The following is a 72,089-nucleotide window of genomic DNA, read 5'->3' as shown; positions in this document are numbered from 1 at the left end:
CCTTTACCACTTCTCTAAGCAGCTCTCTCTGCCAACTCAAGGGTCCATGGTGTTCGAGGGTTCTCTTCCTCCTGGGGTTCCAGAGGTCCATGGTGAGAGCAGGTTGTTCCTTGCCAGTTCAACTCACCTATTCCCTCAGAGTCACTGGGGGCCAGGAATGAGTTTGGTGTGCTGTAGCCCTCTGTAGCATTCTCAGCTTCCTCTCCCTTTGGCTCAGCTTGCATATCTTCCATTTGTCTACTCTTGATGTCTTTTTCCCTCTTAAGATTTGTTAGGAGCATGCCAGTCATCGCAGTCCTTTAGTGGGCGCTGTTCTACCTGGTTGTATCTAGTTGGCTATTTTGCCTTCCCCCAATGTATTTTTCTAAACGGCCTTCTATTTAAAGATGCAATATGTCTAACTGTATAAACCTTGGATTTCACACTTTCAATTTATTAAGTACAGTTTTATAAATTTAGTATGAAGATGAAGGTTGAATTGCATTCAATGTTCTCTGCTTCTAAAACCAGGCACGTACGTAATATTTTAGGAAGATGGCCATAAAATTGTTGATTTCCTTTAATGTCAGAGTATAAAGAGTTAAACTTCAGTTATCTGGATAATTAAGGTTTATAAGACATTTACTCCTAGTGACCTATAAAACAGAGATGTAATTAAACATACAAGTAGCATGTCCTGCTATATTTCTCACTGTTCTGTAATGCAAAGTTTGAGGATACAAATGGGACCCATTTAAGTAGCAAGGCAGGTTTAGGGGTGATAACAGTTTATCCAACTTAGAATTAAAGCCTAGAAACATAATTGATGCACAGCCGACACCTCAAAGGGTGTTGATATATTTGATCTGATCAAATCTTATATTTAGTCTTCCTTGGTCTAATGCCCTTAGCCTTGCCCCTTTATGCATACTCTCCCATCTCTTGCCATTATAACTTGGCGATGTTCTCAGGCTTATCTACCCTTCAACCTCAGAAGACAAAGGGCTCCTTCAAAGCCATGAACATGTTGCAATTTTCTCTGCATGGTTTTATGTACATTCTATTGTGCGCTCTTGCTGCAATAACAGAGTACCACAGATTGTGTGTCTTAAACAACAGAAATGCATTTTCTCACAGTTCTGTAGGCTAGAAGTATGAGATCAAAATGTCAGCAGAGTTGGTTTCTTTTGAGATTTCTCTTTTTGGCTTGTAGATGTCCATCTTCTCCTTGTGTCTTCACATGAGCATCTCTCTGTGTGTCTTTTTTATAATCTTCTCTTCTTATAAGAATACCAATCATATTGAATTAGGATTTACCTATATGACCTAATTTTACTTTAACCACCATTTTTAAAGACCCTGTCTCCAAATGCAGTCACATTCTGAGGTACTAGGGGTTAGAACTTCAACATATGAATTTGAGGGGAACAAAATTTACTCCATAACATATATTTTCAGCTTTTAAGGTCCATTTTTCCTGTGTACATGCTCCATTGCCATCAGAAGCAGCCTCTTACCCTTCACAAGCACTAGACCTTCCGTAGTGATTAATTGGCACAATTTCTCAACGTCTCAGTGCCTTTATGTCCACAGGTGTTTTATACCCAGACCATTAAGAGTGAATAATCTTGATGCTACTGGTGCTGTGGGTCATCTGTGCCCCATTATCATTTGACAAGGAAGGTGTCTGTACCTTTCTCAACTACATGAGCACACAATATAAATATCCTACTTTGAAATTTTGTTTCCTGGAGGCACTCTGATACCAATTACTGTATCAATCAGGATCCAGGCAGAAAGCAGACATCATGCTTAAACTGGATAACTTGAAGATAATATAGGGAAATAGCAAGCAACAGTGCAGAATCCTAAAAGTCTGAATCTATTATCAACCTTAGGTGTGAATGGGCAAGGAGGGGGAGTGGATTCTGTCATACAACACATGAGTGCAAAAGAGCTGTGTGGGGCTGCTTGATTCCTATTACCTTTGTGTACAACCTGTACAGGAAGCATGGTGGCATCTACTTCTGGGGAGGCCTCAGGGAGCTTTCACTCATGGCAGAAGGCAAAGCAGGAGCAGGCCTCTTACCTGTCAGGAGCAGGACCAAGAGAGGGGTGGGAGGTGCTATACACTTTTAAACAACCAGATCTCATGATAACTCACTCACTCACTATCATGAAAACAGCACTGAGAGGGTGGTGCTAAACCATTCATGAAGGATCCACCCCCATGATCCAATCACTTCCGACCAGGCTCCACTTCCAGTATTGGGGATTACATATCAACATGAGGTCTGGGTAAGGACACAGATCCAAACCACATCAATCGCTGTTAAGACATGCAGTTGAACAGTATGTTTGTTAAACATACTGGGGGAATCTCTAGTGCTTGGAATTAGGAAAACTCCTAATTTTGTGGTCCAGGGAATCTATAAGCCTCCCTAAGACTCCTGCATGTTTTAGGAGAGCTAACTTACCCTGGGTCTTGTGCCCTGGTATATAAATTTGTGCCCTCGGATGTGAAGCAACACATTTTGTCATTACAGAAGCGTCAGTCAGAAAGGGAAAATTTCTAGAATGTATATATAATATAAAATGTTGCAGGGAAAATAAGGGAGTGTTTTACATTATATATGTCATTGCAAATTACTTAAAAACTTATATTAGACATTTCTATTCTCCAGTATTTTTTCTTAGGTACAGTATTAGTTAACTGCCAGAAAAATGCAGTATAACAGCTACAGAATCTCCATGGCATACAGCAATAAGTGTTGACTTAGGTGCCAAGCCAATATAAACTAAGTGGGTTGACTGAGGTTTGGCTGGGCTTGGCTTAGTGGCTCTGCTGATCTTGGCTGGCTTTGCTCTGTGCATCCAGAGGTTGGCTGGGGTCAGTTGGTCTTGACTGGGGTATTTCTGCTCCACATTACACCCCTTTGCCTGAGGCCAGAGGGCTGACTTTCTGCTTCTCCTCATGGTGATGGTAGAAGCTCAAGTCCGAGCACTTAAGTGCATGACAATCATCTGCTGTGTCATGTCCATGCAAGTCACATGGCTTCACATTTCTCAGTGCTCTGTTACACCATCGTATGCAGATGTATTTATTTTTGTTCATTATTTATTTATTTTTAAACTACTTTATTGAGATATGATTGTCATGTAAAAAGACATACATATTTAATGTATACAACTTGGTGAGTTTGGGGTTATGTATATACCCATGAAGCTATCACCATCATTAGGGTCATAAACTTATTCATCACCTCCAAAAGTTTCCTCCTGCTTCCTCCTTATTATTATTATTACTGAGGATAAGAACACTTAACATAAGATCTACCCTCTTAGCAAATTTTAGGTATGTAATATAAAGCTGTTAGCTGTAGGCACTATGCTGTATAGCAATTCTCTAGAAATTATGTATCTTGCAAAACTAAAATTTTGTACCCCTTAACTATCACCTTCCACTTTCCTCTCCCCCACCCTGGTAAACACCGTTTTACTCTTTCACTTCTGTGAGTTTGACTGCTTTAGATTTCACCTATAAGTGAGTGCTGCTGTCTGAATGTTTGTGTCCCTCCAAAATTCATTTGTTGAAATCAGATTCCCAACGTGATAGTATTAAGAAGTGGGGCCTTTTTGGGTCACTGATCCCCATCAATGGGATTAGTGCCCCTATAAAAAAGGCCATGAAAAACTTGTTTGCCACTTTCACCATGGGAGGGTTCATCAAGAAGAGGCCCGCTGTAAAGCAGAGAGCAGCCTTCACTAGGCAATGAATCTGCTGGCGCCTTGATCTTGGATTTCCCAGCATCTAGAGCTATAAGAAACAAATTTCTGTCATTTTTAAGCCACCCAGTGTATGGTATTTTTGGTATAGCAACTCAAATGGACTAAGACAGTGAGATAATGCAGTATTTGTCTTTTTGTGCCTGGCTTATTTCACTTAGCATAGTATCCTTCAGGTTCATCCATGTTGTTGCAAACGGCAGGATTTCTTTCATATTAAGTCTAACATCCCATTGGCTGTATATGCCACATTTTCTTTATCCATTCATCTGTTGATAGGCATTTAGATTATTTCCATATCTTGTGTTTTCTGAATAATGCTGCAATGAACATGGAAGTACTGGTATCCCTTTGAGATCTGATCCCAATTTCATCTCCACTGGTTATATACCCAGAAGTGAGATTCCTGGATTGAGAGGTAGTTCTAGTTCTATAATGGCTACAGCCAATTTACATTCCCATCAGCAGTGTGTGGTTCCCTTTTCTCCACATCATCACCAGAATGTTATATTTTATTTTATTTTTAAAATAATAGCCAAACCATTTGGATATGGTTTAAATATTCCCAATACTAGATCAACTATTTTCTTTGCTGCCAAGTGAAGAAAAGCAGGGGTTGGAACAGAGCCAAATTTCTGGTGATGAACTGTTTGTTCTGGAGGTAATTTTCTGAGAAGAGCACGTTAAACACCATGGCATTTCAGCCTTGAAGTGAGAGGTGTAGACTATTCGTGATAATGAATGTACAGCTGAGGTACCCCACTGGAGCAAGTCACTTAGAATCACAGAAATCACATTATCAGGTCTATAATGTAAATTTAAAATGTCTTATTCCTCATTTTACAAACTTATGTGGGCACCTTTCCCTCTCACAGGCAGCCCATTTCAGTGTGGAAAACCAGTCTTGTATGAACCAGATTTAGAACCGTGCCATGATTTGTTCATGTTCAAGAGTTAACTGTTTGCTTCTGCACAGAGTTGGTGTCAGGAGGTATGTTGCTGAGTTGCCACCAACTCCTTGGGGATTGAGCTTGGATGGTCTCCTCTGTTCTAGCATGTGAATGCTGTAAACCGGGTGCGTTAGGCCATTCTTGCATTGCTATAAAGAAATACCTGAGGCCGGGCGCGATGGCCCACGCCTAGAATCCCAGCACTTGGGGAGGCCGAGGCAGGCGGATCACAAGGTCAGGAGACGGAGACCATCCTGGCTAACACGGTGAAACCCCGTCTCTACTAAAAATAGAACAAATTAGCTTGGCGTGGTGGTGGGTGCCTGTGGTCCCAGCTACTTGGGAGGCTGAGGCAGGAGAATGGCATGAACCCAGGAGGTGGAGCTTGCAGTGAGTCCAGTGCGCCACTGCACTCCAGCCTGGTCTGTAGAGCGAGACTCTGTCTCAAAAAAAAAAAAAAAAAAAAAAAAAAAAGGAAATACCTGAGGCTGGGCAATTTATAAAAAGGGGCATCTGCTTCAGGTGAGGCCTCAGGAAGCTTTTACTCATGGTGGAAGGTGATGGGGAGCCAGCACATCACATCATGAGAGAGGAAGCAAGAGAGCAAGGAGGAGGAGCCAGACTCTCTTCAACAACCAGCGCTTCCTGTGTGAACTGATTAGGGCAGGGGGAGCCCCCAGCCATTCATGAGGGATCCACCCTCAAGACCCAAACACCTCCCACTAGGCCCCACCTCTAGCATTGGAGGTCACATTTCAATATGAAATTTGGAAGGGACGAACATCCAAGACGTGTCAGTGGATGAGATGTGCTGGGATTGTTATCCAAGCTCCATCCAGGTAAGCTAGTGAGAGGCTCCGTCCTGGAGCCAAAGGTACACTTGACTTTATAAAGTGTGCGACATGATTATAATCAGATCACACCCCTTTTCTCCAGGTTTTCAGATACTGATTTACTTAACCTTAACAAATTATCAAATAGCCATTCGATGACATATACCTTTGCTCTGTGTCAATTAATTTAAAATTATCTGTGATGAAATACTCAGTTCTGAAATTATTCTATACACACTGAGAGCAGATGCTGCCAGAGTTCCCATCATTCTGCACAGAGGAAGCTTCTCATAGTAAGGATCCGATGCTCTGTCTGCAGGCTCAGCTTGGCCATGGGAGTATGCTCTGTTCATATGCAGAAGTCACTCCTGGAGCAGCTCTCAACCAGTGACTGAGAGATAAATAACCTGGCTTCCTCACCCCTCGGGTCATCTGTGTTCCACACAGTCTACCAGATTCCTCCAGGGGGACTGAGCCTCAGCTGCTCAATTATTACCTCAGTAATAACTTACTAATTAATGCACCCGGTGTTCACTCCTCTTCTCCATTTCACCTCTCTGCTTACCTGTGTGCTTCCTGGGATTGCATCTTAAAATAAACTATGAAAGTGAAATCCTTACCTGAGAGTGGGATTCTGAGGGAAACCCAGACTAAGATATAGCATCAATATGTTTATTCACATTAGAAGGAATTAGGGTTCAAAGGAACCATAACTTTGCCTTTTAGGGTTTTCTTCTTTGTAAACTGATCATTTTTTTTTTTTTGCCACTGTTAGTATACAGAGTATTTTTTTAAATTAAAAATACCTATTTCTCATTACAAAAGTAATATGTATTCCTTGTAAAAGAATTTTTTAAAAAAGCAGATAAGGATTAAGAAGAAATACATGACTAATAATGTCACAGCTAGAAACGACTGCCCTGGAACATTTGTGTTTGTCTTTCCATTCTTTTTACTTGCGTGGTGGGTTTTTAAAACAATGTCTTCCATCCCACAGGCTCTTTTTCACTATAACCTTCATACTCCTCTCATTAAGAGTTAGGACTGGATTATTTACCCTTGACCCTGGGCCTGCCTTGACCAACAGAATGTAGTGGAAGTTATGCTGGGTGACTTCTGAGATGGGATTATAATAATGTCATACACTTAGACATCTTGGTTTTTCATTTGGACAGACACTCATTAGAAAAATCCAACTGCCATGCTGTGAGGAATCTCAAGTTAGCTCACATGAATAGACCACATGTTTAGGGGATTTGGCTGGGAGCATCAGCTGAGGTCCGAGATGGTAGCTAACATCAACTGCCAGATATTGAGATGCTTCCATATTGTTCTCACTCCCAGCTGTTGAGACACCCCTAGCTTTTGAGTCTTTTCAGCTAATCTGCTAGATGTTGTGGGACACAAAAATGCTGTTTACTGCTGTATCTGGACCCAGAAAATGTATGACCCATGGAATCTATGAGCATAATAAAATGATTGTTCAATGCCGGTGCATTCTGGGTGCTTTGCTATGCAGCAATAATAACTTGAATATTCCTCCTTGCCAATTTCTTTGTATTCTCTAGCCTTCATATTCTCATCTGATCAGCTGAGGTAATTGATGTCAATCCTGTTGGGCTGAGTCCCTTGAGCTACATCAACTCACAGGTCTTAGTCAGCTTATAACAGATACCATTGGGGGCACGAGACCAACTCTGAACCAATCACTAAATAGCCTTATATAAGTTAAAAGTTTGTGCCGAGCATGGTGGCTCATGCCTGTAATGCCAGCACTTTGGGAGGCCGAGGCAGGTGGACATGGGGTTAGGAGATGGAGACCATCCTGGCCAACATGGTGAAACCCTGTCTGTACCAAAATACAAAAAATTAGCCGGGTGTGGTGGTGGGTGCCTGTAGTCCCAGCTACTTGGGAGTCTGAGGCAGGGGAATCACTTGAACCTGGGAGGTGGAGGTTGCAGTGAATTGAGATTGCACTACTGCACTCTAGCCTGGGTGACAGAGCAAGACTCCATCTAAAAAATAAAAAATAAAAATAAAAAAATCTGAGTAAGGGACTGTGGGTAAAAAGAAAAAATTAAACAGAAAGAAACACTGTCAGACATGTATGCATAGGTACTTATGAATAAAAATAAAAACACAATTTAAAAATATACCAAAGCTTAAAATAAATTACAACCGATGTGTAGAATAATAGGTAATTGCCACACAAAGACCATACTGTTATCAACTAAAAATATATTTTGTCTAACATAAAAAGAAACCCAAAACATTATGTCATGGATTTCTTGTTTGTATAGCTCCTATCACAGTATGGGAAACATACAGAGCCCTTCCTCCATGGTGGATATTCTCCATCTTCAGCAAATCTGAGGAAGGTCTGAGTAAGTAACCTAAATCTGTGGATAGATTTTTATCCTTTGATAGTAGTTTATGATAGTAGTTTTGTGCTAATTTAAAACTTTTTAAATATAGCAGCAAGACTGTGTTGTATAGTCAAAGAAAATGGGAAAACTAACCACATCATTGAGGATTTTTGCCTCCATCTTGGTAGTTTTCATAGTTTCTCATCTTGAGAAGATCTTGTTACTTAAATTCCTTTAGAGAAATGTTATACTATAGAAGAGAGTGTCTATTTTTTCTGCTCCTTCACTGATGTCCATCCTTAGATCCAGCAACTCTTTGGCTTTGGGGTCCCAGCCCTCCCTAAGCCTTCTTGGCTGTCTTTCCTGGGGTCCCCATGCAGCTGGGTGGCGCAGTCCTCTGGCTGCAGCTGGACCTGGGTGCATCCAGCTTCTGCTGTGCTGGAGTCACAACAAGTGCCTGTGTCCAGACTTGAGAGTGCACTAGGTTCTCCAACCACACCCTGGAAAGACGCCGTGGAGACAAGGCAGTAGGAAAAGTGAGTTAGTACACCTCCTGCCTCTGAAGAGGTAGGCTGTAAACGGAACCAGGATTCAGAGCAAAATGAATCAGATGTCTTCATCCAAGTAGACACTGGACATTCATCCACGATGTGAAACCACCATACAATTCAAAACCATTGGCAGGCGCTGTTGAGGGAGAGACACCGCAGGGCGCCTCCAAGCCAGAGATGAGGTGGCACGGGCAGAGCTGAGCAAGGACACTTCTGCCACATGATGCTTGGCACACGCTGTTGCTCCTTGTCTCGTTTTCAGGCGTCATATTTACAAAAACAAATGGAACTGGAGGCCACGCTGTATCCTATCCGGCCAGCTAAGACCTGCTCATGAATCACTGACTAGCTCTGTTACTTAGCTAACGTGTCAGAGCTGGCTCCGCTCTAACTGACCTCCCTTGCCTCTAAAAACTGACACATTGATTTTTATTACTGACTCTGTGTTTCAAGACTTTTGGGGACTGAAAAAGCCACCAGGCAAATCTCAGGCCTTAGAAAGCAGTTAAACTGAATTGCAAACAAAAGGCTTAGAAAGTCCTCAAAATCATAACCTTGGCATCTCCAATAGGACAAATTAACTTTGTCTTCTCATCTGAGCTAACAGATTTAGGAGAATCGAAATCTTTTCTTTTGGATAGGCCACATGCTACCATTTCCACAAGCGAGCTGCCTCCTGAATTTGGAAAACTTTTCCTTCTGAAACCACCCAATCTCTTTAGCTTGATTTGGGCAACCGAATCTTTTAGGCTTTTGCCTCTTTGTGTCCAAAACTAGTACTGTTCCTGAGAGCAGGCTATCAATCATTTACACATTTGTGTGACATTCAGTCAGCATCCATTTAAATACATTTACTCAGATAAATATTTATTAAGCACCTACCTTGTTCTAGATACAAAGATGGATAAGTCACTGACCCTGACTTTTATGTGCTGTTAAAAGAAAAACTTTAGACAAATTAAATTTAATGAAGTTTAATTGATAAAAGAATGACTTGCAAATCAAGCAGCCCCCGAAACAGAATAGGTTCACAGTGGCTCCAGGGCTGCCACATGGTTGGATAACATTTATGAACAGAACAAGTAAAGAGACATAGAAAATAGAAGTGAGGTGAAGGATTGATTGTAGCTCAGCGTTTCCTTATTTGAACATGGCTTGAACAGTTGGCTGGCTGTGATTGGCTGAAACTTGGCTGCTGGGATTGGCCGAGACTCACTACTTGTTAAGAGAGTAGGTTGCAGTCGTTCACACACCCAGTTAGGTGATAGTTTGCTATGTATGGAGAAACCTCAAGGCCAAATTTAAATATGTAAGGAAGCATCTTTAGGCTAAATCTATTTATTTATGTTTTGAGATGGGTTCTCACTCTGTCACCCAGGCTGGAGTGCAGTGGTGCGATCACAGCTCACTGCAGCCTCCAACTTTCTGGCTCAAGTGATCCTCTCACTTCAGCCTTGGGAGTAGCTGTGACCACCAGCGTGTGCCACCATGCCAGGCTATTTATTTTATTTTATTTTTGTAGAGACTGGGTCCTGCTATGTTCCCAGGCCAGTCTCTAACTCTTGGGCCCAAATGATCATCCTGACTTGGCCTCCCAAAGTGCTGGGATTACAGGGATGAGCCACCATGCCCTGTCTGGCTAAACTTAACAGCACAGTCAAAGAGGAGAAAAAGACAGGTAGATGCTAGTAACCAATGTGTAAGCAGGAAGGGAGTGGAACCAAAGTTCTGTGGAGTCAAAAGGAAGAAGCATGTAACAGGAGGCTTGAATTAAGGCAGCATTTGAGGTGAGCTTCTAAAAAGGAGACTTTCAGCAGGCATGAGTAGGGTGGGCGAGTAAGCAGCCATTGCCAGCAGCGAACAGCACACACAGATGAAAGTGGGAGACCCTATGGGGACCTGAGTGTGGGTGGTGACATGGCAGATGATGGTGAGACAATGGGTGGGACTGGAAGGGAATTTGGGCCAAATCATTGAGGCCTCAGATGCCATAAGACATCTTATGTAATACAATACATCTTAATAACGCAGGCAAAATAATAAAACATCTTAATAATAATGCAGGCAGTAGAGAGCCAGGAGAGAGTTGGGGTGGCAGACTGACAGGGTGAGGTCTCTGCTTAAAAGACATACAGCGCTGATGGCATTGTGGCAGGTGAGTTGGTTGGAGACAGAGTAACAGCTAATGACAGCAGTTGCGATAATAAATCAGGTGAAGGCAGTAGAGATTAAAATGAGAGAATAAAATTGAGGAGCATGTTGCACTTAGACACAATTTAAACCTACAGAACAAACAGGGCAGAGGAGTTGAAGATAACTTCAAGGTTTTTCACCCAAAGAAGTTTTAAATATATTTCTAAGCATAAGAATGTATTATAGGATTATCCACAGTTAAAGAAATTCCAGGCATCATCTGCAGTTAGCAGTGAAAACAGAAGAATTTACAAATGATGAAAACTTAAAACAAATGAATCTTAATCTCCTTTCTTTCATCCTGATATTCTTATTCTATCCCTTATTACTTAAAGGTTAAATTGGTAATATTTAGGAGTTTTTAATTTTATCTGATAAATGTTTAACACAAAGCATTTACCGATGGCTACTAATTCTTAGTTGTCCCCAGTTAGTTACAAATTATGCAATCGAGTAATTTTGTTTTATTATGCCCTAGCATCATAGCACTATGCACTGAGAACAAGCAGTGGGTTACCACACTCAAAGCAAGACCAATGTATAATTTCAGCCTGAAGAAGATTCTGCAATTTTCCTAAGAAAAGAAGGCCTGCCATCCCTCTTTGCGTGTGAGCGTCCTTGTGTTGACTCTGGAACTCTGGATGTTGTGGCTGGGTGCCAGTCCTGCTGACTAGGCTGCCAGGAAAGGGAGTGGAGTGGACACTGGCAACTCAAGCCAGAAATAAGCAAGGAGTAAACCCAGTATTTCAAAAGCTTTGGGCCATAAAAAAAATAAGTCAAAAGATTTTAGTGATGAGAGGAAATTGGAACTCAGCCCCTCTCTATTATAAAATAAACAAAACAAATACAGCCATTTACAAGCGAAGTCACCTGATCGTTATTTAACTGTGGTTCTGTGTAATGCATGATCACCCAATGGGAGATAGTGAGCTGTCAGGGAGAGAACGTAGGCTTTGGAGTTGGGCGGCCGGAATTGGCAACTGCCTATCTCCACTTACTGCTTGGACAATCTGGCTTTTCTGAACCTAGGTCTCTTCATCAAGAAACTATTATAAGTTTCACCTTCAAGGCTTGTCATGCGGATCAGCTGAGAAGACAAATGGAGTACTCAATCACCTGGCAGGTCCTCAACCATCAGTCCTTTAGTATGAGCCAAGCTGGTTCTCTGCTAGGCACTTGGAATGTAGTGAGAATAATCTTGCTCTCACAGTCCCAGTTTCTAAATAAATTTTTAAATATCATATTTATTTAAAATAGCTTCATTTTCTTTGTTACTTTTTATTGATACATATTTGCACATATTTATGCAGTACATATGATATTTTGTTACATGCATAAAATGTGCAATAATCAAGTCAGTTTGTCCAACTCCTCCAGTGTTTATTTCTGTGTGCTGGGAACATTTCAAGTTCCCTCTTCAAGCTATTGTGAAATATACAATACATTGTTGCAAACTATAGCCACCTCACTGTGCTGTCAAACATTAGAACATATTCCTTCTATCTAACTGTATGTTTGTACCCAGTAATCAACCTCTCTCATCTCACTGAACCTCCCCCACCCCCAGCCTCTGGTAACCATCATTCTACTCTCCGTGCCCATGAGATCAACTTTTATAGCTCCCATATATGAGTAGGAACATGCAGTATTTGTCTTTCTGTTCCTGGCTTATTTCACTTAACATAAAATCCTCCAATTCTGTCCTTGTTGCTGCAGATGTCACAATCCCCTTAACAGTGAGACAGATATTAAAAAAGCAGGCAAAAAATGAATTTTGGCTGGGTGCAGTGGCTCACACCTGAAATCCCAGCACTTTAGGAGGCCGACCCGGGTGGATCACTTGAGGTCAGGAGTTTGAGACCAGCCTGGCCAAGATGGTGAAACCCTGTCTCTACTAAAAATACAAAAATTAGCCAGGCGTGATGGTGTATGCCTAATCCCAGCTACTCAGGAGGCTGAGTCAGGAAAATCGCTTGAACCCGGGAGGTGAAGGTTGCAATGAGCCGAGATTGTGACATTGCACTCCAGCCTGGATGACAGAGTGAGACTCCATCTCAAAAAAAAAAAAAAAAAAAGAGAGAGAAAGAATATTATAGCAGAACAGTTATTGCCCTTAGACCTAGGCAAGATGGGCTCTGTGGTTTAAAAGCCCCCCCTGGGCTTCTTCCCGTTGAGCCCCTCTCTTTAGGATAAAGGGTCTGCAAGGCCAAAATCACATGCTGCACCTGCTCAGAGCCCATGCCTCTCTTCTGGACTTGCTCAGGGGACAAGGATCCTGGAATTCCATGCTCCAGCCAACCCAACCTTGTTTCTAGGGTGTACATGGGTCTTTCTCCTTGAGGGTATGCTATTCCACTGGGGTGGGCACCTTGGACCTGGGGTGTGGCTGCTGTTATATTTATAGTTTGTGGGATGGAGGTTGGCAAGTATGTATGAGTGTGAGGTCCCCTGTGGTGCAGGATGGAGAGGGTGTGAGGAGACAAGTGGGTAGGGCAGCTGTGAACTGGCTCTTTCTGCCTGGTGCTTCTCAGTGCAGAGCACTGAAGAGTTCAAGACCTCTGCCTTCCATTCTGATCTCCCAGACCACTAGGAGGGTACACTAGTGTAGAGGCAGATAGGAGGAGAGAACACCTTTTGTGTCACAGCTTTTTTTCTTGATAGCATCTGTGGTATACTTAGACATATAGTAGATGGGCCTACATTTACACTCTTGCTCTGGGCAGGGCATGTGGTTGGCAGAATATTCTTCCAATGAGCATCTTTTGACTGGCCCATTCATATATCTTGTTTCTTCAACCAACTCATGGTCATTTTGAAATCTCTCTGTTTCTTCATACAGGTGTGCCTCTTACTTGGAACCCACTTTCCCTCCATTTCCTTTATAAGTCTTTTGCTCATTCATCAGTGAGGTTAGAAGTCATTTCTCTGTGAACCCTTCCTTATCAGAGCAGGTCTGAGCATACTGTGGTTATCAGTGTGGGCATCGCCCCATAGGGGTCTTGGTAATGAAGTCAAGCTGCAAACTTCTTGTCTGGAGAGCGTGAGATTCAGTAGACTGGAGAAAAGTCTCTGGCCCAGAATGGAGGCTCTGGTGCCTGTGTTCTCTACCAGGAAGAAGGGACAAAGGAAGCGCTCCAGCGAGTTGTCTGGAAGGGCTCTGGAATATACTACAAGGCACGTCAGCCCATGGGTAAGCTGTCGTGGGCTAGAGCTTACTGCGAGCCAGACTGGGAAATGTCCTCCAGCCCTGCCGAGCCTGAGGTCCTGTGGAAGGAGACAATGCATTTGGGGACTAAATAAGAGTCTCGGAGGGACAAGAACTTCGTTATTCAACTCTAAAATAATGAAATAGAAAACAAAGTAGCCTAAAAATACAGTAACGTAATGTAGTGAATGATGGAAATAGATGTGAATTATATATTGCTCAATATATAATGAAATGAATAGATAACTTAAAATTTAGAAAATCATGATGTGTGTATCTATGGCAATTACTCCCACTATTTAATGGTCACTTCCTCAGGCAAGCCCTGGATCTGTTTTCTTAAAACTGCCATATACTTTCTTAAAACTGCTGTGTACTTTCAGGTCCTTGTACCTTTGCTCACATGCACCACTGCCTGGAATGCCCTTCCCCACAGTCTCCATCTGGTGCAATCCTACTTGACGCAGCTGCTAAATGCCCATGAGTCCTCACCTGCCTTGGAAGCCCTCTGTTTGTGCTCTTCCTCCCACTTTGAACTCTGACTCTTTTTCCCTCATAGAAAAAAGGAAAGAGCAAAGAGCCTTTTCATCACAGTGGTTTATGGTCCCATCTGTTTAATTACCAGACTGTGAGACCTTCGAAGGCCTTTTCATCCCTCCATCTCATCACCCCACTGTGTCATCTTCATCAGCACACCTTCATCCCTAGGTGTCACAGAGAAGGAAGATTGGTAACTGGAGGGCAGACCAGCAACTTACTCTCCTAGGCCTGATGCTTCCAAGTCAACATTCAGATATTTAGGAGTCTTCCTGGGTCTAGGACTGGTCTGCTCCTTCCAGGGGTTACTTCTGTTTTGTCTGAAGCCTCTAGCCTGGCTGAGTACCCCATGGGTCTGGGACCAAGGTATCCTGGGGTTTCCTGATCATGGGCACATGTGGTGTCAATACAATGGGGGTAATGTGTGGGCAGCTGAAGTCTGATTCACACCTTCCAGACCAAAAGAAGGGCACTGGTTCCAGTGTAGTATCCCATAGCAGAAACATGGCTCAGAGCTCAGTTCAAAGGTACTCCTCGAATGAAGCCAACCCTTTTGGGGGAGGGGAAGGAGAAGGAGAAGGAGGGTCTCCCACCCTCCGCCTTTTTTTTTTTTTTTTTTTTTTTTTTGAGACAGAATCTCATTCTGTCTCCCAGGCTGCAGTGAAGTGGCGCAATCTCGACTCACTGAAACCTCCACCTCCCGGGTTCAAGTGATTCTCCTGCCTCAGCCTCCAGATTAGCTGGGACTACAGGTGCGCACACACCACCACGCCCGGCTAATTTGAGGTCTCTCCTTTTTTATCCTTTCTCATTGTATTTATGTGTGTCTTGGTCAGAGTCTTCATCTGGGTTCAGTGGGATGGCATTACATGGCAGTGTAGGTGTCCTGAAACTGAAGGAGAAATTTAGGTCTGTTTGGCCACATTAGTTCTTCTCAGGAGAGGGCAGGCATCCAATTTTAATGAGGAATGCAACACAGAGAGAGAAAAAAAGAAAGATCAGGTGATTGAGTAGACATTGAGGCTGAAAAAATGTAGAAGTCAAGTCTAACAAATAAGCGTAAACATGTACTTTTAGAATGAAGTCCATGTTGCTGTTGCCCTGTTCACATCACTTTGGCCCAGCCTTGAAGGACAGCTGTGGAGTGGATTCTCTTATCTCCCTTCCCAGAGGCATCCTCTGGCCAAAAAGGGGACATTCTCGGCCCTCAAGCTCAGGCCAATGAGGGGCGGGCATTGAGGGGCACACAGCCAGCTTGTGTCCTGCTCAGACGGGCGGTTCTGAGGCGTGCTCTCTATAGTCTCCCAGAGTTGTCCCAGGAGGGCTGAGCCTCAGTTGCCCATGTTGGTAACACTCATCATTGCACCCTCGTGGCTTCCTTCTCTTTCCTGCCTCACTTCTCCCTCCCACGCTGTGCTCCCCTGCATCACTTCCTAAACTAAATCCCTTCATCTAAGACCTTGTCCCAGGGTCTGCTCTGGGGAAGAACAAAAGACAAAGCATTTACCATACCCTCAAGACTAACAGAAGCATAAGCTTCTGAGGATTTAAATGCAAATAGAAACAATGCAATAGAAATAGACTAAAAGGCCTGTGCTCTCCCTAACCCGCCCAGCCTGTTTCAGACTGATGGGCTTGGGGTCAGTTTCTGCCAGAGTGCTTATTGCTCTTTAAATTCTTGGTTTTCCGGACGTGGAATATTAACACCATCTAATAAGTTGAACTACTTGTTCTTTATTAGTGAACTAGAGGAACCAGGCCCATATGTTTGATGGCAACTTGACAAAGCTCAGTTAAGAGCTCACACCTATGAATACAGCGTGGTTTGCCAGAAAAGGGGTATTCACTTTCCGAGCCAAATATAGTACACTGAAGCACTAAGATGTATGAACTGAATCTTGACCTGCTGGTATGTAAACTTTTCAAAGTTCCCAAATTTGAAGACAGGTTGGACATTTTTCTAGTGAAGTTCCTGGACCTGAAGTTATTTTTTATGAAGCAGTTTTGTAAAATTTATGATGTGAGGATACAATATGCCTTTTTCTTGTGATTCATCCTTCTTGTAAGCTTCTCTGTAGCAAGCTGGCAAAAGTCAGTGGAAGGGACTTCTGGGGACGGTCCCGTCATTTCTTACAGTATTTTCCTGAGTCATTCAGCGTGGGTCTCTTCCCTACCCCCATTGTCTGGCTGGAGAAAAGCACCCTTTCGTAGGTGAGCTTTCCCTACAAACATGAGAGATTGAAAATAAGATCTTCAAAAGAAGAAAGAATTTGACATTTATTAATTGAAAATCATTCATCTTCAACTCATTTTCCATTTACAGCTCTATCCCTTTCTTTTATGGATGGAGAAAATGAAGCCCAGAAAACTAAATGGATTTGTCCAAGACAACCCTGATTGTTTAATCAGGGTGTTTCAGAGCTCACATCCCCTGGTCATGTGTATGCTGGAGGACTCAACTTTTGGAGTCTCTGTTTTTTTATTTGTAGAAAAGAGGTAGTAGTATAGTTCTTGAAGATTCATCTTACAGAAGTAAATTGATTGAAAAACTACTCTATTAAGACATGATTGGCATAAAATAAACAGCATGCATTTAAAGTGTATGATTTGATAAACATTGACTTATGTGTACATCCATGAAACTGTCACTACAATCAAGAGAGCAAACAGCCCTCATCCCCAACAGGTTCCCTGTGCCCCTTGTCATCCTTCCCTGCATTCCTCCCTCTCTTCCTCCCTAGACAATCACTGATCAGCTTACTTTGCATTTTCTAGGGTTTTATATAGTGGAATCACACAGATTTTATTCTTTTTTGTATGACTTCTTTTACTCAACATAATTGTTTTGACATTTATTCATTATATGGAATGAATCAGTATTCTTTTTTTATTTTAGAGTAGGATTTTAAGGTATGGATACACCTCAACTTGCTTATTCATTCACCTGTTGGTGGGCATGTGGGTTGTTTAAGTTTTGGGTTATTACAAATAAAGCTGCTTGAATGTTTATGTATATGACTTTGTGTGTATTGATGCTTTCATTTTTCTTTGGTAAAAACCGAGAATGGAATAGCTACATCATATGGTGGTTATGCGTGTGTGTGTGTGTGTGTTTTAACTTCATAAGCAACTGACACATTGTTTTCCAAAGGGGCTGTATCATTTTACATTCTTACTGCAGTGAATGAGATTCTAGTTCTTCCATTACCTCCCCAATACTTGCTGTGGTCAGTCTTTTAGCTAACAGATATCTCATTACAGTTTTAGTTTGCATTTTCTTAATGACTAATGATGTTGAGCATCTATTCATGTGCTTATTTGCCATATAAGTATTTTTTTTCAAGAAAGTATCTGTTCAAATCTTTTGCTCATTTTAAAATTAGGCAGTTTATTTTCTATTACGGATACAAGTCCTTTATCAGATATATAATTTGCAAATATTTTCTCCAAGTCTCTGTCTTTTTCATTCTCTTAACACTGCACTTTGAAGAACAGAAAAATTTTAATGAAGTTCAATTTATTAACTTTTTATTTTAGGAATCATGTTTTCAGGGTCATACCTAATAACCTAAGAAAATTTCTCCTGTGTTTTCTTGTAAAATTTTACAGTGATAGGTTTAACATTTAAATCTATGATCTATTTACATTACTCTTTTTTATATGGTATAAGGTATGAAAATAAGTTATTTTCCCTTACACATATATATCGATTTTTTAAACAGTACATTTTTTTGAAAAGGCTGTTTTTTCTTTACTGAATTACCTTTTTATCTTTGTTGAAAATCAGTTGTTCATATATGTGTGGTTCCATCGACTTCTGGATTCTTGATTCTGTTTCCAAGATTTAGAATCTATTATGTGGTATGAATCATGTAACCGTAAGTTAATAATTTATGTCAATTATATTTTAAGTGTCTGGCACATAGTGGACCTTTAGTGAATGCTGTTTTACTGTCTTCTTCTATTGGACATTTTTGCTGCAGCTGTGAAATAATTACTCCCAACTCCTTTAAGTTCTCTAAGTCAACAATTATTAAATGATTCTCATTGTGATCTACTTACCTGAGTCATTTTGCAGAGAATCATTACAGAAACAATATTCTCTGCTCTTAAGAACCTTATGGCCTATAAGAGATGGAGACAAAATATATTTTTGAGTAAACATTTTCTTTCTTATGTTGTATTTCCAGTTCACATCAAATAAAATAAGGCATGCTTGATGGTAGAATTTTCTTTCTGTGACTCCTTCTAAATATACATGATTATTCATTCCATGCTAAAAACACAAAGACATCAGGACCCAAAGAGGGTGACCTGTGAATGCTGTAGGAGACAGCAGGCTTCTTTGAAGAACAGCCTAGTTGGATGTGCCGAGTAGATTTACTCAAGCTTGGTAACTACTGGAACACATTTATCCACAATTATATGTAAACTGTTTAGAATACAAAGCTTTCTTCTTAGTACCATAGGGATATGAAGATGGGATGGATGTGAGCCCTGTTGATCAAAGACCTAAGGGTCTAAAAGGAAGAAGCTTGCCTGGGTGTATTTCAGACACTGGGGAAAGTGATGTGTGGTGTAGGAGAGGAGGCGATGTGCTGCAGCGAGGTTCTAGGAGAGGAATGGGTCAGTCTACTTAGCACTGCTAATATTATTGTTAACTATTTTTTAACGTAGGCAGCTACCTGTGTTTGGTAGGCAGTTACCTGTGGGGCCACCTGAGAACTATCATAATTTGGGTAGACTCTGGCCTGGAGGACAGAAACTCCCACTGACACCAGGAATCAGGCACTCCTCTATTCTTAGCTCTGCTTTCTCCAGTGCTAGCTCCATTCTCCAGCTTTTGTAGGAAAGGTAGCCCCAGCGGTTACAGGTAAAGCGACCTGTGATCTCAGAGAGCAAGGCTTCCGGTGGTTGATGAACACCCATCCCTGGAGTAATCACTGTGACCTGGGAGATGCGTTTGGACTGGACTGGCCAGTGAGGGGCCTACCTACTTGCCTTGATGAAGATGATCACTTGCACAGAAACACGTGGAATGAAGGAGAGGCAGAAAGTTAATGGAGATTAATTGTATCAGCTTTGTAAGGAACACAGAAATAAGAAATATTTATGGAACAAATATTTCTATGTATTTATTTTCAAACTGCAATTAAGAGCACCATTGTCCCCAATTCTTTACCCTTCCCTTTATCTCTATCCTTTGCCAAGTGACTTGCAGTCCCCACCTCTGTGGGAGGAGTGCATGTCCTTTATCCTTGACTCTGGGCATGACTTTGTGATTTGCTTTGGCCCGTGACACCAAGGGGACAGTGACAGTGTTCCAGTACTGATCCTAGGCCTTAAGAGACATCACGTGTTTCTGTTGTTGTTCTTGAACTTCTGCTGTCTTATGAAAAGAGCATGCCCTAGCTGGGTGGCTGTTCCTCGCGTGGGCTGAGGGAATGGAGGGTGACAGTGGAAAGGGGTTGCCCCACACAGCCCACAAACTCATGAACAAAATACATTCTTCTGGTTTAGGCTACTGAGAGTTTCAGGTTGTTTATTATGCCACAGAAGCGAACTGATTCAAGGGCTAGCACGGATGAATACAGTATCTCAGCATCTGTGAATGCAATGCCACCTATATAAAGGCAGAGGTTATAATGTACACCGCTTTATTCCCAGTGCCTAGAAGATTGCCTGACACATGGTAGATCCCCAGTAAACACACTCCAAAAGCACTGCTTCACTACAAAGTGCTGGCCACTGTGACAGGAACAGAGGTAGAAATAGACATGTGATGGGGTATACCTTAAAGGAGCTTGTCTTGTGTTTGGAGAGACCAAATGGATATGTTAAATTTGCAGGGCAGGGTGAAAAAAGTACCATATTGGAAATAGGTTGTGTAAGTAGAAGTGATATGTGTGTCATCAGAGTTGTCTCAGAGGGGTGATCTAGCCCCGCTCATATCCTCTGTCCTGCACCCATCAAGGCATACTGACCTGACTCCTGGCTCCCATCCGCCATCATCTGCATTTCTTTACCCGATAATCTCTCTGGCCATCAGAGCCTACTTTGCTTTCTTGCACAGGCCAGAAGTACCAGAATATGAATTCCCCCCCAACCCACTCCAGGAGCAGCCCTCAGTCAATGACTAATGGGAGTTGGTGTGTAAATAACCTACGATCTTGCTTCTCATCCCAGATGGATGACACTGAGGTGTGTTCTACTGTGGCTCTCAGAATTCCCAATGAGATTAAGCTCCTGTTACCCTTAGATAACTTGCTTGATAATGTATATCCTGGATCACTCCAAAATAAATGACTTGTCAGTGAATTTTTGTCTTAGCATCTGCTTCCGGGGGAAAGCCAAATAAAGACATGTGAGAATTAAATTTTTGGTTTCATTCTTGTTTTATTTTCTTAACATACATGCTTACCTGTAAACTAATTTTGAATTTTATGTATCAACAATTTAAGTTCTACTGCTTTATGATTATATGGGCATTAAATGTACAGAAAAATAGAAATTAACAAAAGATAAATAAATTAAATACATTTTCAAAAAAGTCTCGTGAGCTGTGATGGCTTAATATTGCCGTGAGCTAATGCCTTGAGGGCTACTCTCTCTGGAGTGGGAATGGAGCTCTCAGTAATTAGATAGTTTTGGCCTGTGGCTTGTCACACGGATTATGCGTTCACCTGGCTTTAGGAGGAGGAGGAGGAGGAGGAGGAGGCATGGCAGCCCTGCCTTCATCTTGCTCTTATTACTTTGCCCTCACTATCAGTGTTAACTTTGATTCATGGATGCTTTTCAGGGATCTTTTTTTCTAAGCCACCTAACCAATTTGGGGGGTTTAGTGTACTTAAAACCAGATAGTATAATCTGTAAGCCCATTAAATTGGGCACATGTGAGCTGCAATATGTCACAAGATGCAGAAAACCAGCCCTGGAGTGAGAGGACTGCCTTCCACTGTTGTCCTCTGGATCTTTCCTGTAATGTCGATGACACATGACCACTGGCATGCAGCCTGCTAAGGGACAGTGTCCATCTGCATATCAACCAAGACAAAAGCCTGGCTCATCATTTATTTAGAGAAAGCAAACATAAATGGAAGAAATTGCATTTCCCTCCTATTCCATAGTTGATCATCTCTTGCCCCACCTGGGTAGTGTCACTTGTCCTGAAGATGGTAGGAGTGAGGGAGAAGAGATGGGCCCTTAGAAGTATAGATGAGTTGAGAGCCAAAGATGGAGACAGGGCATGAAGGCTCCTTGTGGGAAGCATGAGTGGACAAGGCCAGCGTCCCTAGGGAGAAAGGGGAAGCTTTTTAAACTTGTTGTTCTAAGAATTATTGAGGTCATTTCAGTGATCAAAGTGAGATTTATTGTTGTTCACTAATCGGGCTCCTACACTATCTTATATTACGTATCAGTGCAGATTTTATATAATTTCTATTTGTAACAGCTATTGATGAAACAATTTTTCCCACATTTTTGTCCTTTTGGTGCCAAAAATGAAAACCAAAGTGAGGGTTATAGAACTTAGGATTATAGAACCAGGGATTTTTTTGGTCCTTAAATTGGTGGGTTCTGTTTGTTGAAAGAGTGATTCTACTATGAAATTGCATAGCATATTGCAAGTTCCATCATAATATAAAGAAAGTGCAGGATGCTTAATATTTCTTATAGCAAAGATAATCATTGGTTTATAGCCTGAGTGGTGACTTCTTTCAAAATGAGAAACACACATTGAGAGTTTACTAAGAAACAATCACAGAAAAATGGAAACATGATTTTTATTAAACTTTAGATGAAAAAAATTAAGCTTTTTTTTTTTTTTTTTTTTAGTTTCAGATCAGTAAAGGTCAAACTCACCATCTGAAGTTAGTTTGTGTGTTTTTTTCTTTCTTTTTCATTTTTTAAAAAAGATCTCCTCATTTAAAAAATGTGTGGGTCATCAGACCCCACTCAATAAAACTTGCTCCACTGATTCTAAAAAATGGCATATTAAGAACCAGGAGCTATATTATGTTATGCATATCTCTTGGCCTTCTATGGGTTATTCTTGCAAATAAAAGCTCATTGGAGGGACTGGACAATCTTGAGGCAACCCTCAGAAGTGGTTTGCTTTGCTGGTACACCAATGGTGTTTTATAAAGTTGTCAACCGTGAGACCTTATTACAGCAAAGATGAAATGGCGGTTACTGCAATTCCTGTAAATCATATTTTTCCATGGACATTTCTGTGTTCATTAGGGGAGTGAAAGGCAGTAGTTGAACTGTGTTCGTGATTTTTTTTTTTTTTATAGGCTTCTTGATGAACTGAGGATGAAGGGTTAAAACTGCAAGCAAGCCAAGGCGGTTTCTAGGTTTTGAGCCCAGCAATTTCACTTCGTGGTCTTAGAAACTCACAGTAAAATCAAAGAGTTAATACTAATTTATAGGCTCTGTTCTGCTTTCATATGCCAGCCCTAGTTAGTGACCTCAGGAAGTGCAGCAGGGTGAGGCACCATATTTCAACGTTGGCCCTGCAGTTATGGCTTCATTTACAAGCCGCTTAAAATCAAAACACAACATTGCATATTCCTTTTGTGCGTTATGAAGAGACTCCTCAGCCTCCTAACTCACCTGGGAGATATTCAGATACACCCCATTCAGAGAGAATGTGGCTTCCATCAGATTAGAGACTCTGAAATCTATGTTTAAAGATGTTAAGTGCCCTGAGTTCTGGAACCAACTCTTTCTTATAATAAACACTGTGCTAAATGGATGTATGGAGATGTTTCTCTCCAGCAAAGATAAGGAAATGTCTGGAACACTGCGAAAGAATAGATGTGCCACTTTGGAAGTTGGCATAAAAATGAATGATATTTTTACTTTTTGGAAAGTCAAACAGGCCTCAGAGTCGTGGGGCAGTAGTTGGCCTCAGAGTTGAGGCCACCCATTCTGCTGCTGGCAGCCACAATGATGTACCCTTGGCACTATGTCGCTCCCCCTACTTGGCATCCTCAATTTTTCTAAACTCATGGGTGAGAGACGAATGACGTCAGAAGCCCAAACCTTTGGATCCTGATCTAAAAGCATCAACCAAAACCCAACACCCCAGCTTCATAAGTTCCCATTTGAAGTAGGAGCAGTTTTTATGGCAACGAACAAAGGATTGCTCTGTCCTAGTTGGAACTGCTTGAGGACCAAGCACAGAGGTGGGCAAAGATTGTCATCAGGGCTTCTGCTACCTGTCTTAGCTCCTGTACTCTTCAAAAGAGATCCTCAGGGCAGTGATTCTCTGTGAGGCACCTGCCTTAAGCCTGGATGCTGAAAACAAGACAGGAACTAACCTCATTCTATGCCTGCTTAACCTTTCTAATAGCTTTAGCACTGAATGACTCATATGAGCCCATTTTACAGGTGAGAAAATTGAGGCCTAGAGAAGTTTTGAGGCACATCTTCTTATAGCTAGTGAAAAGTGGATTCGAACTCTGAGCTGGTCTCACCCTATAGCCAGAGCTATCCATCGTGGTAGTGCGCAGCACCTAGATGAGTTTGCGCTCTGGAGAGTTTACGTTTTTCACTGCTCACAGCTCCTGTGTTCTAGGTAGTATGTAATGGTGAACGGACTGGGCCCTAGATTAAGATTACATGATTGGAACCGCAAGTTCAATCTTTTGGGGCACCTTGGGCAAATCACTTGTCCTCCATAGTCCTTCGTTTCTGCGTAAATAAAATTGTGATAATAATAATAGTGGATAATAGTGCCGGCTCATAGAGTTATTGAGAGTTAATTACATGAGTTAAATCTTGTAAAATGTTAAGGGCAGTGCCTAGGCACATAGTAAGAAATGTGAATGATTACTGTTTTTATAATCTTATTGTTAATGCTAATTTGCTCCAGATGGCATGGTATACAGTGGTAACAGCTGATGACTTCTCTCCATTTGGATAAACTGTGCTAATTTAATACAGTGGCTCTCTGGAGCACTAGAGGCCTAGCCAACCCTGCAGTACATTTAAGGCCTCAGTTTACATCACTTCTGCCAGTATCTCATTGGCCAAATCAAGTCATGTGACCAATCTCATCATCCATGGAAGGGGGATCATATTTGTGCCACTAAGTTGCATGATAGAGAAAAATGAGGGATTGAAAACCATAACTGCACCCACCAAAAAAGCTATTGTCTTCTTCAAGCCACACAACAGCATCCTGAGAAAGGTGATATTTGAAAGACATTATCCTCCCCAGTTGAGGATAGTTATCCCTGTGGAAAACATGAGGCTCAGGGAAATTCTGTGGTTGCCAATACGGTTGGCATTGGGGCCAGCCCTTGAATTCAAGTTTTTCCCACTTTTCCCAGATGTTATGGTGAGTTGCATGTTATGGGGCAGCTGTAAGTAAAGCTTTTGCATCTCCATAACACAACAATTGTGGCTCACATTTACTATCCTGACCTATACTAGCACACGAGTTATCTCATTTACTCCCCTTGCAGATGTATACAGTTGGCCTTTTTGTTACTTACAGGCTTATTTTACAGGTGTGGAACTGAGGCCTCCTGCTCTCAGGCAGCCATAAGCTTGCATGAAAGCCATGTCCCACTGTGTTTCTTTCTTTTTCTAGATACAGGATGAGGAAAACATGTTTCCCTCCTTTTCCTTCACATGAGGATTTCCTTGAGTTTAAAATCCTGTGTTGATAGAGATGGTTTATTTAGAAGAGCATTGGCCTCCTTCGAAGAAAGTTCCTGCATAAATTTGAAGTGTTATGGTGAGATGGTATCCTGGAGACGTATGTGTGAATAATAAAAATGTCAGCACCTGCTGCAAAGAACCACTGAATGAAAGGAAAGGAAAATACCATACATCAAAGAAAGTTAGAGGTTTATTTAGATTCGAAGTCCCCTGGGTTAGGACCACACCCAGTACATTGTCACATCCAATAAATGTTGAGAAGTGACTGTCTAGCACATGAGACACAGTTGTGGAGACATCTTAGGCAGGCTCCACCTCAGAAGCAAAACACGATCCAGTTGCAATGGAAATCCACTCTTTGCTCATGCGCTGTTTCCCAAGTACTTGCTTATTAACATATGGCTCTGCTGATGAACCAAACACAGGGACTTTCTACAGCAGAAAAAAAGGGACTGTGAGAAAAAGCTAGGGTGGTCTAAGGGGTGAATTAGCGACGATGTCAGTGGATCAACTCCCAACACATAGCTTTTCAGACGGAATTAGTCTAGGCAGAAGTTCATCAGACCCAGTTCTTAGAAGTCTTTTGTCTTTGTGGAAGATGCTGTTGATGCCTTGTTCATATACTCCATGGGCTCGTACTGGAAGCACCATGGCTCATTCATTATCAGGGGGGCTTTCTTGAACATGCTTTCTTGCACAAGGTGGGGCACAGGCTGGCATTTGTGGGGGAGGTGAAAGCCCCCAGGAGTGACCCTCAATCAATCTCACTTGGGAATTTGTGGATAAGAGCTCCTGCTTCCTGGCCTCCCATTGGTACAACTCAGAAGCATGTTATGCATCCTCTCCCAGAGGGCCTCTAATGGGACTGAGCCCCAGTTACTTACAGAGGAAACCCACTCGTTTACCGTCTCTGTCTATTGACTTCTATCCCTTCCCTGTCTCACTTTCCTAATCTTCTCTTCCACCCAGTACTATGTGGGATCATCTCCCTAGGAAAGTCTCTTGTTTCAGAATTTGCTTCTGGGGAGATGTCAACTAAGCGAGTCTTTTACAATCTAGCAAAAACCTTTCTGCTGTAAGTTCTGTGGAAAGGGTCACAGATCATGTGCAGTCACACAACACTCTTTGGATTACCACTGGCATGGAGGAGCAATGGGGGAGACCTTCTCCTCCAAGCAGGGCTCAGGATGCGTGCATGGTAGGCCAAGAGGGCAAGTGGGTGGGGAGGTGGAAAGGGTCAGGAAGGAGGCACAGACATCGTCAAGGCTTAAGGAGAATGGACCATTGACACATGGAAATGGATATCGTGACACTTAGATTTATTGTCAGGCAAACTGTTCACCACAAACCCAAAGTTCCTCTAAACAATGCCTAGGTGGCCGGGCGCGGTGGCTCAAGCCTGTAATCCCAGCACTTTGGGAGGCCGAGTCGGGTGGATCACGAGGTCAGGAGATCGAGACCATCCTGGCTAACACGGTGAAACCCCGTCTCTACTAAAAAATACAAAAAACTAGCCGGGCGAGGTGGTGGGCGCCTGTAGTCCCAGCTGCTCGGGAGGCTGAGGCAGGAGAATGGCGTGAACCCGGGAGGCGGAGCTTGCAGTGAGCCGAGATCCGGCCACAGCACTCCAGCCTGGGCGACAGAGCAAGACTCCGTCTCAAAAAAAAAAAAAAAAAAAAAAAAAAAAAACAAAACAAAACAAAAAAAACAATGCCTAGGTAAATCTTCCAGAAGTTTTGAGGATCTGGTGACCATATTTTCAGAATCAAAAGTTGGGAACCAGTCTGCCAAAAAATGTTTTGTTTATGATTTGTGAATCTATCAGCACAGAAAAAGAAATTATAGAGAATATTGGGAATTGATCTTGCTCCAAAAATACTGAGATTTGTGGTCACCAGGCTCAGGAGTCATGTCATCTGATTTAGTGTTTCTCAGCAGACTGTATATGTTACCATGGGTGGGTGGGTAGGCGGGCGGGGGGTGGTAAGAGCAAAAGCTGAAATCAGAATATTTAAAATTATTGAGATTTTACAACAAAGTTTACTTGAAAAATGATAATACTATAATTTCATTTTCTTAACTTTAACCATAAAAGAAATAATTAAGTGCTTATAAACATATATGTTTATAATGTAAAAACCTAGATATTTTATTTCTTTGTTGATGAGACTCAGAGTCTCTGAGTAACTGAAAGGGTGTAGGCTATGAAAGGTTTTTTCACTGATTTAATTCACATTTATTTTTAATCTATGGATAGGCACTATGCAAACCCTTGTGATGTAATGATAAATAAAACAGATAAAAATTTCCACCGTCATTAAGTTTATCATGAGGGAGACAGGCATCATAAACAAATAAGATGTAATTACAAATTGCAAAGGTACTGAAGAAGGTGCCAAGAGAATCCGTGAGATTTTTTCTTTGATAGATAGAAATCTAGTGACATGTCCAGGACGAAACAGTAAATTAATGGCAAGGCTAATGCTTCAACCAGTGGTTCCCGGACCCCACAAGAGGGCAGAGACAAAGTACCTAGCACAGTGTCTGGCACATATTAAGTCATCAAAATTTTTAAATTAATTATTTTTTATTTAAATGTTATTTTAAGTTTGGGGGTACATGTGCAGGTTTGTTACATAGGTAAATTTGTGTCACAGGAGTTTGTTGTACAGATTATTTCGTCACCCAAGTATTAGGTCTAGTACCCATTAGTTATTATTCCCCATCCTCTTAATCCTCCCAACCCCACCCTCCGATAGGCCCAGTTCCCCTCAGTGTGTCCATGTGTTCTCATCATTTAGCTCCCACTTACAAGTGAGAACATGTGGTATTTGGTTTTCTGTTGCTGTGTTAGTTTGCTAAGGATAATGGCCTCCAGCTCCATCATGTTCCTACAAAGGACATAATCTTGCTCTTTTTTATGGTTGCATAGTATTCCATGGTGTATATGTACCACAGTTTCTTTATTTAATCTGTCATTGATGGGCATTTGGGTTGATTCCATGTCTTTGGTATTGTGAATCATGCTGCATGAACATACACATGCATATATCTTGATAGTAGAATGATTTATATTCCTTTGTGGATGTACCCAGTAATGGAGTTGCTGGATCCAATGGTATTTCTGTTTTTGGGTCTTGAGGAATTGCCACACTGTCTCCCACAATGGTTGAACTATTTACACTCCCACTAACAGTGTATAAGTGTTCCCTTTTCCCTGCAACCTCACCAGCATTTCTTATTTTTTGATTTTTTAATGGGCTTTCTGACTGGTGTAAGATAGTATCTCATTATGGTTTTGATTTGCATTTCTCTAATGATCAATGGTGTTGAACTTTTCTTCATACAATGTTAGCCATCAAAATTGTTAACTCCTTCCCTTTCATTCCCATTTTATGAGTCTTCGATATGCAGAATACTGAGAAGAGCCCCTGGCATATGATAAGTGCTCAAAATACTAGTTACTACTATTGTTAATAGCATAATCAGCCAGGGATCAAAATTGCAGTATCAAAATTAGCAGATGCTTAAGTCCCTGATGTAAAATGCTGTAGTATTTGCATATAACCTAGTTACATCCTCCAGTATGCTTTAAATCATCTCAAGATTACTTATACAATGTAAAGTTAGCTAGTACAATGTACATGCTATGTAAATAGTTGCTATAGTGCATTATTGCATGGTTTTAAAATTTGTACTATTTTTACTGTTGTATTGTTGTTTTTTTCCTGAATATTTTTGATCCCTGGTTGGTTGAACCTGCGAATGCACAACCCATGGATATGGAATGCAGATTGTACAGGATTCAGCTCCCACTGAGAGACAGAACATATTTCCCAAAGTGGTGGAACTACAAATTCAACTCCTAGGTGTATGACTTCAAGCTCCTGGCATTCTCCTTGCTTGTCCTCCCTCTCCTGTTCTCTCTCCCCCTCTTCTATTCCCTTTTCCTCCCCCTCTGATATTTCTTTTCTCCTTGGAAGAGTTAAATCTCTTATCTGAAAGAGTTCTTAGTATTCTGCAACTACAGAGCTCTTCCAGGGAATCTGCTTCAGGGAGTGCAGTTGACCAACAGCCCCAGTTGCCAAACCTCCAGATCCATTGTCTTAAACACTGAGGCCACCCTTTCCCCAGGCTGCTCCTAGCCAAAGACAGAGCACAGCAGGGCTGTTAGAACCTGCATGTTCCTGTCAATATTCACATACTGGCCAACCTTTGCTTGGGGACTCCTTGCTGCACTGGGTGAGACTTTCTCAGAACTACAATCTAAAGCTCTTCAAACCCAACTCTTCCTCCTTCCCATTTGCTGTTCTTAGGCTTCTAACTGCCTTGTTGTTTGAAGGCTCTCTCTACCTTCTCCTGTCCCCTGTCTCCTTAATCTTGCACAGAATATTTTCCCCTCAATCTCCTGTGTGTCTAATCTAATATTGTTTCACAGGAGACCTAAACTGTACAGAATAATAAAACACCTTAAGCAGAGGAAACAAAATTCAGTCTAACAGAGATCCATCTGGAATACCACTAAGAGCAGCTGAGTTTCTCCAGATCTAAAAAGCACCTTATTATGCTGGATCCAGTCTCTTGTGTGGACTTGAGAACTTGAAAGTAGATCAGCTAACAAGATGGTCTCTAAGTTGAAGGCACCTCTAATTGGGATCCTGAGGTCACCTCTGTTAGGTAAATATCTACATACTGAAGGTCAAACAGAAATGTCTACTTTACAACTACTATACTGCATTCGTAATTTCTCTCCTCATTTTATACTCTGATGAAATACCAACTTGGTCGTTTCTGTGCATTGTCAAGAGGGTCGAAGTTGAAGCAGAAGCAAGCAGCTGGCCGGCTTAGCTTATGGCTCCTCTGGTACAGGAAAGCGGTGAGAGTCATTATTCTTATTCTCCAGGAGTTAACGGATTTTTGCATGCCTGGGCTGAGTGTATGTTTATTTTCTGACCCTTGATAATTACTATATTCCCATTTTCAATACGAATTTGTTTCTATCCAATGGATGATCAACAGTAGCCGTTGTAATTCTTTTTGAGGGGCCATATATGCACTGTTATTTTTCAAACTTGGCTCTGTGTGGAGATCTTAAAAGATATAGATATTCCAGTTGTTTCACATGCTTGTCAAAATTCCATTTTAGTCATTCATTTCATTTAGCCATTTTAGTCATTCCAGATTCAGTCATTTGAGCAATGTCTAGTGTGTTCACATTGTGGTTCTAATTCGCATTTCCCTGTGGGGTACTGAGGTTGACAATCTTTTCATGTGCTCATTGGCCATTTGAGTGTCCTCTTCTGTGATGTTCCAGTTTGAATCTCTTGGCTATCTTCCTAATGGGTTGTCTGTCCTTATTGATTTGTGGGCATTTTAATATATTCTGGCAAGTCATTTGTCATATATATGCACTGCAATATCCACTCCCACTTTGTAGCTTGCCTTTTAATTCTCATAATGCTTTTCAATAAACAGAAATTCTTAATTTTAATGTAGTACAGTTTGTACAGTTTTCCTTTAACACTTACTGTTCTTTGTGTCCTGTTAAGAAAACTTTGTCTATCTCAAAGTCATGAGGATATCAAACTCTACACTTAATTTGTTGTGTACTATTCTCTTTCTCTCTACATGTGTATACACACATGTACACGCCCTCTCTCTCTGTACATACATATGTATACATAAAATATGGCAGCAAAAATTTTACATAAAGTCAGGCTGACATGAGTTCAAATTCTGGCTCCTCGCAATAACCCTGTAAGACAAATACTATTCCCGTTTTACAGCTGAAAAACCTGAGGTCAGGAGGTCAGGCTAGGTAATGTGTCTATGGTCTTATAGCTCGTGGTTGGGAGATGAGAATGAATCCAGTCCGGCTGAAGGGTCCATAATTCTGGCCTCCATCATAGCCTGGGCTTCCCAAAGCTTGTGCTTTTGTTCCTTATTGGCAACATGCCATCAACTGCATTCATTACATAAGGTTATTATGAGGATTAAGGGAGTTATTAAAAGTGTCTAGCATGGTTCCTAGGACATAGTAGGTACTTAAATATTTTTCCCTTTCTGTTACTATTAATACTTTCTTTATAAAATACAAATTGGCCAGGCACAGTGACTCATGCCTGTAATCCTAGCACTTTGGAGGCTGAGGCGGAGGGTTGCTTGAGCAAAGGAGTTAGAGGCCAACCTGGGCAACATGGTGAGGCCCCACCTCTACAAAAAAAAAAAATATTAGCCAGGCACGGTGGTATGCTCTTGTAGCCCCAGCAACTTGGGGGGCTGAGGTGTGAGGATTGCTTGAGCCTGGGAGCTTGAGGCTGCAGTGAGCAGTGATCACACCACTGCACTCCAGCCTTGGTGACAGAGCTAGATGCTCAAAACAAATACATAAAATATAATAAAATAAAAATTACAAGAGGCCAAAGGCTGATGTCTCTTCTTCTTTTTTTGTGTTTGGAGCAAAGTAATTGAATCTTTGTAATGACTTAACTAACACTGAGAAACTCCAGACAGACTCTGAAGTTAACAAAACATGAATCTATTATCTACTTAAAATGATTGCAATAAAGGCTTCCTGATCTATAACATCTACTTTTGCATGAAGATCAACAAGCTTTCACATGGTAGGTGGAGAAGATGTGAAGGTGTCAGATGTGAAAGATACAGTGGGATTCTTGCCATACTCTCTTCAGTCTTAAATCTTTTGCAGATGATCCAACTACACCCCAGGAATTAAGGAGCAGATTATAAACCTGAGGTGTTTAAAGGGCAAAAAGGTCTGAATTAGTCCAAAAGTTCAGGGCAAAACTCTAAATGACTTTTAGTTACAATGGAAACCCATTTGGAAAGTTGCTTTTCTTCTCCAACAGCTTCCCAAGAAAGGGTACATGGAGGTAAACCCTGAGTCTTTGCTTGTCTAAAAATGCATTATTTTACCTTCACGCTTGATTATTTGACTGAATATGGATTTATCAGTTGAAAACAACTTCCTTTCTAGAATTATGAAGGCACGGTTCCATTGTTTTCAGATTCTTTTTTGAGACAAGGTCTCTTCTGTCACCCAGGCTAGCGTGCAGTGGCACAGTCACAACTCACTGCAGCTTTGAACTCACAGTCTCAATTGATCCTTCCATCTCAGCCCCCTGAGTAGATGGGACTACAGGTGTGTGCCACAGTACTCAGCCAATTTCTGTATTCTTTGTAGAGATGGGGCCTCACCATGTTGCCCAAGCTGTTCTCAAGTGACCCGCCTGCCTTGGCCTCCCGAAGTGCTGAGACTACAGGCGTGAGCCACAGTGCCTGGCCAGTTTTTCTTGTATTCTCTCTCTACTTCCTTCATTTCTCAAAGGCATCTCAAACTCAGTGGGCCCAAAACCAAAGTCAAACTCCATCGGAATATCCTGCTGCTTCCAACTCTAAAATATATCTTAAATCACAATTTCTTACCACATGCAACCCTTTGGTTCAAACTACCATCATCCCTCACTTGAACTTAGAATTTATTTTCTTGCTTCTGCGTTTTTTAAATTTTTGAAATATTTCAAATAAGCCATATGTGGCTTTATACTTTCTGCTACATAAAAAGAATGAAAATCTGCCAGGTGTGATGGCTCGCACTTGTAATCCCAGCACCCAGGGAGGCCGAGGTGAGGGGATCACTTGAGATCAGGAGTTTGAGACCAGCCTGTCCAACATGGTGAAACCCTGTCTTCACTAAAAACACAAAACTAGCCAGACATGGTGGTGAGTGCCTTTAGTCCCAGCCACTTGGGAGTCTGAGGCAGGAGAATCTGCTAATACTAAGAAAAAACTGCAAAGTACTAAGAACTCTTTGAGACAATAGATTTAACTCTTCAAGGAGAAAGGAAGTAGCAGGGAGGGAGGAAAGGGGAGGAGGATAAGGAGAGGGAGAGAGAGAGCAGGAGAGGGATGACAAACCAGGAGAATGCCAGGAGTTTGCAATCAGATACCAGGGAGTTGAATTTCTAGTTCCACCACGTTTGAGAGCTTACTGCTATTAGGAAGATAGTCAAATTTTCTAAGCTTGGATTTCTCCATTTGTAAAATCAGTGTAGCAATTTTGTTCACTTGGTCTTGGTGAAGAGTCAATTAGGTGGCATGCATAGAGGACCCAGCACATTCTGCATGGAGCACTCAGGAAGGAGTGCTTCCCTAGTTTTCCTCATGCACCACCTCTGTTTCTTTCTTCATGACAATAGTGCCTGTGAAATATAGCGACTGGCACAGGATTTACTATGGATAAATGTGCCATACAGATGTATGTCTGCAGTCTTTGCCTTATTAGCACTTGAGCTGAGGGACTGCTTTGTCATTTTTAGGTAGGGTGGTCTTTGGGAAGCCACTCAATAGCCCTGAGAGAGACATCTGATTTGTAAAATGAGGATGCTCTTTTCTGGTCTTCACACCTCATGCACTGTTGCAGGAGTGAAATGCAATAGCACACAAAGGTGCTTTTCACAGCAGAATCAATTGAGCAATAAGGGCTCCATGTCTTCTTGCTAAGCAGTTCTCAAGTATCTTATTGATAGAATGCTTCCTCATAAGAGCGTAGATACTGATAAGTTTTTCTTACAACAAAATCTTAAAAAATTGCAATTTTACTGTACATTTGACAAATCACTGCATACTTGCTATAATTGATACATCTTCTGAAATAGACAGTCAACTCAGCTAAGAGTATGTGGTATGTAGATATAAAAGCAACTAAAGAAAAAGAACAATGAAAAGAAAAGGCATTTGAAAAATTGAGTCAAACTTCTTAAGAATTTCTGAAAGTGGAATGGAGGAAAGCAGTTAATGCAATATGCTATTTTGTTCATTCAGTGATGCAGATTTACAACTTGTCACATCAATGCAGCCAAAATACTTAAAAAAAAACACATAAGAAAAAAACAAAAAAAAATGAAAAGCAAAAATAAGTAAACCTCCCAGCTTCAGACTGGACTAATCTTTAGGGTGCTAACACAGTAAGACTCCATACCTCCTCAGACCAGTGCACAGCATGGTTGAATGCACTGAATCCCATCCACAAAGATGGCCTCATTAAATATTCAGAAAATTGCTGTTTTGTGCTTCTAATCTCTGTTAAGACACCGACAAGAAGTCATTCTAGCCATGTGTTACAGACATGGAGATACAAAGGCCAGATTTGCCTTCAAGGAAGGACTTGCGGCCCAGATGCAGGGGTGTGGCTCTCAGGTGACTCCAGAGTGCGTCTCAACTGCAGACATCACCCTTCCCAGGGTAACGTGCATCTGGTGGCTGAGTGAAATGGAGAATAAAAGTCTTGCAGTTCCCCCTGATGCTTGATGACTTGTGCAATACTCACTCTAGAGGTCCCTGTCATGATGGCCAAGCTTTATCACATCTGTGTCACCATTCAACAATTTCCTCTGCCAATCCTGCTTTCTCTTCCTTCCTTTCACAAGGTTTGATCCCCAATAACATCTCTTTAAAAAACATATATATGTATATATATATGTGTATATCTGCATGGTGTGTGTGTGTGTGTGTGTGTTTAGAGACAGAGTCTCATTCCGTCCTCCATGCTGGAATGCAGTGGTACCATCATGGCACTGTGGCCTCAAACTCCTGGCTTATGTGATCCTTCTGCCTCAGCCTCCCAAGTAGTTGGGGCTACAGGTGTATGCCACCATGACTGGCTAATGTAAATTTTTTTTTTTTTTTTTTTTTCAGAAACAGAGGTTTCGTTACATTGCCCAGACTGGTCTTGATCTCCTGGACTTAAGTGGTTCCCAGGCCTTAGCCTTCCAAAGCACTGGGACTACTGATGTGAGCCATAGCATCCAGCCCCTAATAACATCTTGAACCCAAAACTGTGTCTTTTTGCCTGCTATTAGAAACCCAACATGTCTCACATGGTATTCTTCTAGACAGGAGAAATAATTTCAATTTATCAAACCGTGATACCCAATGCAGGGATTCTGCTTTATGTGCTAATGATGAAAGCTAGTAGTTAGGCCCAGGGGTTTCCAAAAGGAGTGTTCATCCTCAATTAGCATCACTACTAGAAATGGTCACAGAGGCTCCATGGAAGGGATGGGCTATCCCCATAGGCAAGAGAGACAGATGAAACCAGCATCTGTTAAAGGGCCAGAGCCTCACACATGTTTGGTTTGGGCTGAAACAAACAATGTCAAGTGATACCCTAATCCTCCAATAAAGGATTAGCTCTCCAATATCTCCCTGTATTCACCTTCTTATATTGAGAATACTTGGGTGCAGATGTATTACGTATTTCACACTAATCACTATTTAACAAGTTGCCCAATATTCAGTGGAAGTTGGGATGGAAGAGCCAGCCTTCACCACTGAAAGCTTTGACTTACGTGATATTTTTGCTAAAATAAAAGTTGACAAATAAGATTGAAAACATAAACGGATGGTAAGTTAGGGCAGACACAATTGGTTTTCTATCCAACAGCTATTCCTCCTCCCACATCTTTTTGCTAATATAACTCCAGTATGAGAGGAAAGTGTTTAGATGTATGGGATTTTGATTTATCTAAACCTACTGTTCAATAGATAACCACATGTAGCCATTTGCATTTCAATTCATGAAAGGTCAATAAAATTAAAATTAGAAATTTAGTGCTTAGTCACCTAGCAACTTCTTAAGTAATAGACACATGTGGCTGGTGGATGCCATATGGAACATGCAGATATGAAGTAGTTCTCTCATCATACAAAGTTCTATTGCATAAGACTGGTCTGAACTAATCATGGTGCCTTTCTCTACTTTGTCAGCAGAATTTCTCCCAGCATAACCATGGTGCATCAAATTCTGGCTAATCGCATGTAAGAGAATGTAAGGAGACAGAACTGCAGGAAAGGAGAGCCCTTCATTTTCTGCTTGGGAAGCTGTCAGGTAAGAACATGATGCATAAGGATCATGCTGACAAAGGGAGGGTGTCAGCCTGGAAGTAAAAGAGTCTGGGTCCTTGATTGAGTCATTTAGCTGAAAGAGTTGCCTACCTTTATTCCTCATTAACTAAAAATTTAATGTCCATAGGATTTAAGCCTCAGTTCTTTGGGCTTTCTCTTACTTGCAGCTTAAAGCATTCCTAACTGATGTTTAAGAAGTTTGAAAAAGAAGACTAGAAGAGAAAAACTTACTCATTGTCCTCCTTCTTTTTTTGCCCTATGCCCAAAATATAAACTTTCCTTTCTGTGTACAACTTTGCACACAACTATGACCATATAGTGTATGTACAATTGTCTTTGTTGTTTTTAAATTTATCTTTTCTCTTAAAATTAAAGCATGTGTTCATTGAAGAAAAACTGAAGAATATAGAAAATGGTAAAGCAGAAAATAAAATAACTCAGATACCTACCAAGAGAGAACAAATATTAACATATTTTTCTTTTTGTAATTTTTCATAATTTGATGTACTTTATACATTGACTTTTAAAAATTATCAGCACAGGATTCTATTCCTATTTTAAATGGAAGAAGGTGCCAAATAATACTACCATCATGTGAATTATTAGTTTTATTGCCAACTAAAAAACCAATTAAGTATGGATTTCAGAGGTACAAAAAATTATGACTCACTTCTTTTATAATGAAAATGAACACTAGATTTCTTATGCAAGTCTAAAAAACCCTAATTAAAACATACTGGTTTAGACTCAGAACAATTTTAGGAAGCTTAAAAATATTTTTTACCATTACTACAATTCTGAACAAGAGAGTATCCTGTTTTGCCTACAGCTGCTTTGTAATTATGCTTTTCTTTTTCTTAAGGTTATTTTCTTATTGTAGTTTATATGCTTTATTGAAAACATCACAACCAACCAACACTTTGCAAGAAGTTACATGGACATTCTCTCCCAATTTAGATTTTTCTTCTAAAATAAACAGCAGGACTGTGTGTGCTTTGTTCATCACTGTAGTCCCAGGGCTTGCTTCGCACATGAACTAGAATATAGCAGGCACTTAACAGTGACCCGTCTGGCAGTGGGAGAACTGAGGGAGAGCAAGCAAAGCTTCATTTCTGTGGGGAAAAGTTTGAGGAGAATTTCATTTATTTATTTTCTTCAAAACATTAAAGGGAAGAAGTAAAAACAAAAACTAGCAAACAAAATAATATTTGTGAAAAGTGATTTTCAAAAATTTCCAGACTGCTGTGGGGTGATGAGCGACACACATTTCCATAAAGTTTCTCATTCTATCTGTGTCTTTCAATGTGAACAAAAAATTTCTTTCTAACATTTGAAGATTCTGTGTGCTTCACTACAACCTCCTTTAGTGGTTGGAAGTCATTTGAATTTTTCTTTAATTTTCTAGCAAGAATTCTTTGTTTTGTGCTATGACTCACGTGAATAATAGCCCCTGGCTTAATCTGAAGCTCTGTGTTGGCTCTGCCAGCATGAGACAGGAAGATCTTCTCCACTTTTGCCCAGTAATTTTCTTTCTCCCCACCAGGGCTCCACTTAAGCGACAGTCCACTGGAGGATGAGATGCTGACGTGGTCACAGCCAGTAGAATTCTAGAGGGACAGCATTTGGAGCCTATGCCATTTGAAAAACAATAGCTCCATTTGAGAAACAAAAGAAACACAATTTTTAGCATTTTGGAAGAATGAAAATGTTTAAAGTGGTTCCAAGGGCTCCTGAACCCAGGGGAGTTTTGCATGAAGACACATCCCTTAATACTGAGCCCTTCTGCAACTCTAGGACGTAGCTCTCCAGCCTGGGATCAGTTTCTGCTCTGTCTGGCAACAGCCTACCAAGTCTCATCTACCAGTTTTTCCTGAGGACAAGGAGCCTCTTAAATCTGAACTATGATGAAATGTTTTAGTTTGAACTCCTGGGAAAGAGACTCTGAGGCAAAGAATTGTGAGTAGAAGGTTTCACGGAGAGTGCTCTAAGGATCTACACCTGCAAAATAATAATAATGGTAATAATAATAATAATAGTAAGGAAGGCCTGGACTGGGCAGAGGGAGAAACTGATCCATAACAAAGGTGCAATGAGGCCTCAGCCAATTCCTGGGGGGCAGATCTGGCTGTGTACAGCAGGTCCTGAATAATGTCGGTTCATTCAATGTTCTTTCCTTATAACATTGATGAGAAAAAAATCGATTTGCACCTGGGGCCACCATTTGTGTGGATTTGCACAATGTCCCCATATCTGCATGGGTTTTCTTTGAGTACTCTAGTTTGCCCTCTCATTCCAAAGTCATGCACATTAGGTTAATTGGCGTGTCTACATGGACTGAGTGTGAGTGAATGTGAGTGTGGGTGTGAGCGTGTTCTGCCATGGGAGATTGTCCTGTTCAGGACTGGTTCCTGCCTCACTCCATGAGCTGCTGGGATGGGCTCTGGCCACCCATGACCCTGAACTGGAAATAAGCAGGTAAAGAATTGTCTTCCTTGGTTTTATTAATCTTTCTTAAACGTATGTATAGTTCACATTTATTTCAATGTTTAATATTAGAAATGTTTTGCCTTTATTTAGAAGTTTGGTGTTTATTTTGTGGTCAGAAATCTGCCATAGGAACTTCATTATAGTTTATATCAATTAGTCTATGGAAAAATTGTTTTTGTTATATGTCATTTTGCTTAAAGCTGCAGTTTCCAGGACTCTATCAACAACATTAAGTGAGGACTTTGTGTGATTTGCGGGGTCAAGTGCAAAATGAAAATGTAGGGTCCCTTGTTCAAAATGCAGGAAAAAGTGTCATTAGAGGTACTAAAACATACCTTTTTCTTCTATCTGTGGTCTCTCAAATTGTCATGATTGTCAGGCCTCTGAGCCCAAGCCAAGCCATCGCATCCCCTGTGACTTGCACGCATGCGCCCAGATGGCCTGAAGTAACTGAAGAATCACAAAAGAAGTGCAAATGCCCTGCCCTGCCCCACCTTAACTGATGACATTCCACCACAAAAGAAGTGAAAATGACTGGTCCTTGCCTTAAGTGATGACATTAGCTTGTGAAATTCCTTTTCCTGGCTCATCCTGGCTCAAAAACCTCCCCCACTGAGCACCCTGTGACCCCCACTCCTGCCCGCCAGAGAACAACACCCCTTTGACTGTAATTTTCCTTTACCTACCCAAATCCTACAAAATGGACCCACCCCTATCTCCCTTCGCGACTCTCTTTTCGGACTCAGCCTGCCTGCACCCAGGTGATTAAAAAGTTTTATTGCTCACACAAAGCCTGTTTGGTGGTCTCTTCACACGGACGCACATGACAATGATGGTGTTTATTTTTTTCTAAATATCTTTTTAAGGAAATAAAAATAAAAACTTTAATTATCAGCAAGGATTTTTACCATTCATCTTTATATTATGCACTACTAATTTTAAACACAAGTGTGTTTCATTAACTTGTATGGAGAATCACCAAAATACACATTATGTATTTTATTACTCATGCATGCATGGCTTTTATTCTAACAAGAAGAGTAAAAACACTGCACAAGACTAACTCAAATGATTTTATTTCACTTATTGATATGTGCATATTCTGCCAATATTCTTTACCTTTGGCATACTGGTGACTAACAGAACTGAAAGGAAAAGTAACCATCTGACCATGGTGGGCTTATACAGTGAACTAATATGAATAAGAGAGGACCTGGTAGGGTTCCCTTGTTGCTCGTGTTTCTTAGAATGCCATTGCCTTCTTTCTGTGTTTGGAGTAAGTTCTGCTTTGGATGAAAAGTGTGGCTTCTACAGGCTGTCAGCGTTATGCTTACTCAGCTGTAGATGAGATGCTGATTGGTGATTGGCTTTACGTTTTGCTGAACTCCCACTCATCGTGGATCTACTGGAGTTTTGTGGCCATGGGGCATTGAGAATGGGACAATAGAGAAAGGAGAACACCCATGTTGTGCTATCTCTTCTGCTCACCTGCATGCTCCATTGTCCCAGTGGACTTTACCTACAAAATGCACATTCAAAAATCAGATTGTTAAAAATTTCAAGATGGTGACAGTAGAGCATGGAACCAAACCCAGGGTTCTTCTGAGTGCGGGATCTTGTGAGGTTCCTCAGATTGCGTGCCCATGAAGTTGGTCTTGCTTGGGAAACTCTGGAGCTTGGATGGCCCTTCAGAATTGCTATAACTAAAGCAAAGAGGAGCTGGGTTTTGAATATCCACACTAACTGGTCAAAGCTGTAAGCCAGCCCCTGGGAGGAGGCATAACTCTGAGCAAGGCAGTTCTTTATGGTCTAGGGCAATTCTAGTGTGGAATGCACCTACTTGGAGCTGTCAGTAGCCCACATTTCTCGAAACTAGGAGATGGGTGCACGTGCTGCAAGGAGGAGATACGGGCACTGCACCAGCGCAGTCACTCCATCAAGGTCCAGGCTTGCCAACACGGGGAGTTTTGAAGTGAGCAGGAATAGCTCTCTCTACTTCCAAAAGCTCTCATAAGAGAGCACTAAGGAATTATTTTCAACCTTGGGATTTTAACATTTTGTTGCAATGGTCTTTTTCCTTCACATGCACCCATATACTCACACGTAACAGTGTATCCAGTGGATTCATAATTCTGTGCCAGGAATTCCTACAGTCTTTGGCTTTGCTCTCCTTGGACATTCAATCCCAGAGCTCCAAAAGTTCTGCAGGAATACTGTAGGGTGCCCACAAGTTATGGTTCCTTCTGTGACCTGCATATGCCTATATCTACAAACCTGGACACACCACACACCAGTCTTATCCTTGGATCCAGCCTCAGCAATTTCTCTGTATCATAGCAAGCCTGAATGCGATTGTTCTTTAAAATTCTTGCAACAAAAGCAGATGATTCCATTTCTTATTGAGCTAATTCTTAAAGATAGCAAACATATATGTTTAACATTTTGTGTTTTTAATCTTTTTTTTTGTTTAGAACCTCTTTATGGAAACATGTCTAGCTTACTAAGGTAAAATTGACTCACTCATTGACCCATTCAGCAAATTATTTATTGATCTCCTATTTATCAGACAGTGTGGAATATAGAAAAGGTCTCTGCCCTTCTGGAGTTTCTAACCCAATGGGGAAAACTGATAATACATAACTAAATAACTCATATGCCAGTATAATTACAGTGGATAAGTACTAGGAAGAAAACGATTGTGATAGTAGATAACCAGGAGGGGTGTACTTTGATAACTATCACCTCTTGGATCTTGACTCCTGGCTCGATCTCCCTCTTACAGATAGGCAATGCAAGTGGTTTTTTGTTTTAGCTTTATTTATTTATTTATCCTCCAAGGCTGGAGGGCAATGTTGCAATCTTGGCTCACTGTAACCTCCGCCAACTGGGTTCAATGGATTCTCGTGCCTCAGCCTCTTCAGTAGCTGGGACTACAGGCGCATGCCACCATACCCTGCTAATTTTTGTATTTTCAGTAGAGATGGGGTTATACCATGTTGGCCAGGCTGTCTTGAACTCCTTACCTCAGGTGATCCATCTGCCTTGGCCTCCCAAAGTGCTGGGATTACAGGCGTGAGCCACTGTACCCAGCCTGTTTTAGCTTTTTAAAACCTTAGTTTCCTCATTTGTAAAACTTCAGCTCATAGTATTCCTGTGAGGATTAAATAGCTGGTCTTAGTTTGGGTTCCCTCAGAAACAGACCTTGACATAACAATTCAGGTTTATGTAGTTGATTTGGGAGATGGTCCCAGGAAATGCCAGGAGGAGAGTGGGGGAGCGAGGCAGCTGCTGCAAGGTGTGTTAATGACCACTGTGAACAGCTGGGGCTAATCCCGCTGGAGACCTCATTGAGGGGTGGGGAGAAGGGAGGGCCTGTAAAGTGCCCCTGGGTTGTCTAGAGCCTGGCTCAGAGTTGTCCTGCTAATGGGGAAAGACGTTTGCATATTTCCCCACCATCTCCTGTTTATTGTTGGTTGAGGTTTGCTCCCAGAATTGTTAACTCCTTGTACTTACAACCTGCCCAGTGAGGTGTTGAGCATGCTCCTGTAGCCAGAGAAAACTCTACGTGGAGAACTGCAGGTGCTGTCGGTGAGGTGGGTTGGCATGCACGGGACAAGCATGCCATGGGAGCATGGTGGTAGTATTGACAGTCAGCCAACACTACAAACAGCCAATGCACATAAAGTAGAATCTGCCCCTTAAAAGGTGCTCAATAAATGGTAGCTATCATTTTCTTGCATTTGGTACTTGTCAATCATGTTGTTACATACACATGACTGTTGTGTAACAACACACACACACAAACACACAAGCATCTTATTTTACAGTCTATATTTAAGCTCCTTGAAATTATTTTCAATATCTAACATTGTTTCTTTCCATAGTGGGTACTTATCGGAATGACTAAATCATTTTTCATTTTTTGTTCTTGTTATTTTTAAGTCAACTTTATTGAGACATTTTGACATTTTGATTGCTTGACTATCATCCAACAAGTTTTATCTTGACAGCATTCTGTTTAGAAAAGATAACTGGGGAAAAATAAGCCTAGAAAAATATGAAACCTCAGCTTAGCATTTCAGGAAGCAGAGTGAGACTATCTCATTGTGTGCTGGCAAACTTTCATCTTAATGCTACTTTTTAAAGGGAAATGTTCATGGGATTTAAAAAATCTTGAAGGTAAAGATAAGATGTGTTCATTACACCTAGCAATGGTGGGGAAAGAACTGAGATGGGCATTCACACCCCAACTCATATAGCATGCCATCTCTCTTGCTTTGTCTTCAACCTTTCCTTTAAGAACTGACAGAAGATCAGTAAATGCCTTCCAAAATTTCAGGATTTGGGCCACATTTTTTTTTTAATTCTTTTTGCATAAAATCAGGATGCCTTAATTCACTGTTAGACCTTGGTTAGCTGCCCAAATATATTCTTCAAAATTAGACCCATTTCTTAAATATGTCTGGAGCAGCATCAAAACGACATCTGAAGCCAAGGCTAGTGTGTTTTTGAAGCTTTACACAGAAAAGATCTCTAAGGATTTCAGCTATGTTGAGGCAATATTTCTGTGGAGAAAATTTGTATCCAGGCTGACATTTTCCATCCTGGGTTTTCTACCTGCTGTGTTGCGGAATGGCCAAGATATGAAATCTCTGAAGTCGGGGTTATAATGCAACTTTACTGGCCTCCGAGGGCTTGTTGCTCACAGCCATTGTTCACAGATGCCAGATGATCTAAGAAGATCATGGAAACCTGGCACCTCACTGTTTTTTGGCTAACACCACCAAAGAAAATTAATTGTTATTGTTTTTGGAAACTCTCATCCAATGCACAAAATAGTAATATCAGCAATTATGGTTTTTCTGTTTTTTCTTTTTGGGGGAGGTTGGGGTGGGAAGACGATGAACGCTGTGATTTTATTATAGCTGCCCCAAATGGCTGGTTTTGGGGCAAGAAAACGGTGTTACATTCCTGTGGCTGAAAAATCTTATGAAGCTGTGAAGCAAAAGCGCTCCACTAATTTGCCTGAGTTGATGAGATACAATGACCTTGAGCCTCCTGTCTGATTCAACAGGGCTTGAATTTCTGGTAAGTCCTCGCTCAAGACTGATTTGCTCATTAGCCTGTTGAGAGCACACAGCCTTGAGTCAACTAAAATCCTTCTTTTCTGTCAACCCACTCTTCTTGCAGCCACGACTCACTCCATTTTCCTACCTCTGATAGTTTACCCCAAGCCATGATAGTTCTTTTTCTCACTCTGGCCAGTCATGACCTTGAATCTCTTTCTTCCTTAAAAACTGTAGCCCAAATTCCATATCCTTCAAGATGTTCTTTTGATTCACCCAACCATCTCTCATAGACAGTCTAATCCTTGCCTCCTAATGTGCATTTCTTTTGCTTTCTGTTTGTCTACTAGCCACTTCTGTTTAATGCTTAAGCACAGTCCCAGATCTCATCATCCAAGGTGCTGTTGACACAACCAGTGCAGTGCTCAATGCCCAGCAGATACAAAAGAAACTCCTACTGACAGTGCTAGCCAGGGGAAGCAGGAGTTCTTTTCTCCTAAGGCCACAGCAAGTGGATGCTAATGCTTCGTAAGGTAGAGTTAATCCTCCATGTAACCCTATGTACTGGGCATCTGGAAAGACTAGTGTTTGGTCTTGTTGGACACATGTCACTTTTAGCTTGTGCTGCCCACCATCTGTTTCCCCTTCCTAACAACCTTGACTGAATTCCTTTTGGGAAATTAGCCCTCTCCCATGGTATTTCTTGGAATGAGGGATATCCAGGCAACTCCCTCTACCATGGATTCAGGTGGGGTCCCTGAAGTCCCTTCCTCCAGCTCCTTCTTCTTGTTGCCTCAGAAAAATAAGGGAGCTAGCCAAGAGCCCTGCCTGGGCCAGAGTCTGACTTTTGGCATGCTGAATCTCTAACAGAGAGGAAAATGCTGGATGTTCTTCATTCCAAAAGCATACATGAGGTGATCAATTAATTCCTGCTGTCTGGATGTCTGGCATTTCCCTACATCCTATTCTCATCCTGTTTTGTTTCCACTTAATTCTCTAGTCTTCCACCCGGGCTGTGGACTCCAGCATATCCCTCCAATAAATTCCTGCTGTATTCTCAAACATAAATTAGACAAGGTTGCTTCTTTTTAGTTGCAAACCAAAGATTCTTAATACACACTTTTCTCTATTGCTGATTTGCTAACTAACAGAAATTTCAAAATTTGCCAAGTCTTGAGTTTTTCCTCCTCAAAAGGAGTTTTCTATAGCAGGATCTGGCATTTAGAAGTATAAGTGAGACAAAGGATAACATTGTTTGAATTAATCCAAAGAGTCTACACAGAATTTGAGGACTACATTGGGAGAAAACAATTCATTTTTAGAAAATCAAATCCAAGAATAATTTTTTGGTTTGCTTTTCTTTTGGAGTGCAGGCTTAGAATTGAGGAGGGGTCCAAAAATTGCTTGTTCATTTGATTTGATGGTTGCATGGATGTGTGAATAGGGAAATGCTGTGCTTAAACTATAGGAGTCCACTATGGGGCCACTATGTCAGGGAGAGGGACAGCTGGTGGTGATCACGAGGGAATAGGAAGAAACTAGGGCATGTCTCTCGCACAACAAATAGACCCAAAGAGTTCTCTCTTCCCAGAGCTCTCAGTGACTAAAATCCACACAGGCATCAGAATCAATTCAGTTGTCTTTTTAAGGCCGATTAGGGGTAGAGACCCCTGTTATTCTCCCCGGTCCTCTTGACAGAGGATGCAAAAATATGCCAAGGGATCTACAAGCTGCAAAGACCTCTGGAATCAAATAAGTACCTGCTCATGTAGTTTCTGAAAATCCCACATCTGAACGAGAACCAGGACTGCTGCCTCCAGGGAGGGTTTGCCAGGAAAAACACTGCAGGGCCTCAGTGCAAACAGGACTGCTTGGCAGAGCCCGGTGGATGCGGTGCGGCAGCTGGCCATAGGCAGCGGAGGCGAGGTTGCTGGACAAACAGCCCAATGCTGAGACAAACATCAAACCTGCATCACTACCTCATCTGTCACAAGTCAGCTGGGAAAGGCACTGGGAGCTATGAATTGTTTAAGCTTATATCTTATAGGGAGTGGAGGAAAGGAAGAGACGTTGAACTTGATGATTTGGCTAATTCGGTGAAAGAATTAAAATACCTAGGTAAAAATAAAACAACCACAGTGAAATTTAATCTGATTATTCTCCTTCAAAAACCTGTTTTCTACTGTTATCTCCCAAATGAAAATTGGGGATAATTCTTATTTGATGAATGGCCTGTATTCCTTTATAAACGTGAACTCTAAACATTTTCCTCAACAACTGTTTCAAGCAGGGGAACATGTGTCACGTATTTTGAACTTTGCAAATAATTGAACAAAACTGGATATAAACAAAAATGGATAGTAGACACATAGGGACAATGAAAGTGTCTTGATGATACTTGTCTGATGTTCAGAGAGTCCAAGCCACCATATTGCCAGTCGTCCTTGTAGACACCCCTGAGTTTCTTGTAGGAAAGGAAGCAACAGGAGATGCTGACTTTTCAAAGCCCTTGGTTATTCAGGGGCAGCATGGGGTGGGGCTGAGATGGGAAAAGTGAGACTCTGGGGTGGAGGGTTTTTAAGTTACTTGTCTAAGGGCAGAGAGGAGGCAGCAGCTTTCAAAGGTATATTCCATTATATTTCTCAGCTCTATTCTGGCTTCTTTTGATAGGTTCTCTTGAAAACGGAGATCTCTATCCAGAGATGGGGACCCAAGAAACAGAGCACCCTGTTAGAAAAAAATGTCTCACATAAGAAAGTCAATCCCTTATTTGTGAGGATGAAACCATTTTTGCATCAAGTTTTGAGTCCAGAGCTGATAGTTGTTTATGTCTCAGGGCTGGCTGAAGATCTTCCAGGGGACACACAGCAAAGCCTGGAAAATCAGTGTCGGAGAGATCTTCCAAAGCTCAGGAGCTGAGGTGGTGACAAGAACTGTCAAAAAAGAGAATGCCACTAGATGGAGAATGAGGTGAAGGGAGAGCATCAGGGTCAGTGGCGTGCAGGTAAACTGTCTCTCACAAAGCCCCCCCAAACAGTAACAAAACAAAATCCTGATCTGTGGCATTTGCCAATTTCCACGGTGTAGATACTCCTGCCATGACCGCGGCCCATTTCTAGCTACTTATGGTTTAACACCAGCTCACAAAATTCCTAAATATTTAGCAGTTGGCTTTCTGAGCTAGTAGTAGCCATCTCCACTGACTCAGTACCCATGCACACATGGACTCAACTTTGCTGAAATCACTTCATCAGTGATCTTGGAATTGGAAGGATGCCAAGTCCAAGATGAATGAAACCGAAAACACACAACTCAAACAAATTCCTAAGTACCATGGTAAAGTGAGAACAGTGTCCTCTTTCTGAGGTGATAGGAATACTCTGTGAAGCAGGGAAAGAGAAGGACCAGAAGGCAGGATATTTGGATCAAAGATACAGTGTAAAATTATCTGAAAAACTTTAAGCATCTTCTATATGCCCTGCATAATCACTCTACCTATTCATTTGATTTCAAAATAGTCCTACAAAATTGTCACTATTATTAGCCCCAATTTGGGAGTAAAGGGTTGATGTTATGGAATGGGGGGAATAATTTTGGGAGCCTTGAATATGCATCACCACCTCCATTGTCTACCCACTCCTCTGGTATGGAAAAAAAAAGTCTACTCAGGTTTCAGAACTCAGCTTTGTTTCCCCTCTGGGAGCCTTTGCTGACTGCCTTAGAATATTTGTATTCCACAAATAGTCTAGTCATTGAATGAATAGAAATCATGAAGGAATAAGGTAAGAGCCAGGGTAAGGGCCACTATAGAATTTGACTTCTGGTGCCATCTAAATGGTTCTGTCTAGGGAGGAAGACTGAGAACTTTGACTCCCATTTTATAAATTTGTGTCAGTAAGTATCCTTACCTTGAGTTATCTTAAGGTAAGTTTCAGACTAAGGCCACTGGTTGAGGGGTGAGTTTTAAGTCCCACTAAGTTGTGCCTGACCACCAATTTTGCAAGATAATTCTAGGCATGGTAACGCCTTTAGAGTCGCCCAGAAAATGATAATCTTGAGGAAAGTAGATGTAAAAATGTAGCTCCAACAAAAACCAAAAGCAAAACCAAAACTCTAAATTTCAAAACTCAAGCAACAGAACACACTGTAACAATACAAAAGCATGGTAGTGATGTAGATAAGAAACTATTATTTTTATAGGCAAACACATTCAAATGTTTACACACAAGCATGTTTTTCTCTGGCTTATTTCCATTTGTTTTTGTTTGAGGAGTGTGTTTTGGAGAGAAAAGGTGTCAGGATAACCAGATACAAGAAATGCCTCTTTGGTGAACAGCTGTCAGGACTGGACATTCACACACTTTGTCACTCATTGTAAAGGGCCTTTCAGCAGAGACAACAAACTGTGTGTGCTGAGAGGAAGCACGATGGAGCTGCTGTTTTGTCTTCATCTCTGCAAAATGTGTATAAAACTAAACAAATATAGACGAGCAATTTACCAAAAGATAAAGAAGCATGAGTGTGTGCTTGTGGGTTTGAATGTATGTTTAGGCATAGACAATGGCTTTTTAATACTTTTTCTGCTTTTGTTGATGTGCAACTATAACTTTTCCATTTTCATTGTCTCTCAGCTACCTTTTACCCGTCATGTTATAGTTGAACCCAACTTCACAAACAATGTTCGCCAGATATTAATATTCTTACCAATGAAAATCAGCTTAAAAAATTATGTGGACAGAGGGCAGAGGAGGCCCCACTAGTTTGTAACCCTGAATTCAAACTCACCTGCTTTAAAGTCTCTTTGGCCTGACCACTTTCAAATAACTTTCTCTGCCTGCTTTGGCCTATATATCGTTTCCAAAATAGGATGAAAAAGTTTTCTCATTGTATTTCAAAAACGAAAAATGTTCCATCTACATCTGGAAATACTAAAAAATGTGCTTTCTTACAGTATTTTTTTTTTACTAGGTATGGACAAGGTTCTGACCCTTATTATTGGAACTCAAATCCAGATGGAGTTTGGTAAGGTTCTAATCATTTGAGGAGTATTCTTTTTTGAAGATTTGTACATCTTTAGGGGAATTTTTACTTTAAAGAAGTTATCATTTGTGGGAGGTCCGTTATGAAGGTTTTAAATAGTTTGGGGGAATTTCTCTTTCTTTGAAGATTTCTATAATTCAGTGAAAACATTTGCCAACTGAGATGGTCACATTTCTCTACTATAAGCCGCTTCTTCGAATATGAATTAGATCCCTCTTTTAATGTATTGGCTGTAAGTAGGCTTAAGGATTTTTCTTTCTTTCCTTTTCGAACTCTGGAAACAATGAAAAGACAATTCTTGTGCTTGAGTGAAAGTAAGAGTTAAAGATTTAAAGTTGTACAGGGAGACAACCAAAATAGCAAAATAATGAATGCATATGTTAATATCATTGGGTGGAAGATGAAAATAACAATGATCAAAGAAAAGGGTGGTTCAATGTGTGACATTTCTTTCTTGTAACTTATTGTGTCTTTATGGAAGCCTTATTGTGTGTAAATAAAAAAAGTTTCAAAGGCAGTTTTTAAAATGCTTACTTAAAGGCTAACGTCAGTATAGTTTAAAAGGTAACTGATCTATAGATGAAATAACAACTACCAACAGCATCTCTTTTTTCAGTCTATAGCTGACAGATCCTTCTTTCTTATGCCTACAAGTCTGAAATCTACTGAAGTTTCATAGACTAGCTGAAGGTGGTAGTCAGGAAAATTTTAGTCCCAGTCCCAGTGGTTTTCATTATCTACAGCATCAGCTCTTTAACTGGTGCCTTTTAGCCTCTGAATTTACATGGGTTCAAGGGCATCTGGCTCTGGTGACCTCATACCTTGAATATCCTCAACATTTTCTTTGTGATTTGATATCAGTATTGGTTCTCTGGCTACCTGCATTACAATAGTCCTGGGGTCCATTCAACATCCAAAAACATTTAGTAAACAGTTACTATGTGCCAGAAATTGTGCTAGGTGCTTGAGCTCCCACCCCAGAAGAGAGAAAGATGTTGTGTGTCCTGGAGGACCTTACCCTGAATTGAGAGACCTCAGATCATGAACAATTTGGCAAATGTCTTGGGTTCCTCCCGTTACTTCTGTTCCTTCCCTTGGCCGACCTCTGATTGCAGTTGCAGTTGGGGAGGACAGTCCAAGCAGGCGCAGACTCTTCCTCTACCAGGAAGTGCCTTCACCTCACAAAGGCCTGCAGGATGTCTCTTGCTTTCTTCCCCAGCAGTGCTACACCCGTGGGAGGCTGATTAGAAGAGAATAGATAGCCATGACTTCCATGGCCTGAAAAACCAATAGGAGATTGGAGGCAGGAGGTGAATACTACAGCTTCTCTTCCTTTAGGGGTACACCTCCAAGAGGCATTCTGTACTCTGATCACAGAAATCCCTGCATCATCAAATAGAAGGTCTTCAGCAGTGACCTTGATCATGCTCTTTCATGCTGTTTTCTCCTACTCTGCCTCACTCCTGACTCCTGGAATCACTTCTTAGACTGATAAATGACCCCTATTCAAGACTTTGTCTCAGGCTCTGCTTTAAGAAAAACCCTAAGACAAAGAACAAGTAATAACTATATAACATAAGAAGGAATATATGTAACTTATAGGAAGCAATTGAGCAGGACAAGGAGACTGGGGTGGAAGATGGCTGATTGCAATTTTAAATAGAGTGGTTAGGAGAGACCCCCTCGGTCCCACTTTTACCAATGGGTATAAGTGACATTTGGACAAAGAGTGGAAAAAGATGAGTGGTCAGCCCAAAATATGTAAAAAGACTCCTTGGGAGGTAGGGGAGATAGTACAAAGGCCCTAAAGCAGGATTCTTCCTTGCATATGGCTGCAGGGGTGAGACCTGGAGATAGGAGATAAGAGCAGAGAGGTAGGGAGTCAGGACCGGATTACATAGCATTGCCAGACCATTGTAAGGACTTTGAGGCAGAAGCCAATGGAAAGTTGCAGACTCAGAAACTCCCCCAACAGAGGCTGGGCTGGTCAAGTGTGTCCAGTTCCCTTCCAACTTTCCATTACAGAAAAGAGATTGCATGATTGTGTCTCCTTATTTGATGTCTGACTTCATTCTTTCATCTGTTCAATAGAAATGGCAATTCTTGTTATTTAAATTTGTGAGATGTTGAGGTCAGGGTTCCTGGAGAAAGGCTGATTTTTGAACCTCTATCTTCTTGGTAAGTAATTAATTCCAAACCTCTTGTTTCCATATCTAAAGAAAGTTACCAGATGGAAGAGCTGAGATTCTTTTTGTTCTCAAAAGCTGTTTGATTGCCAAGCTTCTAACAAACATTTTGTAGCATGACAATCTGTTAACAGAATGCTGGATGATAGCCCCAAATGGAGGGAGACAGCATCTTCAGGTATACTTTATCTTGGAGACTTCAGATATGCTTCCTCTTTCGCTACCTTAGTATCTAATGAAGTACAAGAGCATTAGTGTGTTCTAGCATTTACTCTTTCACATGTTTTGATTGTTCCTACTGAAATTTTGAACATTAATTTACGTTCATGTTAATGCATCACTAGCTTATGGCTTGCTTGAAGTGTTGTGGCACTCATGTTTGTTCTTTTCTGATGGATTCCTTTTTTTTTTCAAGTGCAAAATATAACATTTACTTTTGTGTAACAATCTTTTGAGAAATCAAAAGTACCCAGGATTATACCCAGAAGTGTAACAGTAGAAGAGTTCTATGATGCCAATTACATCTGTACCTTACCATGTCACTCTTCTACTTTCTTTAAAAGTTTTTATACTTTTTACCTTTGTTAAAAACGCTTTTAAGTGAGTGTATGTTTCAATACAATTTCACATTGGAAATGATCACAAATTATACATTTAAATACGTAGATTTCATATATAGAAAAGTGCTCTTGTCTAGTCAGTGTGAATAAGCTACAGAGCTTTGGATTTTAAAAAGCTAGGAGGCTAAGTGTTCTCAGGTGACCTATTATTCTCAGGAATTAAGGAACTAGAACAAGACTGGAATGAATTTAAAAAGCGATTTACTGTCCTTTTTCATACGTTCTTTTTTTTTTTTTTTTTTTTTGAGACGGAGTCTCGCTCTGTCGCCCAGGCTGGAGTGCAGTGGCCGGATCTCAGCTCACTGCAAGCTCCGCCTCCCGGGTTTACGCCATTCTCTCGCCTCAGCCTCCCGAGTAGCTGGGACTACAGGCGCCCGCCATCTCGCCCGGCTAATTTTTTGTATATTTTAGTAGAGACGGGGTTTCACCGTGTTAGCCAGGATGGTCTCGATCTCCTGACCTTGTGATCCGCCCGTCTCGGCCTCCCAAAGTGCTGGGATTACAGGCTTGAGCCACCACGCCCGGCCTTTCATACGTTCTTAAAGCACAAAATGATGTTGGTCAACCTAGATAAGGAGATTTGTAATTTGTATTTTCCTGAGAAGTAATCTATCCCTTCTACATTTTAAAATGTATTGATAATAGGGTCCTCCATAGTATTTACAAGTAATTTTTAAATTTCCATATTTGTAATTTGCCATTTTAATTTTTCTAATGGTGTTTATATCTTCTCTTTTGATTTTAAAGTTTTTATTGATACATAGTATTTACACATATTTATGGTATACATATGATATTTTGTTGCATGCTTAAAATGTGTAATGATCAAGTCATGGTTCTTAGGGTATCCATTACCTCATGTATTTATCATTTTTATGTATTAGGAACACTTCAAGTCCTCTTTTCTGGTATTTTGAAGTGTGCAATACATTGTTGTTAACTACAGTTACCCTATTCTGATATCAAACATTAGAACTTATTTCTTCTATCTAACTGTATGTTCGTATTCATTAACCAACCTCCCACCACACACCCTTCCGAGACTGTGACGTCTATCATTGTATGATCTACCTCTATGAGATCAACATTTTTAGCTCCACATATGAATGAGAATATGTGATATTTGTCTCTTTGTGCCTAACTTAATTACATTCCATCCATTTTGCTGCAAACGACACAATTTTGTTCACATTTTTATGGCCAAATAGTACTACATTGTGTATATATATACACCACATTTTCTTTATACAATTATCTACTGGTGGACATTTATTCCATATCTTTGCTATTATGAATAGAGCTGCAACAAACATGGAGCACAGGCATCTCATTGATATACTGACTTTCTTTCCTTTAGATAAATACCCATTAGTGGGATTGCCAGACTGGTAGTTCTGTTTTTAATTCTTTGTGAAATCTCTGCACTCTTTTCCATAGTGGCTGAACTAATTTACATTGCCACCAACAGTGTGTAAGAATTTCCCTTTCTTCACATTCTTGACAGTATCTAATATTCTTTGTCTTTTTCATAATAGCCACTTTAACTGGGGTAAGATGATATCTCCATTGTGGTTTTCATTCGAATATCTCTGATGATTAGTGATGTTGAACATTTTTTGTTTATCTGTTGGCCATTTGTATAACTTCTTTTGAGACAGGTCTATTTATGTCCTTTGACCACTTTTTAATGGATTATTTGTTTAATTTTTTTTTTTACTGTTGAGTTGTTTGAGTTCCTAGTATATTCTGGATATTAGTCCCTTGTAGGATAGCTTGCAAATATTTTTTACTATTTGACTTGTTGCCTCTTTGTTAATTGTTTCCTTTGCTGTGCAGAAGCCTTTTAGTTTGATGTAGCACTATTTGCCTATTTTTGTTGCATGTGCTTTGAGGGCCTATCCATAAAATCTTTGCCTAGATCAATATCCTGAAGTATTTCCTCTATGTTTTCTTCTAGTAGATTTGTGATTTCAGGTCTTATGTTTAGGTCTTTAATCCATCTTGAATTGATTTTTGTAGGTGGTGAGAGGGAGGGTGAAATTTCCTTCTTCTGCATCTAGATATTGAATTTTCCGAGGACCACTTATTAAAGATGGTGTCCTTCCCTAATGCATGTTCTTGAGCCTTTGTTGAAAATCAGTTGGCTGTAAATACGTAGGCTTATTTCTGGCTTCTCTATTCTATTCCATTGGCCTGTGTGTCACTTTTTATACCAATAGCATTCTGTTTTTGTTGCTATAGTCTTATATTTTGAAGTCAGGTAGTATAATACCTCCAGTGTTGTTCTTTTAGACCAGGATTGCTTTGGATATTTGGACTCTTTTTTGGTTTTATATGAATTTCAGGATTATTTTCAATAATTCTGTAAGAAATTACATAGGTATTTTGATAAAGATTGCATTGAATCTGGAGATTACTTGAGCAATGTGATCATTTTAATGATATCAATTCTTTCCATCCATGAGCATGGGATGTCTTTCCATTTATATCCTCTTTGATTTCTTTCTTCACTGTTTTGTGGTTTTCCTTGTAGAGGACTTTCACCTCCTTGGTCAAATGTATTCTTAGCTATGTATTGGTAGCTATTATAAATGGGATTGCCTTTTTTATTTCTTTCTCAATTAGTTCATTATTGGTATATAGAAATGCTACTAATTTTTGTATGTTTATTTTATATCCTACAACTGTACTCAAATTATTTATTAGATTTAAGAGTTTTTGTTGGAGCCTTTAGTTTTTTATTTTTATTTTATTTTTTCAGATGTAAGATCATGCTATCTGCAAAGAGAGACAATTTGACTTCTTGTTTTCCAATTTGAATACCTTTTATGTCTTTACATTGTCTTACTGCTCTGGCTTGAACTTCTAGTACTGTGTCAAAGGAGTGGTGAAAATGTATATCCTTGTCTTGTTCCAGTACTTAGAGTGAAGGCTTTCAGCTTTTCTCAATGCAGTATGATGTTAGCTAGCTGTGGGTTTGTCACAGATAGCCTTTATTATGTTGAGATATGTTCCTTTTGTGGTTAGTTTGTTGAGAGTTTTAATCATGGAGGGATGTTGAATTTTATCAAATAGTTTTTCTGCATCTATTGACGCAGCTATATGGGTTTTGTTCATTTTGTTTATGTGATATATCACAATTATTAATTAACATATGCTCAGTCATCCTGGTATCCCTGGGATAATTACCACCTGATCATTATGTAATATCTTTTTAATGTGCTATTGAATTCAGTTTGCTGTATTTTGTTGAGAATTTTTGCATCTATGTTAATCAGGGATATTGGCCTGTAGTTTTCTTCTTTTGTTTCATTTTTGCTTAGTTTTGGTTTAAGGGTAATGCTAGCCTTGTAGAATGAGTTAGAAAGAATTTCCTCCTCTTCAATCTTTTGGAATAGTTTGAGAATAATTGGTATTAGTTCTTCTTTGTAAGTTTGATAGAATTAGGCAATGAGGCTGTCTAGTTCTGGACTTTTCTTTTTGGAGGGGGGGAAAGTTTTTATTATTGATTCAATCTTGTTACTCATTATTGGGCTATGCAGGTTTCCTATTTCTTCCTGATTCCACCTTGGTAGGTTTCCAAGAATTTGTCTATTGCCTCTAGGTTGTCTAGGTTTTTAATGTATTGTGGTTCATAAAAGTCTACGATGATCTTTCGTATTTATGTGGTATGAGTTGTAGTGTCTTCTTTTTCATTTCTGATTTTCTCTTTGGGGTCTTAAGTTTTTCCTTGGTTAGTTTAGATAGTGGTTTAATGATTTTGTTTTTTTATTCAAAAAAATCAACTTTTTGTTTCATTCATTTATATTTTCTTTAGTCTCCATTTGCCTAGTTCTGCTCTAATCTTTATTATTTCTTTTCTTCTGCAATTTTGGATTTGATTTGTTCTTGCTTTTCCAGTTCCTTGAGGTACATCATTAGACTCTTTATGTAAAATCTTTCTACTTTTTTGATGTAGGCATTTATTGCTATAACATTTCCTCTTGGCACTACTTTTGTTGTATTTCATAGGTTTTGTATGTTGTGTTTCAGTTTTTGTTTGTTTCAATAATCTTTTATGTAATTCCTTAATTTTTTTCTTGACCTAGTGGTCGTTCAGGAGCAAATTGCTTAATTTCCATGTGCTTGTACAGTTTCCAAAGTTCCTGTTATTGGTTTCTAGTTTTATTACTTTTATTAATAATTTTTATTGCTAGTTTTATTTATTATTTTGGTCTTAGAAGATACTTATGATTTCAATTTTTAAAAATTTGTTGAGACTTTTCTTGGATCCTAACATATGGCCTACTCTGGAGAATGTTCCATGTGCTAATGACAAGAATGTCTATTCTATAGCTGTTGGATATAATCTGTAAATATCTGTTAGGTTCATTCAGTCTAAAGTCAAGTTCAAATCCAATGTTTCTTTTTTAATCTCTGTCCACATATCTGTCTAATGATGAGAGTAGAGTATTGAAGTCTCCTACTATTATCATATTACAGTTTTTCACTCCCCTAGTAATATTTGCTTTATATACCTATATGCTCCGGATTTGAGTTCATACATGTTTAGAATTGTTAAGTCTTCTAAATTGATCCCTTTATCATTTTATAATGACCTTCTGTGTCTCTTTTTACTGATTTTGACTTACAGTCTGTTTTATGTGATATAAGTATATTTATTCCTCCTTGCTTTTCATTTCTGTTTGCATGGAATATCTTTCTCAACCCTCTACTTTCAGTCTCAGTGTGTCTTTATGGGGGAAGTGAGTTTCTTGTAGGTAGCACGTTGTTTGGTTATGTTTTGTTCCCTATTCAGCTAATCTGTTTCTTGTAAGTAGCATGTTTAATCCATGTATGTTCAAAGTTATTATTAATATGTATGGGCCTATTATTTTAATTATATTAATTGTTTTCTGGTTGTTGCATATATCCCTTGTTCTTTTTTTCAGTTATTGTTTATAATTGTGGTTTTCTGGATTTTTGTAGTTGTAACATTTGAGTTATTTATCTTTCTTATTTGTGTGTTTGTTTTTCCAGTGACTTTTATACTTCTGTATGTTATTATGCAGATATTATTCTTTTGCTTCCAGGTATGGGACTCCCTTAAGCATTTCTTGTAGGGACAGTATAGTGGTGATTAATTCTCTCAGCTTTTACTTGTTTGGGAAATATTTTATTTTTTCTTCATTTATGAATGGTAGTTTTTCTAAGTATTATATCCTTGCCTGGCAGTTTTTTTTTCTTTTAATACTTTGATTATATTATCCTATTCTTTTCTAACCTGTAAGATTTCTGCTGTGAAATGTAATGTTATTCTTGTGGGGGTTCCTTTATAGGTTTTTATACATTTTTATCTTGCTGTTTTTAGAATTTGTCTTCTGACAGTTTGTCTATAATGTACCATTGAGAATACCTTTTTGGTTGTATCTATTTGGGTATCTCTGAGCTTCCTGTACCTGGATGTCTAAATCTCTTGCTGGACCTGAGAAGTTTTCAGCTATTATTTTGTTAAGTAGATTTTCTATGCCTTTGACCTTCTCTTCATTTTCTGGAACATTCAAAATTCAAATATTGGTCACTTTATGGTATCCCATATGCTATCTAGGCATTATTCATTTTTTAAATTTACTTTTACATTTATTTTTGTCTGATTTGGTTATTTCAAAAGACCTGTCTTCAAGTTGTATGATTTTTTTTTCTTCTGTTTGATCTCATCTCTTGTTGAAGACTTTGAATGTATTTTTAATTCGATTCAAGAAATTCCTTAGTTTCAGGATTTTTGTCTGGTTCTTTTTTATAATACCTAACTCTATGGTAAACTTTTCATTAATATCTTGTATTGCTTTTTCTGACTTCTTTGTATTATTTATCTGTGTTCTCTTGTATCTCACTTAGCTTTTTAAATGTCAATATTTTGAATTCTTTTTCTGGCATTCCATACATTTCTTTTTCATTGAAATCTATTGTTAGAGAATTATTTTGTTCCTTTGGAGGTGTCATATTTTCTTGCCTTTTTGTGTTAGTCATGTATATTGATATCAACACCTCTGGTTTAATAATAACTTCTTCCAATTTATTGAATTTGCTTTCATACAGGAGGGCTTTTTTTCTGAAGTGGTATCTATAGTGTTGGTTTGTTAGGGCACTGATTCTGGGTGTGTACAGTAGTGTCGTCTCCATATAATATTTTTGGAAGTAAACAGCATCAGTAGTGCCTGCGATTTCCTTGGTGGCTTGTTAGTGGAGGATGTTGTGAAATATTGCTGGGGATGAGAATGCCAGGTGCCCAGTCCTCAGTCCCCAGTACCGTGGTAGTGGTGGGCTGAGCATGCCTGTCTTTGTCCCCCAGGGCAGTGTACACTGACGTTAGTGTTAGTGGGTTCAGGAGGACTGATTCTTGGGCCTCTAGGCAGCTTTCTCAGAGTGGGCAGTTGGGCAGGTCCTTGGGCACTTGGGCAGTAGGTGTGGTGTGGGTGATTGAAGGCAGAGGTGACAACCCTCTGCCTCCCATGCAGTCTATGCTGATGTTTGTGGTGGCTGCAAAGGCTGGGCATGCCAGTCACCAGTCCCACAGGTGGCATGTGTGGATGGATGCCAGCTGTGGTGGTAGAAACAGGTTGGGTGAACCTATCCTTAGGCCCCTTGGAGGAGTACTCATGCACCAATGGTGGTCGATGGGGAGGGTGATTCCCAGGCCCCCACACAGCATGCTTGGGGATTTGGAGGGAGTGGAGCTGGGCTGGATTGGTCTGTTTTCAGCACCCTCAGTGGTGCATGTGGGCACTGGCTATGGGGACAAAGGATGGGTATTTCCTAGGCCCTTGGCAGAGTACTTGAGTGGAAGCAGCAGCAGCTACACTGTGGTCCTATTGCTGGGTAAGGTGGGGTTGCTTTCAGTGTCAGCAGCTATAGGCTGGTGGCTGGGAAATACATGTTTCTGTCCTAGGTGGTGGCTGTGGAGGGAGAAACTTGTCCTTTAGGTGCTTGTAAATGTGTAGTAGCATATTTGCTGGGGATTAGGGTCACTGTCAGTAGGGCATACTTTGATACCTGATGTCAGCAGCCTGCAGTGATGGTAGCTGTGGGTCAGGGAGTCTGTTTTCAGGACATATCAAAATCCATGGTAGCCCCACTGCTGGGAGCTGCAGAGTTGTAGCCAATGGCTCATTCTTCAGCCCTGGCTGGTGCTGTAGTTGGGGGATATCACGGGGATCCAGGGATATGGAGATATAGGGGCTGAGTCATCAATATGGTGGTGTGCTGTAGCTGCTTAAAGCTTGTGTGGAACTCAGAATGAACTTCTGTTCTGGAGTAATGCTATTGTGTGATGCCCAGACAGCTTGTTCTGTTACTCTCAGGGCTTGAGAGGGTAGATGGGCTCTCTCATGGCTCGGATTGCTGGAGTTGCAGTGGAAATGTGGACCACTGGGGCTCTCTCACTTATACTTTCTCCACTTGGGGAGCTCCTCTGGGATCCCAGCTTATCCCAGCTGAGCAGGCTACCTCATTTTCCTCCTCTACCTTGCCTTAGGTGTTCCGTCACTTCTCTGTTGAATTACACTGTTCTTTCTTAGATGATCTATTCAAAGTGTGGTTATATACTCACTATTTTTGTTTTTCTCTGTGCAGGAGGTACCAGATGCCTCTACTCAGCCATCTTATAGCCCCTCCTATGTCATTTTAATTTTTATCTTGGTCAAACCTGCGAAAGGTTGTCTACTTTGTTGGTGTTACATTTTTTTTTTTTTTATTGAATTTTGATTTTCTAATTCACGCTTCAGGCTTTTATATTTATTCATTCTGTCCTTGTAGTTTTGTTGGATTTATTTTGTTGTTACTTCCTGTGCTTCTTTGTTTGACATATTAGTTCACTTATTTACATCCCCACCAGCAATGCACAAAAGTTATAATTCCCCCACATCCTACCAACACTTGTTACTTTTTGTTTTTTGTTTTTTAAATTATAAACATCCTAGTGGGTGTAAAGTGACATCTCATTGTGGCTTTTGTTTGTATTTTCATAATGAATACTGATATTTAGCATCTTTTCATAGGCCATTGGCTATTTATGTATCTTCTTTGGCAAAACATCTTTTGAAAATTTTTGCCCATTTTTATTTTTTTATTGGTGAGTTATAAGAATTCTAGATACTCTGGATACCAGATCGTTGTCAGATATACAATTTACAAATATTTTCTCTAATTTTGTGTTTGTGTTGGTTGTGTTTTCATACTTATGATAGTGTTACGTGACACACAAGAATTTCATATTTTTATAATTCAATTTATCTGTTTTTCATTGCTTGTACTTTTGGTGTTATATCTAAGAAATCACTGCCTAATCGAAGATCATAAAGATTTACATCTAAGTTTCTTCTGAGGCTTCTGTACATATTGCTCGTTTATTTAGATCCTATATCAACTTTGTATTCATTTTTGTATGTGGCATTAGGTAGCATTCAAATTTATTATTTTGCATGTGGATATCCAGTTATCCTAGCATTATTTGTTGAAAAGATGATTCTTTTCCAAATTGAATTGACTCTATTATTGACAATCAATTGACCAATAATATATGGGTTTATTTTTGGAAGCTTAATTCTAATCCGTTGATTTGTATGTCTATGCTTACGCCAGGAGCACACTGTTTTCATTTTTGCAGTTTTTAGAGAGTTTTGAAATCAATAGGTGTCTTTCAGTTTTGTTCACCTTCTTAAAGATAATTTTGGTTATTCTTGAGTTTGCACAAAAAATATGGAATTCTGAGAAAACAAAAACTGAGACTCTTATAGGGCTTGTATTGAATCTTTATATCAATTTTGGGAATATTGTCATCTTAACAATATTGAGTCTTCCAGTCCATGTATATGGATGTCTTTTCATTTATTTATGTCTTTAAAATTTTTTTTAAATAATGTCCTGTAGTTTTCAGTAAATATACTTCTTTGGTCAAATTTACTCTTAAATATATTATAATTTTTGATATTATTATAAATGATATTATTTTATTTTCTGATTGCTCATTGTTATTGTATAGAAATTTAACTGATTTTTTTGTTGATCTTGAATCTTGCAAATTTGCTGACATTATTTATTAGCTTTGATAGCTGTGTTTTTTCGGTTAATTATTGAGGATTTCATATGTATAATATCTTGTCATCTGCCAATACAGATTAGTTTAATTCTTACTTTCCAGGTTAAATGACTTTTATTTCTTTTTATTGCCTAATTAGATAGAACTTCTGTATAATGTTGAATACAAACTATGAGAGTGGTTATCCTTGTCTCATTCCTGATCTTGGGAGGAATGCTTTTACTATTAAGTATAATGTTGGCCGGTCACAGTGGCTTATGCCTGTAATCCTAGCACTTTGAGAGGCCAAGTTGGGTGGATCACCTGAGGTCAGGAGTTCGAGACCAGCCTGACCAACATGGTAAAACCCTATTTCTACTAAAAGCACAAAAAAAAAGTTAGCCAGGTGTGCTGGTGTGCACCTGTAATCCCAGCTACTCAGGAGGCTGAGGGAGAACAATTGCTTGAATCTGGGAGGCGGAGGTTGCAGTGAGCCAAGATTGCACCATTGCACTCCAGCCTTGGAGACAGAGCGAGACTCTGATCCCTGCAATGACAAAAAAAAAAAAAAAAAAAAAAAAAAGTATCATGGTAGCTGTATGAAGTATTTGTAGATGCTGTTTATAAGGTTGCTATGGCAGTTTCCTTCTATTGCTAGTTTGCTGAGAGTTTTTATCATAAAAGATTGCTGGGTTTTGTCAATTTTGTTTTACTATGTGTGTTGAAATCTTTATGTGATTTTTTTTTATTCTAATAGAATGGTATATTTCCCTGACTGATTTTTTTTTTTATGTTGAATGAACTTTGCACTCTTGGGATAAATCCCACATGGTAATGGTATATAAGTTTTTCTTTTCATGCTTCTAGTATATAAGTTTTTCTTTCAATTTGTTAACATTTTCTTGAGTATTTTTTGCATATGTATTCATAAGAGCTTCTGGTATATAAGTTTTATTTCAATTTGTGAGCATTTTCTTGAGTATTTTTTGCATGCATATTCATAAGAGCTACTGGTCTATGGTTTTTTTTTCTGAGATTTTTTTTTTTTTTTTTGAGACAGTCTCACTCTGTCACCCAGGCTGGAGTGCAGTGGCACGATCTCAGCTCACTGTAAGCTCCACCTTCCAGGTTCATGCCATTCTCCTGCCTCAGCCTCCCGAGTAGCTGGGACTGCAGGCGCCCATCACCACGCCCGGATAATTTTTTGTAATTTTAGTAGAGATGGGGTTTCACCGTGTTAGCCAGGATGGTCTTGATCTCATAACCTTGTGATCTGCCCACCTTGGCCTCCCAAAGTGCTGGGATGACATGCGTTAGCCACCATGCCTGACCTGTTCCTCTCTTTTGTATATCGAAAAAGTTTGCGAAGGATTGGTGTTCATTCTTTAAATATTTAGTTGAATTTACAACTGAAGCCATGGAGTCCTAGCTAAATAAGCCTGGGCTTGTTTTTGTTGAAAACTTTTTGATTGTGACTCAACAGCTTTTCTTGTCATCTCCTCTTTCATTTGTGATGTTAGTAATCCTGTCACTTTTTTTCTTGGTTGGTCCAGCTAAAGATTTATCAGTTTTGTTGACATTCTCAAAGAATCAATATTTATTTTTGTTGATTTTATCTATTGATTTTGTTTTCCAATTATTTATTTATCTCTGCCTTAATCTTTATTTTTTCCTTCCTTCTGTTTGCTTTGGGTTTAATTTCATCTTACTTTCTAGGTTTTTTTTTTTTTTTTTGGTGGCAGGCTGATTATTGATTTGAGATCTTTTTTCTATTTTAATGTTGTTTACAGCTGTAAATTTCTCTTAGCATTGCTTTAATGGCATCTCATAAGTTTTTGCATATTATTTTTTATTCATATTTTGGTATAGTCTAATGACTTTGACTAAGAGGTTGCTTAGAAATAATGTTTAATTTCCACATATTTGTAAATATTTAAAATTTTTGCCTTTGATATCTAATTTCATTCATTTGTGGCTGAAGACTATAAATTATGTGATTTCAATTATTTTAAATGTTTTAGGACTTGTTTTATGACCTAAGATAACATATTCTGGAGAATATTTCATGGGCAATTGAGAATAATGTATATTCTGGTGTTGCTGGGTGAGGTGTTCTATAGATGTCTATTAGGTCCATATTCTGGTGTTGCTGGGTGTATTGTTCTACAGATGTCTGTTAGGCCTAGTTGGTTCATAGTGTCATTTGAGTCTTCTATTTTCTTTCCTATTTTTTGTCTGGTTGTTCTATGCATATGCATTACTGACAGTGAAGTACAGGTTGATCATCCCAAATCCAAAATCCAGAATCTGAACTACTTCAAAATTAGAAACTTGTTGAGTACTAACATGAGGCTCAAAGGAGATCATTGGAGCATTGTGAATTTTGATACTTTTGGGTTTGTGATGCTCAACCAGTAAGAATAATGTGAATATTCCAAAACCTGAAAAAATCTGAAACTTGAAACACTTCTGGTCCAAAGCATTTTGAATAAGGGACAATCAACTCGTATTAAAATGGCCAATTAATATTGTTAAATTGTCTATTCCTCTGATTCTGTCAGGTTTTGCTTCATGTGTTTTGGGGCTTAGTTAGGTGCATATATGTTATAATTGCTATATCCTCTTGACAGATTAACAATTTTATTATTATAAAATTTTCTTCTTTTTCTCTCATTACAACTTTGGTCATAAATTCTATTTTGTCTGATTTTAGTATAGCCACTTCAGCTTTCTTTTGGTTACTGTTTGCATGGAATATCTTTTTCTATTCTTTCTTTAGTAAAAATAAAATCTTACAATATATTTGTCTTTGAATCTAAGATGAATCTCTCATAGATTCCAATCTCTTTATTAGATTGTTTTGTCCATTTACATTTAATATAATTACTGATGAAAGAGGATTTACTTTTTCCATTTTGCTGTTTGTTTTCTATATTTCTTACATCATTTTGTTCCTCCATTTCTCCATTCCTGCTTTTTCTTGTATACCAGATTATTTCTAGTGTACCATTGTAATTCTCTTATAATTTATTTTACTATTTTTTGAGTTATTTTAATTGTGGTTGTGCTCAAGATTACAATTAACATATTAATTTACAGCAATCTATTTCATATTAATGCCAACTTTATTTCAATAAGTTTCTGTCAAGTTTGGTATATCCACTTATTGGTTGATGGACATTTGAGTTGTTTCTACCTTTTGGCTTTAGTTGATAATGCTGCTATGAACATTGTGGTACAAGTGTCTGCTTGAGTCTTTGCTTTAAATTCTTTTGAATAGATACTTAAGAGTGAAATTTCTGTGTCATATGTTAATTCTATGTTTAAAAACCACAAAAATATTATTTTATACAGATCTATTCCCCTTTTTTTATACTGTTATGGTAAAAAATTATATCTTTGTATCTTTGTGGCCATCAACATATATTTTTTATTATTGCTTTATGCAGTTGTATTTTAAATCAGATAGAAAAGAATAATTACAAAGAAAATTTATACTATGTCTTATATTTACCTGGATAGGCAACTTTGCTGGTGTTCTTCATTTTTTCATGTGAATTTGAATTTCAGTCTTGTGACCTTTCCTTTCAATCTGAGGAATTTCCTTTAGTTTTTCTTGTTGGACAGTTGTTCTAATTATAAATGCCTTCAGTTTTTATTTATCTGGAAGTGCCTTTATTTCTTTCATTTTTGAAGGATAGTTTTGTTGGGTATAAAATTCTTGACTGACAGCATTTTTAAGAAGTCATCTGATTGTCCCCTGGCTTTCATAGTCTTTCATGAGAAATCAGCTATTTATCTTATTAAGGGTCCTTGGTCATGATGAGTTGAGTTGCTTTTCTCTTACTGCTTTTAAGATTCTCTCTTTGTGTTTGTCTTTTGCCAGTTTGATTTGGTTTGTCTAGGTGCTGATCTCTTTAGCTTTACTCTATGTGGAGTCCACTGAGCTTCTTGGATGTGTAGATTAATGATTTTTAATAAAATTTAGGGATTTCTAAATTAGAGATTTCTAATTTAGCCATTATTTCTTCAGATACTCTTTCTGTTACTTTCTCTACTCTCCTTTTGTTACTCTTATTATGCATATGGTGTTATGCTGGATGGTGTCTTACAGTTCTCTAAAACTCTGCTCACTCTTTTTTATTCTTTTTCTTATTACTCAGGCTACATTATGTTATTTTTGAATTTTTAAAATCTAATTTATTTTTAATTGACAAATAATAATTGTACATATTTACAGGGGGTACATAGTGATGTTTTGATACATATAATGTATAGTGATCAGATCAGTGTAGCTCACATATGCATACTTGCAAATATTTTCTCACATTCTATAGGTATTTTTATACCATTTTGATATTGTCTTTTGATACACAGACATTTTAAAATTTGATGTAATCTAATTTATCAATTTTATATTTTGTTGTCTGTGCATTTGGTGTTATATCCTAGAAATCTTTGCCAAATCCTATGTCAGGAGGCTTTTCTCCTGTTTTCTTCTAAGGGTTTTATAGTTTTTGCTCTTACATTTAGGTATTTGATTCAGTTTGAATTAATATTTAACTATTTTGTTAGGTAAGAATTCAAATTCACTCTTTCCATGGGGATATCCAGTTTTCTCAGCTGTATTTGTTCAAAAAAAGAATTCTTTATATCAAATGGTTTTGGTTCCCTTGTGAAAAATCACTTAACCACATGTATAGGGATTTATTTCTAGGCTTTTTATTGTTTTTCATTTGTTCATATGTTTGTTCTTATGCCAATATCACAGTATTTCGATTAATGTATCTGTGACATAAGTTTTGAGATGAGGAAATGTGAGTTCTCAAACTTTGTTATTCTTTTTCAAAATTGTTTTGGCTATTTCTTGCAATTACATATACATTTTAGGATTATTTTATTTCTTCATAAAATGCCATTGGGATTCTGATAAAAATTGCATTGATTTGTAGATTATTTTGAGTAGTATTATCATCACAATATTGTCTTTCAACCCATGAACAAAAGATGTTTATATCCATTTATTTATGATTTATGTCTTAATTAATTAACTAGTTAATTAAATTTATTTTAGCAATGTTTTATAGTTTGCAGTGTACAAATCTTTCATTTTTTTTTTTTTTTTTTTGGTTGTGGAGTTTCCCTCTTGTTGTCCAGGCTGCAGTGCAATGGCACAATCTCGGTTCACTGCAACCTCTGCTTCTCTGTATCAAGTGACTCTCCTGCCTCAGCTTCCTGAGCAGCTGGGATTACAGGCATCCGCCACCACTCCTGGCTAACTTTATATTCTTAGTAGAGATGTGGTTTCTCCATGTTGGTCGGGCTGATCTCAAACTCCTGACCTCAGATGATCTGCCTGCCTCGGCCTCCCAAAGTACTGGAATTATAGGCGTGAGCCCCCACTCCTGGTCAAGTCTTTCAATTCTTAAGTATTTTATTCCTTTTGATGCTATTATAAACAGAATAATTGTTTTCTTAATTTTTGGGAGCTACTGTCTGTTGTTAATGCATGCAAAGCAACTAATTTGTCTGCAGCGATTTTATATTCTGCTACTTTGCTGAGTTTCTTTGTTAGTTGAATAAAGTTTGTTGTTTTTGGTGAAATCTTCAGGACTTTCTACACATGTATTATGTAATCTGTGAACAGACATAATTTTCCTTCTTCCTTTCTAAATCGGATGCTTTTTGTTTCCTTTTCTTGCCTAAAATTGCTCTGGCTGGAATTTCCAATACCTGGTTGAAAATAAGTGGTCAAAGTGGGCATCCTTGTCTTGTTCCAAATCTTAGAGGAAAAACTTTAAATCTTTCACCACTGAGTATAATGTTGGCTGAGAATTTTCCATATATGGCCTATATTACAGTGAAGATATTTCTGTTTGTTAATGATTTATTGAGTTGTTTTTTGCACTGAATTTGTCAATTGCTTTTTCTGCATCAATGAGATAATTATGTGGTTTCTTTATTTTATTCTGTTAATGTGGGGAATTACATTGATTGATTTTCATATGTTGAACCAATTCTTGCCTTCCAGGAATAAATCCCACTTGGCCATGATGTATAATCCTTTTAATATGTTCCTGAATTTGGTTTCCTAGTATTTTGTTGAGGATTTTTGCATGAACGTTCATATGGGATATTTGTCTACGGTTTTGTTGTAGTGTCTTTGCCTGGCTTTGGTATCTAGGTAATGTTAAGTTCGTAAAATAGGTTAGAAAGTATTTCTTCCTCTTCAATTGTTTTGGAGAGTTTTTTGAAGAGAAAGATTAGTGCTAATTCTTCTTTAAATGTTTGATGGAATTCATTAGTGAAACCATCTGACCCTGGGCATTTCTCTGTTGGTGGTTTTTTGATTACTGATTCAATTTCCATATGAGTTATATGCCCATTAAGATTTTCTAGTTATTCATGCATCAGTCTTGGTAGGTTGGGTGTTTCTAGAAATTTGTTCATTTCGCCTAGTTTATGCCATTGTTGGTGTATACTTTTTTGTAATGCTCTTTTATAACCTTTTTTTGTTTCTGTAAAATTAGTAGTGATGTCCCCATTTTATTTTAGATTTCGGTAATTTGAGACATTTTTATTTCTTAGTCAATCTAGCTAAAGGTATGTTAATTTTGTTAATCTTTTTGAAGAACCAGACTGGTTCATTGATCTTAGTTTTTGCTTTTCTATCTTCTAATTTGAAGAAAGCTTGCTTGAATAGCACTTTGGGAGGCTGAGACGGGCGGATCACGAGGTCAGGAGATCGAGACCATCCTGGCGAACACGGTGAAACCCCGTCTCTACTAAAAATACAAAAACTAGCCGGGCGAGGCGGCGGGCGCCTGTAGTCCCAGCTACTCGGGAGGCTGAGGCAGGAGAATGGCGTAAACCCGGGAGGCGGAGCTTGCAGTGAGCTGAGATCCGGCCACTGCACTCCAGTCCGGGCGACAGAGCGAGACTCCGCCTCAAAAAAAAAAAAAAAAAAAAAAAAAAAAAGAAATCACTTAAAATGTTCATTTTCTTTTTTTCACACTTTAGGAGAGGGGCCTGTAAATTACTATCTATGGGTCAAATCTTGCCTGCCACTTGTTTTTGTAAATAAAGTTTTATTTTGTAAATAAAAAGTATATATATATACCTGCTCATTTGTTTATGTACTGTTTTCATGTTGCAGTGGCAGAGTTGAGTAGTTCTAACATAGACTGTATGGCTTCCAAAGCCTAAAATATTTGCTATTTTGCTCTTTACAAAAAAGTTTGCTGACTCTTGCTCTAAGAAGCTTTCAAATAGATTTATATCTAAAATGCAGCAATGGCCAAAGTTATAGTACTGATTTTTTTTTTTTTTTTTGCCAGGAAGATGGAAGGTTCTCATACTGTAAAACATTTGCAGATTTTAATACTTCTCTGCCATGCCTTGTTTAACAGACAGACAAGCATGGAGAAGGCACCAGGTGGCAGTAAGGGAGGTGGGTGCTAAGGGTGTATTGCAACACTGGGAAGCATATTCCTTAACATTAGGAGTTTATGTGATTTAGCTGAAGAGAGAACACCTGTATTAGTTAAAAGGGAATATTTAGCAGCATTTAAACAAAAGCTATTTCACATGTCACTAATTTTACTATAAGAATTTCTAGAAAGAAGGAGTATCTCTTGGTCTAATAGTTCAGAGAATTTCTATTAGTACAATGAAAAATGACAGCCTTCATTTTATCCTCAAAATATGTTTAAATTATCTTGAGTTATTGGGTACCAGGACTGATAGGTGTCATGTATTTACCCCATTTGAAAAATACATTTCAATAACAGAGTGAGACTCTGTCTCAAAAAAGATTTCAAATATGTTTTCTCAATTGAAAAAACCTATTATTTCTAGATAGATAAATAAATAAGCTTTGCAAACTCTAGCCACATTTTTTCCTTTTCTTTTAAAATTCAGCTTAATATAATTGAAAACTGAAATCTGACTCTCCAGGCCTATAAGGGATAAAAGAGAGACAGGACAGATAGAAATAACTGGCAACTAGGAGTTACTGGGCTTTGGCTCCGGTTTCATAGTAGGCAATGGTGGACTCTTAGTCAACTGAAGCTTGGGTAGGACTTAGCTGCATAATTAAGAAGTTGAATCTGTTTTATTTTATTTTTCTATAACATTAAGAGTGCGAAAAGGTCATTTTAATGTTCAGAGAGTAGCTTCTCTTGGAAAATATCCCCGAACATACCATGGAGCAGTGTCAACTGTAATATAAAATGTCCTAGAAATCTTGCAATTTATGAGTTTAATGGCACACCTGAGGATTACGAGGTTTTTTCCATCCACTCATAATAGCCCAGTGACTGATTTAGCAGAGAGGAAGCAAAATGAATAATCTTGATCACCTTTTAACATTTTTCCTGTATTGCTGACTTCAGAGATTTAGGCGTACAGCATTTGCAGGAATTGTGTGTCTTTTTGGCAATACTTTAAAATCAAAGAAAATGGTTATTAGACAGTTATAAATATGTCATTATTTGCAAATGGTATTACTTTGTGGATATGAAGCTCTTCATTGCTCATCTGTTTTTAAGTTCAACGATCCACTTACAAAGGTGCAAGGACTTATTGACATGGTGCTTCCTCTCTGTTGACACCATTAGCCTGAGAACTGAGGACAATGGATAGCTGTATATAAGTTCAAGTTCTGCATCTACTTCTTAGGTTCCCTTTCCATCCTTCAGTTGTGTTTGTGTGGTTTTTTTTTTTGAAATCTGTAAAGTAGGAATAATAATAAAGTTACTATTCCTTGTAGGGTTTTGAAGGATTTTCTTGGGATAATGTAAAGTACCGGGCATATAATAGGCCTAAATGTAACTCAACCATTTTTTTATTTTAATATACATGTCACTACCCATCTCTAGTGCACAGAATCACCAAATGCAAATGATTTTGAAGATTCATGTAATATTCACATGTTGCAAAATCTTGTTTGTGGAGCTCTCATTGTAACCTGTATGTTTCTAACGATGCCACGTGGTCCTTTAAGCATTTCCAGATATTAAGGAATTTTACACTGTTGTGTCATTTTTTTAATGTCTGCATTTCTCTCTCACTGTCTTATTCCCTCTGAATTTATTTATCCAGTAGATAAAATTAAGAAGAAATGGATGCTGTAGGAATATTTATGTGTTTAAAGATTGTGGTTGCCCCATTGTAGTTTCTCACCAGCAGCCTCAGCACGCAGTCAGAGACTGTAGAAAAAAGAGTCATTCTTTTCTCTGATTTCAGGATGCATCTCCAGAGTGTTTCTGCCGTAATGGATCTAAAATCAAAATTTTAAATGCTAGTTTTTAAGTGTGAATTTTTCTTCAGCACTGTTATTCTCTCCTCATAACCTTTTATTTCACTAGTTCCAGAGAGCAGACAGCTTAGATTGCTTGATTTGACAGATCAATGAGGAAGGATAACTAAAGAAAGTTTAAAGGTATCTTTTATGCCAAAATACCTCACTTCTCTTTCATTGCAGGTGTAGTTATAAGCACTAATGCCATACCCTAGTTTTCTCACCTCTATTCTTATTATACTTGCTTTCTACACTTAAGGTGGCAATTAACTTAAATACCTGAGTTCAGGTAGTTTGTTTAGTAGATAAACAATATCAGTGCTACCTGGATGTATTTTTGCACCACTTATTTGCATGATAGTGTTCAAAAATTTTTGTGAATTTCAACCACAGAAAAGACACGATAGGGCAATTCTCAAAGGAAAAAAAACCAGAAATGACCCAGTACACGAACAGTAAAATATCTTTCCACCTGTTAATTTGGTAAAGATCAGAATGTGTGTATTATGGTTTGAATGTCTATGATCCTCTAAAATTCATATATTGGAACTTAAATCCCAAGGTGATGATATTAAGTGGTGTGGTCTTTGGGAAGTGATTAGGCCGTAAGGGCTTTGCCCTCATAAATGGGATTAATATGGGTATAAAAGAGGAATCAGAGAGCTGCCTGGCTTTTCCATCTCTTCTGCCACGTGAGGGCATAGTGTTCGTCTCTTTTGTCCTTTCTGCCATGTGAGGACATAACAAGAAGTTGCCATCTTGAAAACAGAGAGCAGCCATCACCAGACACCAGATCTGCCAGTGCTTTGATCTTGGACTGGTCAACCTCTAAAACTGTGAGAAATAAATTCCATTATTTATAAATTACCCAGTCTGGGTATGTTTTTAATAGCAGCAGGGATGGACAAGGACAGTGTGTAACACTCAGTATCAACAAACTCCAAGGAAATGGGCACCCTGATACTCTATTGTGTAGTGTAAATTCACACAAATTTTGGAGAGCAATTTGGCAATATATATCAAAATCTTAAAAAAGTTCTAGGCACAAGAACTCTGTTTTAGGGATTAAGTCTATTGGAGTAGTCTGCAGGAAGTTGTATCTGTAAATTTGCTCATCACAATTCTGTTTATACTGGAAGATAACCCTCAAAAACATTATATATCTAATAATAGAGGATTACAATTACATGATGAAATTTTGTAAAGACATCAAAATTATATGTTATATATCACATACTATAGAAAAATAAAAATGTTTATGAAATATGAAGGAAAAAATATCACAGGTTATAAAATAATTTTTCATTTCAAGCCGATTAAATTTATCTATTTATGCTATATTCTGTAAAGATTTATATTGAAATGTCCACAATAACTGTATATAATGGAAGTTGCAGTAATGCTGACAGTTTTTCCTGACTTATCTATATATTTTTCAATTTGCTACAATAAACATGTATTTTTTCTAGATGGACAAAGTTGCTTTTTCATTTTAAACAAAAGAGATCAGTAAGATTATTTTATTTCCCAATCAGATTCTAAGCTCTCTGGGGCAAGATTCAGCTTATGAAGTATCAGATAACAAACATAATAGATAAATCTAATCATCACAGCAGCTAAGTTGTTTTTCAGCTAAGTGGATGAATTTTTTAAGGAAAGATCAACTCTTCAAAAAATTTATATTTCTCTTTTGTTGAATAAGACCAATAGCATTGATGCTATTATGAAAGATAAATAAAAACCACAGAAAAATAAACTTGGGTGAGCTTGTTGGGAAAACATTTATGGACAAACTATATTTTCAAAGAGCTTTGACTAACATCGCTTTAAACCTTAAATCTTTCTTGTCCTTCTGGGTGTTCTTTCACGAATGAAAAAAACAGAAAGGCTTAAAAAAGAAATTCTTGCTCACCATCTCCCTGAAGCACCATCTCTCTTACTGCTTTCGGTTGACTCTCATTAGTTCCTGAGTTCTAGCTAAAAGGTGCTTCTTGAATATTTGTCAAATTTTAAATATTTCTCCTGAAATAAGATTATAGGGACGCAAATGATTTTCTCAACGGGTGTTACCTAGAAGTCTACTTTCTAAGTAAAATGTTTGGGTTAGTTGCCTGAGAACACGATGGTGTTTTCTATGCCCTGGGCATAGGAATTTAATCAATGAGAGAATCTGGCTGATTAGCTTGAGCTTATTAATACTGGTGAGTCTTTTTAGGTTTGGGGTAACTTATTTTATAGTTCTTTTGCAAGGAAATTGCAGAATTACATAACTTTTTGTTTATTGTGTCTCTGGCTCTTTTCGCAGTTGGGTCTTCGCATCATTGGAAGGTAAATAGA

Source organism: Trachypithecus francoisi, unplaced genomic scaffold (assembly GCF_009764315.1).
Source record: "Trachypithecus francoisi isolate TF-2019V2 unplaced genomic scaffold, Tfra_2.0 Lachesis_group21, whole genome shotgun sequence".
Taxonomy (NCBI): Eukaryota; Metazoa; Chordata; class Mammalia; order Primates; family Cercopithecidae; genus Trachypithecus; species Trachypithecus francoisi.
This window is presented reverse-complemented; position numbering follows the sequence as displayed.